Consider the following 56264-nt stretch of genomic DNA (forward strand, 5'->3'; position numbering starts at 1 on the left):
AATCGATTGCTTCAAGCCCCGGCAGGTGGCGGCTCGACCCCATCGAGGCAGAAATGAACTTGCCCGCTTCTCTCCAGCTCATAGTCTACTGCTGCTACTGCTGCTACTGCCTTCACCTCCTCTTCCTTAAGTTGGTTGCGCGTCGCCTGAGTATACGCGGGGCTTGCGTTGCTTGCGTGTTATACTGTGTAATTATTACACATTGGTGGTTACACTGGTACCTTTGGGATGCCATAATGCCGGGCAATCGGAAGAGGAGCACAGTGTGGTCGTTGTACGCTGAAGATGAGAAAACGAAGACTGCAAGGTGTAATAAATGTGGCAAGCACTTCTCGAAGCCAGCACTTGAAGCACGAAAGTTGCTGCCATTAGTTGAGAGAAAATGTAGCGCAGGAATGCGCACTCGCGAATTGTGAAAAAGGCCTTATAGACCCTTTCTGTAATCCGCAACTTTACGCGTCGGTTTACCGAACGTCTAGCATCCTGTGCTATTGAAGAAGCGACCTTGTAGCAATCAGTAACACTCTATCGTCGCAAATTTAGGGAGAAATACAGCTTTCAGCTAGAGGCCCCCGTCTTCTGCAGTGACAACAAAGGACAGTCGCGAAATTTGTGTTGTAATGTCTGATACACTAGATAGCGCTCACAGTTAAGGCTGTACGCACGATTGAACAGGTGCGAGTGGCGCCGTGTTAAGGCAACGATCAGATGAAACCTGCGGAGTATACTGGCGCAGCTGCTGTTTATTCTAGCCGGGAGGCAGAAACTCATGTCACTCTATTTCCCGCAGTTGCCTGTACCGATGATCTCTTTGAGGCCAGTATGTTTCTGCGTAATCTCTGCATGGGTGACCTCAAGGAAAATATCGCGTCAGTCCGCACTTATAGTATTATGTACGTTTACTTTCGACAGGTAGTAACCGCGGAGCCGAATCATGAGAGTGAAATAACTAGAAGAATAAGGATGGAATGGGGCTCATTCAGCAAGCATTATCAAATCATGAATGGTAGTCTACCACTATCCCTCAAGAGGAAGGTATATAACAGCTGCATCTTACCGGTACTTACCTATACGGAGAAGAAACCTGGAGACTTGCAAAGAGGGTTCAACTTAAATTGAGGACGACGCAGCGAGCGATGGAAAGGAAAATGATAGGTGTAACCTTAAGAGACAGGAAGAGAGCAGAGTGGGTCAGGGAACAAACGGGGGTTAAGGATATCATAGTTGAAATCAAGAAGAAGAAATGGATATGGGCCGGGCACGTAGCACGTCGGCAGGATAACCGGTGGTCATTAAGGGTAACTGACTGGATTCCAAGAGATGGCAAACGCGTGAGGGGGAGGCAGAAAATTAGGTGGGTAGATGAGATCAAGAAGTTTGTAGGTATAACGTGGCAGCAGAAAGCACAGGACCGGGTTGATTGGCGGAACATGGGAGAGGCCTTTGCCCTGCAGTGGGCGTAGACAGGCTGATGATGATGATGATGATCGTGGGGCTTCCACAATATCTAACCAACAAGCCGAGAAAAGATGCCGTGCTTACGAGAGCGAGCGTCTTATTTAATTCCTCTTCCTCCTTGTCTCTCTTTTACCCTTCTCGGGATTTCCTCACCCTCCACCACACTGCATGTTTCAGCTGCGACTTTCCAACCAGTGTAGTCCCCGAACGCGTCTCCGGTTTCGATGAGTTCGAGTAGGCAGGCTTCGAGAACTACGACCTGCTGCCGAATAGTCCAGGGATGATGGCCACAGATGCTTGAATCCGCAACATCAATCAAAGACGACGGGCCCCTTGTGTCCAGTGTGCGAAAGTGGGAATTTTCGCACACTTGACACAAGGGGCGCGTCGTCGACACTTTCGAAAGTGGGAATTTTCGATCGTCAGCACGTCTGATAAAAAGATTTGGGCCCATATCAAACACGAACGATGCCTCTCAAACGAAGAGATATCGGTTTTAAAGCACCCATAAAAAATGTCGATTAATCGATTAATCGATTAAAACATTCCCTCAAAAGCAATCAATCGATTAAAGGGCAAATCGATTAAAAATTAACGATTATTCGATTAAAAATTTTAATCGACCATCCCTATGCCGACTGCGGTTTCGCCGGGCCCACATTAGATATATAATCTGATAAAATTGAACTAAGTCCGAGAATCCACGCTGAAAACTGTAAACAGGCAAGCACCTACAATGTGAACTTATACACGATTTGCATGTGCCTATACCGACTCATGCAAATAACCCGGATCTCTTCGAGCCCTGGCTCTTATATGTGCGTGAGAGAGGAACGTACGAGTGAACGCTGTAGTCACGACGCACCAGAATTATTGTTTCTAACTGGACTATCGTTGCGAACCCCTATAAGACTAGCTATCACTGCACAAAAATTAGCATCATCGATTACGGGATTACAGCGTCCGAAAGCAACACGGCAGTTATGACAGTTTCAGGAGTGGAAAGCTTCGAATTAATATTCTTACGCCCCAGCGTAGCCGTAGATATCGCAGCTATGTGCGTGAACGAGTGTAAACATGTATGTGATGAGACGATCAATCCAGCATAAAAACATGAACTACATGTTGAGGTCTCAGTGACTGTTACCGTACGATTCACCAGCGAGCGTCGGATTCCATCTAAACAATGTTCTGGACCTATAGCCTTGCACAATACAATAACTGCGAGTGTTGGAAGTCGACGCTGGATGGCTGTTACTCAGTTTTTTAGAGCGAATTAATCTGTATACGGCTGGGTTATGGTGGATCGCGTCCACGGACAAAACACGCGTAGAACAATTCTCAGCGAACCGATTAACTTGACTAATCCAGCGATAAAATGGACATGGCGTAAAAGTAAACATAAACGTGTGTGATTTCGCAGACATGACAGCGTAACGTGAACAATTATGCCTCAGATACAAGACCACTTCTATAAGAAACAAACATCACGCCATTTTTCTACTTTCGAAGCAACGGTGTTTCTTATGTACTACACGATATCATTTTGAGACCGTCGTTGACCGCTGTTGATGCTACCAGATGTGTTATGCGCGAGAGAAACACCGGGATCCTTGAGCGTGTGTCTCTTTATTCGCTCAATATAGTGAATAATGATCATATATGCATTCACTATAGCAATATTCACTACTGTACCAGACCCACCATAGTCACAGCTTCGCTGGTTTACACCTTCACACTAGTGGAAATACTATGATTTTTTAAAATTAATTTTGCAGCGTGAAAAAAAACATTCAGCTTGAAGATATGTGTGTGTGCGTGTGTGTGCCCTTTTTGCCTTTAAAATAGTTTGAACACAAACGAACTTCGGACAAGCGGCGTTAATGGGGCTGTTGTGTTACACATAGGCGCACCTACTGCTTCCCTTCTCTCTTACATATATCTACGACCTTATGTACGCGTCCACGCCTCGGCGCCGCAGGCTTTCTGCCTCACTGCGTTAACAGGAGTCGTTCCTCTCTCGCCCTCCTCCATATCGGAGTCGCAAGCACACGTAAGGTTTACATAACCTAGCACACATTCTTGTTCGCTGTTTCTCTCTATTATTCGCTGCGCTGTGCACATCCGGTGGCGGTTTTGCACTCTCAAGGCTTCAAACGAGAGGCCAGGCTGTTCACGCGGTTGACGGCTATTTTTGCGCTAAAGGCGAGACCTGTCGCGTCGCACCCATTGGAAAGAAGGCAGACCGCTCCGGTATCAAGAGGATGTGACATTCCGTGTAGCTTTCGAGCTCTTTCAGCCACGCATATAAATACAATATATGTTATTGCGATAGCAACTACATGGACACTCGACGGGTTTTCGCCGTAGCCATCGCCGTCCCCGTCGTGTTCTGTATACAGTTCAAATCGATAACATCGCCCGCTCGTCGTATGAATTCATTCCTCCCGAGATAAAAGCACGCGAGCGCTAGCGACGAACGCGGCTGAAGCAGAGATGAAACGAGCCGGCCCATCTCCGTCGCACGGAGGGCGCATGCGGTAACATCACCACGCGTGCGAGGCCTGCCATTGATCGATCGCTCCTCAACTCAAGCAGAGAGGAAACGTCCCACCCGCCTTGAAGGAGCATGAAGAGACGCCGGGGGAGGGGACTGTGTCGCTCGAGCATCAACTGTGAACTTTGACCGTAAGGGCGCGGTCGCGATCGTTGGCGCGCGCGTTATCTCGGCAGGCATCAGCAAACGGCTTGCAGTGCTCACGCTTTCACTCGCGCATAGAACACATGTCGCGAGGGGCGATGTCATCGCACTCGGACTTAAAGGGTCCCTGCGTCACTTCTTGAACACGGTCGGAAAATTCTGCCCATAGGTAGTCGAGGCTCCTCCGAGCATGTGAGCCAAGCATTATAGCGCAGCCCGCAGCAGGGAATTTAAAATTAAATTTCAAAGTCAGCTAGAAATGGCTTGCTCTTCTCTCGACAAATGATGCCATATACCCAAATCAACAGAGTCACATACCCGAAAGACACGGCCATTGGCTGAATTGATCCTCGTGAGCTGTATAGCTCTACCAACGGTCTCAAACGCTTATATTAGGAGTAATGTTTTCGATGGTTCTTCGTCGTTGATCATGGAGATCTTAGACGGTGATCGGCAGCGATGATGAACTCACACGCAGGCAGCAGCGGAAGTCAGATGATTGAAGTCGTTTATGATAATGTGAAATGGTACATACAACTGAGCTTAGAAAGATACAAAGATTAAAGCAGAACAAATATACAGTCTCACTCTTCTACTTGTTAAAGTCAGAGCCCAGACTGTCATAACTTGCCATTGCCACTAGCCTCACTGATCTATCAGCGCTCTGATTACAGCCGAGGCTAGCTTTAGGTACATTGTACGGAGCCTCACCGATCAGCAACGCTGATTACAGCCCAGAATGACGTGCCACTCACGTGCAGGTCATTGTCAAAGAAATATAAAAAATATCAAAATATCAATATCAATATGCAACAAACAAAGAAAAAGGGCGGTGGCATCCCTTTAACCCTCCCTTGACCACGGCGGCCAACCAGAGCGTAAGTACTCGTAGGCCACAGCCCACCGGGCAGGGCCTAAACGGAAAACCAAGATATTGCCACGCCCACTTCTTGTCTTGTTTAGATGTATTCGGGTTTGACCGCCAGGGACGGTTATCAACGCTCGACGCTGTCCGCGAAGTAGTGTTCTAGAAGCGTCGCGATTGTAGTAGATCGGTTTGTTAAGATTGCGCCCCGCACGCGAATGTTCCAGCTTTGTCTAGAGATTACGTCGCCACCAGCGATATTGCTGGAAAATTCGCGTGCGGGGCGCAATCTTAACAAACCGATCTACTACAATCGCGACGCTTCTAGAACACTACTTCGCGGACAGCGTCGAGCGTTGATAACCGTCCCTGGCGGTCAAACCCGAATACATCTAAACAAGACAAGAAGTGGGCGTGGCAATATTACAAAAAACAACGGCTTTCCTTCTTTCCCGTTGACACGTGGTCACGCACAGTGTCAGGAGCCGACGCCACGTGCGGAATTTCTTGCTCACACATTCCGCGCTTCAGCGGCATCGTCGGCCAGCAAAAGCGCCGTCGCCCAACTTGGCGCAAACCAGGCTACTGGGGTTTCGCCTCTGCAGCGTGTTCCCGTCGCTGGCCGGTGTCATCAAACAGCGCCGCCTGCGCCATCAGACCCCCGCTGTGTGCTCTGTCTCCTGGCCGGAAGCGGTGCCTTCCTTCCCGGAGTTCAAAAACAAGACCGCGGCGGCCGTGGTCCAGATCTCACACCAGAGGGGAGGCGGCGCGCGACTGCCCGCGTGGCGCCATCGCAGCCGACACACTCACACAGCGGGAGGTGCACGGAACAGGTCCCCGCTTCGAAATCCGACCCCTCTCGGCATTCTGCGACCTCGCGGTTCGCCCCTTGGTGCGAGACCGCTCTCGCCCTGACCACTCAACACAAAAAGAAACGCTCAGCGGCCGCCGTCGGCGAGAGAAAGAGACACTGCCCTCTCCCCTGAAAACGTAAACACGTCGGCATCCTTAGGGCACACAGCCTTACTGCGGCCTTACACCAAGGGTCGCAACGGCCCGCGGACCTTTTGCTAGCGGCCCGGCTGGTAGACGGCTGTCTTCGTGCCATAGTTCATTCTTTATTTTCTTAATAAGTGTGTGCATGAGCCTTCAACCCGCAATGGACAGCTGTCCGCGCCAGAAAGGAACTTGGAGTGCAAGGCCGACGTACGGGCTTCTCTTCGTATGTTTTCGGTTCTAGACTTGACAGCTCATCTGTCGAGGATGACTGATGAACACGTGTCATCGACCATGACGACCGTCCCCGCACAAGAAGTAAAAACGGACATCACTTCTCTCATTGAAACGTAACCGTGGAACAAATACTCTATATTTCATCAACGGAATCCAGATTTTAGTCATTCTTGAGATAATCTCGATATATTTCTCGAATCCTGAAGCCAAATATCCCTCAGAAATGACCCTTATATGAGACCTTCTTTCAAATGGCAACGTAAGCTAAGCTGACATTTTGTTGAAGCTGTACCCCTGCTCCTGCCTTCTTCACTGTGCCGGTCCTTGAGGGAATAATTTCGTGGCTGCTGCCCGCTAGCTGAGATGACTTTCAGACCCCTGGTTTATACGTTCGCCGCGCGCGCTTTCAAAGAAAACATAAAAGTAAAGTGCTCAAAGCCATAACGCGCGCTGACTTCCCGACGTAGCTTCTTGCCCTCTTACCCCCCTCCCCCACGTGTAGCTTTCAGTGCGCTAGCTAAAACGAAAGGACAGAGAAAGCGCTTAGAGTGAGCGACAGATCACTGTAACTCCACTCGTACTTGACGGATTCTAAAAGTTTGCTTCGGCAGTCGATTTGTGAGGCAATCAACTCCGATAGTGAGGTCATTACGTGATTACTTGAAAAAGTGTTGCAGGGTCCCTTTAATATGGAATCTCGCAGCGACAGTTATGAAGACGCCGACGGAAAAAAGTATTCCTGGAGTGTCTATGTAATTGTTGTCTCAATAACGATAGGAATTACATGGACAGTCGCGAACGTTTGTCTCTGAACATTGTATTGAGGAGAGTCACGCAAAACATGTTTAAGTTTAGTCTCCTGCAGACCACACTTTTTGCAGACAGAATGCAAAAGAATGCGCAGAAATTTACTCCTAACCATACTCTCACAGAAAAGATCGAGTAAAAAGGGCCCCCGTCTTTTTGACCCATAACAATAATTGTCATTTATTTTGCCTTCCTTTCCTTGCATTATCGCCGCGCGCCCGGCACTTTCTTGTCACGAACGGCATGTGCTCTATCAGCGTGACATATATAGCATTCTTGGTAGCAAAGTGGCCAGCGCCGAATTTTCGAGAAAGAAAACGCAAGCAAGCCAGATGACGATTGTTGTGGGACAAAAAGACGCTCTTTTTACTCGATCTTTTCTGTGAGTGTAACCGACAAATCAGGGTATCACCGTGGCGCTGGAAAACTCTATGCCTGGTAGGATACAAATGGGGAGAAAAGTGTCCACGAAGGTGCGGTCGACTTCGTTGAAAGCTTCGTGTCTACTCCACAGAGAGCATGATAAGTCTTGTCAACACACGAAACATCTCAGCTGCATCTGAGTGTGATAGCGGTAGAAGCTCTTGTGTGCTGTCTTCAAGGGCCAACCGAGCTAGGTTATTGGCCTGATAATTGCCCATAATGCCGCACTCGCTTAAAAACCATGGAAGCGTGTTGCGGCTCCCTTCTTTTTGAAGGACTAAATGAGTTTTCTTATCTCGAACGCCACTTGTTCATGTAGTCCGTGCCGCAGTGCCGGTAGTGCAGTCGGCAATGCCGCTTTGTAATCGGCGTATCTGGACCATTCCTTAAGTTTTTGTCGGCTGACAAGGAGTGTAGCTTGAAGGGCTGCAAGTTACGCGGCCGTAGATGATATCTGGTGGTACGTCTGGACAACAAACGCGACGACCTCCATTGAGAAAACCACGGCTTCTCTGAACAATTTCGAGTGGCCTAAGCATCAACTCATCGGTGTATATGTGGATGTGGTCGACGTGCTTCTTATACGTAGGAGCAAAGATAGCTGTTTGAAAGCAGCAGATGGCAGTTCTGTTTTTGTTCTCGCACCAAGTACGGTGACGTGCGCTCTGGTTCTAAACAAACACCAAAAAGGACACGACGGCTTTGATTCCGCACTCAATCTTTAAGAAGACCCCTGCTACGAACGCCGATCGTGAGCCAAAATGATGTATGCGGCCTTTTTGGAGGTAACAGGACAGGATGGTGAAATATGACTCCGGCAAGGTGACTAATGTGCATGCACAGGTTAATCTATGCGCTCAAACAGCATAGACAAGGAGGGAGTCAAGAAAGTTTGCTATGGTCTAGATTAACAGCACGTTTGACTGGGCAAGTTGGTGATTCACCATTGTAATTTTGGCAGGAGACCAAAGGGAAGACACTCAACAAGAATTCTCCCCCACTGCACGCTTCTTTCCTTGTACAGTGTGATGCTCTTAGGCTGCTACGTATAAGTACCATCGTACGAATGACACAGTGTTGAATTTCGTAGAACTCGTACTATTCAGTCAACCGCAAGCTGCGCGAGGTAGACGAGGTAGACAAGTAAAATATAACCGGATGGAAGACTCCCACAGAAGACCTATAGTGCGTTGGTCGAGTTCTGTTACGCCACTCCCTTTGTTCAAGAGCTGCACGTAGCAGACATGTTGCGTAGGCACCGCCGCGTGCGCTCCGAGCCACCCATTGTTATTGAAACGAGCGTCGCTGGCGCGGAATGTTCTCAGGTGGAATCATTAGGACTGAGCGCGGCGACCGGAGCAGGCACGCGTACAGGAGACGGATCGCACGCCTAATGAAAAAAGTGAGAAACGAATAGGTAAAAAAGAATAATAGGACGCTAGTCTTTGCTCTGCTTCTAAAGACAACTGTCGGCGTGCCTGCGAGTGCTTGAAAGCCTTGGGAAATTCCTTCAAGGTTGAGTGCACGCCGTTCGCGCCAGTCACTGCAGGCTCTGCGTTACTTCAGAGCCCAGATGTCTTTCAAACGAGGTGGACTCTTGCATATATGTGGCTGTTGAATTTTGCTCACGAAACGCTCTAACTGACGTTGTACGTCGACGTTATCTTTGAATTACAGGGTAAGCTGTTATGAGCTCACAACAGCCGATTTTGGTGGCGATGTTGTCCGCCGCGGTCGCTGCACTGCCGCGACCGGTGCTCCTCGCATCTATCGTACACAATGAGAAAAAATACCAGGGTCCGAGCAGGAATCGAACACAGGCATTCTGCGTGACAGTCAAGTACTCTACCGCAAAGCCACACTAGTGCTTGAGAGAGAGAGAGAGAGAGAGAGAGAGAGAGATTTATTATGACAGAAAAGCTGAGTGGTTGGCCTGAATCAGTTTTCTGATTTGCCACTCAGCGTTAGGAATGGGGAGGGGATGGAAAAGAGAGGAGAGAAACTTCTTCGCAAAAGTACCCTATACAGGCGTCATGTATATCTTTGGGATCAGGTTAACAGATGTAATTTTTCATTTCATTTCGCTTATTATACCCCTGAGGGCCGGAGGTTTAACAGACGAGGAGTGCTAAAAGCACAAAAAAAGGGAAAAGAAGAAAAAATACAGTCAAAACAGTAAGTTAGATATTGCGTGGCGGTAGAGTAAAATCACACGAGGTGTCGCACCATGATTGAAAGCTTCCTAACCATTACAAAGGGCTCAGATATAACTCTTCTTTATCATCGTCACCAGCCACAACAACTAAGCGGGCAGCTGCAACTAAGTGGGCTTATCGCTACTTTACAAAACGATGATTTATGGAGTAGTAGACACCCAGCAACTGCAGCTGCAGTAGGTGGCCTAGCAAAGTTTACAACGGGCTCTAGGAGGTCGCTACTCCAGCTTACGCAGTTACTGTCCTGGTTCAGCGCCCGCTGAGACGTCGGCTGGGTGTACCGCACAGGCCTGGCGTTTTCTGGCTCTCCGAATACAAATACTCGGGTTTGATCTCGCTCTCATCTCCAACATGTCACTACAAGACATCTTTGGTTTTGTCATAATCCTGCACTTAAGGTGATCGCTCACCCTGAAAGCACATAACAATGTCGACGGAGCGCTGCGCTACTACCTGCATTCTTTCTTTTTCTCTGAAAATGAAGCACAGTAAACTCTGATTTCTTCCCCTCTCTTTCCTTTCGCGGACACCTGAAGTGAATAGGAATATTTTATTACATAAACACTGCTGTGGAGGGCATCATATTAGTGATGGTTCATTTATTTATTTCGCCAACCCGCTAAGCTCTACAAGAAGAAATAAATATTCCAGATCTTTCCAGCGGCAGTGATTATTTGTTTGTTAGTTGAAGTTCGTTCCAGTGACATTCATAATTTGTGAATCACTGTTCCATAGGCTACGTTAGGCGTTCCTATATTCGTTCCACCCTGCATTCCTATAGTCGTAACAACGAGGTCAGTCTTCTTGCCCCGCCACGGTGGTCTAGTGGTTATGGCGCTCGAGTGCTGACCCGAAGGTCGCGGGATCGAATCCCGGCAGCGGCGGCTGCATTTTCGGTGGAGGCGAAAATGTTTGAGGCCCGTGTACTTTGATATGGTGCATGTTAAAGAACCCCAGGTGGTCGAAATTTCCGGAGCCCTCTACTACGGCGCCCCTCATAATCACATCGTGGTTTTCGGACGTAAAAGCCCAACAATTATTGTGTGCTTTTCTGTGCCTTTTATCAAAATTCAGTCTCACCTCTTTGCCGTGTGCCACGCAGCTTCGCTGGTCATCCACCTTCGAAAAGTGGAATCACTTGTAATTTTTTTGTTTCATAAAGCTGGTTTATCTACATGGCAGCAGTGCAGTGGTCGACCCGACGCGCTCATGATTTGGCAGATGAGGAGCAACTAGTGATGCCGAACTATCGGTAAATTGACTATCGACAGTATCGATAGTTTTTCTGAAACTATCGATAGTGTAAACGAACTATCGATAGTGCTACTATCGACAAACTGTCGATAGTGCCATCGGTAATACCATCGTTATTATTACTATAGCGATATTACTGCCATGCGTGTTTATTGCTTTTATTTAACGTATTCGGGTTTCACCCACAAAGACTGTTAGCAAGGTTTGACGCAGACAGCGCCGTAATGTTTGAGAAGCTTCAGAGTTGTTTGAGATCATTCTGCGATTACACGCCGGATGCGAATAGTCAAGTTTATTCGAGAGCTTACGCGAGCACCAGCGATAAACGGAAGGTTTGATGACTGATATATAAAGGACGACGCGTTCCCCCGATAATCAGATTACTCAACGGCTGACGACTGTTCCCACCTCTATCAGTGCGCATGTATCGCTTGTATTTTGAGTTTTGATTTTCTGGGCACAAGTTCGCCCAAATAAAGAGCTCCGTATTTCCCAGTCTTGCTGCAGCATTCTTCACCGTCGCAACCACTTGACAATACTATCGATAGTGGTGTGAATAATGATGCGGTTGCTGGCCGGCCATAATGCGAAAATATTTGCGATAGCCAACTACCAGCTTCGCTTAATTTATGAGCAATTTTTGGCAGTGAAATTAATTATTTCCGCAGCGAAAATGGCGGAATATATCCATCAATAAATTCGTATCCAAAAGCAACCAGCTACACCTTACAGTTAACTTGATATTTTTTTTTATTTTGAAATCATAAAATGCAATATCAATTTGAAGCCGCACAGTCCCACCACATGTAAAGGCTTCCTTTCCGCTACAGCTGAACAGCTTGACTTTATGATCATGTGTCAGCAAAGCACTCTGGTGAAGAACACAATCATGTCAACTTTCTTGCCCTTCAGCCTGCTTCTCCGGCTCCACTATGTACCACGCGCGCGGGGAACCAAGTTTATTCTGCAGTGAGTCCGCGCTGTTGATTTTATACTATCGATAGTACCATCGAATTTTTTACTATCGATAGCGGAATCGATAGTATTTTTCACCATCGATAGTTCGATAGTGACTCAGCTATCGATAGTATCGATAGTACCATCGATAGTTCTGCATCACCAGGAGCAACACGTACTAGCCTGTGTGCTGTTTCATTTTTATCGTTTTTTTTTTTGTCCTACCTTTGCGGAGGGTTGAGCAAGAGATATAGACATTGGCGCTAATTAATAATTCCCTGATGCTTTCTAATCCGCTACGACCCGCTACTTCTGCAGTGGCATATAGATATCCCGATATAACTGCTACAGTGCAATGACGCCTGCTGCTGGTTCGAGCTTTATTCTTGTCCGTGCTCGGGTTGAGTAATACCAGTTTTTTCCGATATGACGGGAGCGTTTCGCCATTTCCAATAAGCGGATCAATAATTCATGTTTCCCGCCCGCGTACGGTCTCTTAGGTGCATTAATTCGCACATTACGGACACACGCACGTTTCAGGACCGCATGCTGTTTTGGGATACCACCTTTACGCCCTCGCAGTCCAGCAGATCGTTTTACACTTGTCACCGGTCGAGCGAACCGTTCCGCAATGATTAATTTGAGTCGTAGCCCCGCGGAATAGTGATGAAAGCGACAAGGCCACCTGGTCGCTTTGAAGCAGTGCCCTTAAACGACGATGCTGTTACTCTCTCTACGTAGTTTGAGCTTCTTGAGGTAATGTGCTGGTGTTCTCTGTTTTCGTGAAGGTGACACGGCTTCATAAAGTTGTTGTTGCCGCATGCTTGGTCTGTTTCGGTGCACTTTAAGGCGATTTATTTGTGCGCAGAAATACCTGTAAGTTCGGAGGCTTTACCTCTCAAAACAACGCCATGATTATCAGGCAAGCCGAAGTTCGGTGGTGGTGATGGTGGGGAAAAGTGAAATATTTGCAGTACTATTGCTGCGGAGAAGCTTCCGGTAGTCGGAGGTTCTTAACTTGCGGTAGGAGGGGGGGGGGGGGGGCTCAGTTTAGGGCGCTGCCTGCAGCTGCTGCTCTGCGGGCCCGGTCAATAAGACTCCGCTGATCCAGGCTCTCGCTCGCAAGCAGCTGTCCCATCACTCCGCTGTAGGATGTTGTATTGGGGGTAAGGCTTTAATGGCCTGACATGCCCACGTGATGTGATATAGGGTAGCTTTAGCTGAGCACCATGGGCAGCGTGGAAGGTATGCCGAAGGATGCGTCTTAGTGAGGGTGTGCGAATTTTGAAATGTGCCGATTAGAATTTGTCTCCAGCTGACCGCTGCTCTTTAATTTAGAGTTGGATGGGGTAGGGAAAAAGTTCGCCGAAGTCCTATAATGTCTTAAGATGGCGGAGTAGTCACACGGGATTGGAATGGGTTCCTCAAAGGCGGAGTTGGAGGAGCAACGCAGAGCCGGCGACTACAAGAAAAGTATCAACTTCGACAAAATAAGCGTTATAAAAAGTCAGTACTTTACATGTGCACACTTGAGTGTTGGCTAAGCAAGCAAGAATGAGAAAAGGCTTCAGTTCCTTGGTGATCCTACGCGACATTCGTCGCACGACGCAGTTAAGGAGTTCTGGGCACGTGAGAGCATCGTGGATAATATTGAACAGAAATTTTCGCTTGAAAGAACTGTGGTAACGGTTGCAAGATGATGCTTAGGAACGTTTTTACAGACGCTTCATTATTGCTGTTATCATTAAACATGAGCCGTAGGTGCAGTATGAATATGCGGCGCATTGGTCACCACGTCTAATTATAAGCTTCGTACTCATCCTTGAGGCTTCACAGTCGGCATACAGCGCTGCTAAGCACGAGGTTGCAGGTTCGGTGCCTGACATGGCGTCCTTATTGAGATTATTGCGAACTGCGAAACGGTCGTCGTTCACTTGCAAAGGTTTAGATGCAAACCGCTGATGTCCCGGATGTTAAAACTAATCCAGCGACTCACTACGGTGATCATATCGTTTTGTTTCCCAGATAAAACGTGAATATTCTGTTAAAATATTATTTGAACGTCGTGTATATACATATACGTGATTCTCATCGGTCAATAAGGAAAAAAGAAACGGCTAAAATGTGATACTCTGAGCCGCCACCCATGTGTACGCAACGTCGTATAAAGTACAGGGTGCCCTTCATCGCGTATACATACATGTTTTTGTCGATGCCGCGCGCTCTTTTCAGAGGCAATAAATAGTGCACCTGCGCGGAATACCAAAATGTCTCGCACTTGTGGTGGATCGGTGTCCGCACTATACGCCACTACGGGTTATAAGCATATTGCTGTTTTCTTTTTATAGGATTATGAAACCCAAGCCTTTTATGTTCTATCGGCAAGTGAGTTCGCAAGTCATCGCTATAATTGCGTTAATCTTGTAAATGAAGAGCAATAAATATCTGTTGTTGTTCCTTCCGATTCCTAGGCATAAAATGCATTTAGAAATAAACAAAGCTTTCAAGACATTTAGAAACCATTCGGGCATTGCATTCGACAACCCAGTTTGGCTTACCCAGCTTACACGCCCCATAACCTGCACCAGTCTAATGAAATGCATGCGGTGTTCGTGGATTACGGTATGCGTTCTATACGTGACGTAACCTGGCAATGCTTTGAAATTTCTCCATGGAGAACTTTTCTTCAGGGTGATTCCACGTAAGATCGAACAAACGATGGCTGGTCGACCTCTCAAATTTATTTCAAAATTTTATATATTATTGCCTGATGAGTGGAAAGAAGAGATCCGCAATTTGTTTTGCCGCCAAAAATTTTTTCGAACCACAGGAAATCAATAATGACGAAGAGGTGGAGTGGAGCGCTCATCCGCTCTGCTGTTTTGGCCAATTTTCGTTATGAATTGCACAAAATATATTAAAGTTAGGTAGCTGAAATTTATTTACCTAAATATATGCATGTTTTTGCTTCTGCTCAGGTATTTTTAGTTTTTATGTGTAGTGTAGATGTTTTTATAAAAAACCTCAAAAATGGCCCAATCGGCAAAATTTCCTTTACTTTGAAGATCTTTATCTCAAAAAAGCCTTGTAGCAGAGCGACAAAAATTCTGCATTACGTTCTTCGCATGCTTATCTACCAAACTGCCAAATCTTGTATTTATATAACTTTTCAGTAAAGAGATATGATCGGGCTAAGTTCAAGAAAACACCGAACAATGAAAACTTCCGACGACAATTAAAAAAAAACCCCATTTTTTAAATTTCTTAAACTTTGTCCACTTATTCTCCTTCACATAAGCTTTCCCAATCATTAAAAACATGTTGCATAATGTCGTTGCACTAATAGTTACGGCCCCTCTAATGAGACCCTTAGGCAAGGATGGGCAATTCCGACTTCTTGCCCAGCAAGTGTATAAAATGCAGGCAGGATTGAATTTCTGTTTATTAAAAGGCCAGCAGGTACCTAAAAAGGTGTCGCCGGCACTGAAGACGTTAATTTTGAAAATATTTGGTCACTGCAGCGGCCACGAGCGCGGGGCTACCGATCAGGCGCGCGCGCACCCGAGATGCTCGTTGTAAGAGACGGCGCAGTGAGAGCTCGTTTTTTGCGTCCTCAGACCGATTGAGTTCGAAACAGCAACACCTCTCGGGTGACTTGAACGCACGTGCAGCGGTAGTCGCAGTGGTCTGGTTAATTGAGTCGATTTCTTTTTCAGGGGGCATAAGAATGTCATCGTTAAACTGTGCGTTCCGTGAAGATCTTTCATTGCAGTGGTAGCAAAAGCACGCGTAGCACAAGTAATCCGTCTCACTGACAGTCACTGATCTTTCGGGCGTTAAACGTTCCTTCAAAGCATTTATGTCTAGGTCGGTAACTCTGCGAAATTTTGGCTTCTTTGCAATAATTAAAGGAGTACTGACACGATTTTGAGACATCGCAAAAGGGACATTTTTTGCTTCGTTGGTATGCAGTGTCCACGCTGTCCACACACTGGAGTCGGAGAACACGTATAAAATATTTTAATTTGACTTTGAAGTTTTCGTCGCTGAGCATTTGCAAGCCAGCCACACTGCAAGGACATTAGCCCGACAAGTCAAGGCAGTTCCCCGCGAGTATGCGAGTTCTGCATCCTGCATGCAGCCTAAATCGTAGAAATCACTGTCAGGGTCACTGGACGACAATTCACTCATCGTTGTCTATTGCACCACGAGCAGATGACGGATTTGCCGCTAGTACGTCGCAGATTCCTGTATCTCCGTGACGTCACACTGCTATAAAACGACACTGAGAAGCCACCCCCTCGATATCGAAACCGAAAGTGTCTTTTTAAGGTGGCGCTAATTAAAATATATAGGATGCATTCCCAGGCACCACAATAGTCGTTTTAGGTTTCTCGACACCAATATTTTTATTTAGAGCAACAATCCGAAATTTTTTAAAAATTCGTGTCAGTACTCCTTTAAGCTTCTTGTGCTTCGAAAGGTGGTCTCCACAATAGACTCATTCAGAGCTATACTTTCTCGTCATGAGACGCACAGGAGGAGTAGAGTAAGAGCAAAGCACAAGAACTATCCGCGCCGAATGAAGTGTGAACAGCGCACCGAACGCGCGGCCAGTTCACGCCGTCTGCTGCCGACATCTAATATAGACAAGCGCATCCGGTTACCGATAGTTTTGCTTTTCTTTCCTTTGACAATCCATATTTTGCTTTGCCACTGGAGCGCCACGTTAATGCTTTCCACTGATCGCAACTGGCGCAGCGCAGTTTCTGTGGCAGCAGCGTGCGTGAAGCGAGCGCTCATAGCTCCCTTATTTATATATAGAGTTTTCACCTTGCTTCCATCTCCGCCGTGTTATCAGCGCCTAGCTGAGATGCGAACAGAGGGCGGATAGAATAGCGAAGCTCCAGTGCACGTGCGTTCAAGTCACCCGAGAGGTGTTGCTGTTTCGAACTCAATCGGTCTGAGGACGCGAGAACGAGCTCTCACTGCGCCGTCTCTTACAACGAGCATCTCGGGTGCGCGCGCGCCTACTCGGTAGCTCCGCGCTCGTGGCCGCTGCAGTGACCAAATAATTTCAAAATTAACGTCTTCAGTGCTGTCGACACTTTTTTTGGTACTGCTGGTCTTTTAATAAAAAGAAATTCAATCCTACCTGCATTTTATACACTTGCTGGGCAAGAAGTCTGAATTGCCACTCCTTGCCTAAGGGTCATTTGGAGGGGCCGTAACTTTTAGTGCAACGACATTATGCAACATGTTTTTAATGATTGTGAAAGCTGATGTGGAGGAGAATAGGTGGACAAAGTTTAAGAAATTTAAAAAATGGGTTTTTTTTTTATTGTCGTCAGAAGTTTTCATTGTTCGATGTTTTCTTGAACTTAGCCCAATCATATCTCTTTACTGAAAAGTTATATCAATACAAGATTTGGCAGTTTGGTAGATAAGCATGCGAAGAACGTAATGCAGAATTTTTGGTCGCTCTGCTACAAGGCTTTTTTGAGATAAAGACCTTCAAAATAAAGGAAATTTTGCCGATTGGGCCATTTTTGAGGTTTTTTATAAAAACATCTACACTACACATAAAAACTAAAGATACCTGAGCAGAAGCAAAAACATGCATATATTTAGGTAAAGAAATTTCAGCTACCTAACTTTAATATATTTTGTGCAATTCATAACGAAAGTTGGCCAAAACAGTAGAGCGGATGAGCGCTCCACTCCACCTCTTCGTCATTATTGATTTCCTGTGGTTCGAAAAAATTTTTGGCGGCAAAACAAATTGCGGATCTCTTCTTTCCACTCATCAGGCAATAATATATAAAATTTTGAAATAAATTGGAGAGGTCGACCAGCCATCGTTTGTTCGATCTTACGTGGAATCACCCTCCAACAGTTAAACGTCGATATAGCGAAATTGGGGGGGGGGGGGGGGGGGGGGGGAGGGATCTTTTGTTTGATCCAAAACTGTGCGAAAAAGGACGTACATAAAACGGTCATGCACATAACATAGTATTTATTCAGACGGAAAAAGGAAACGTGATTTACATTTTCTTAAACGCACCAGTCTTATACCAGCGGAATCAGAAGGGTCTGTCTCCTTGTCTATCTAAATTCGTTAAATCGGACATGCGTTGAGTTCACTTCTTTGATTCGATGTTTTCAACGCATCAGGCCCTATGAATGAGTGCCCTGGAATTGAATGCATCTCATAATATCCAAAGCATTATAAAATGGAGGCTTGAAGTTTCAGTAGAGAGAACAATGCATTTGAGTTTTCATTTAGAAAAGTATGGCAGAGGCTGGTACCATGTCGTTCCCAAGGTTCACTAAACGTTAGATTCCTATTGATTATTCTTGAGGACATTCAAAGTCCTACGTTATTGCTATATCGCCGCAAATATTTTACTTGTTTCAACCATTCTAGCTCAAATACGTAAGAGCACAATTATAGGCACCGTGACCAGGTCCTCAATGATAGCAAAATTCAAAGGCATTTTCTCTAACTCACTTTTGCGCATTATTAAAAAAAATAAAGAACTGGGCTACTGAATTTCAGCTACATGGTTGTTGGTTGCTTTGTGAGGTCTAACGCCCCGAATTAAACTCAGGCAATAAGAGACACTATAGTGGAGGGCTCCGGTTCATTTCGACCACCAGGACCGGGGATACCCAAATGGGTACCGCAGTTTTAAAGGCTACGGATCATCGCGATTCAAAATTCGTGCTTTCAAATTCATCTTACCACAATGAGCATACTTCGCTCTCCCTAAGACCCGACAGGTGGCGCCATGTGTCTAGTCATCTTCGAAGAACGAGTGAACAAAAATGGCGGCGAACGGCACGAGTGCTCGGCTGCGCCTTTGTGGTAAGTAATGTTCTTGCCTTAGTCGTAGCCTGTATACCGTCATCTGTAGTACGTTTTATTAACTAAGTCAGCCCGAAAGATTACCTGGTGGTCATTTCGGTCTTATAATTTTGTTGCACGCAATCATAGTAACTTCAGAAGTTCAGGATACCCATTTGGGTACTCCGGGTCTTAATTGTGTTTTTAACGCTTTTCAGCTAGGTACCACTCTGACGACAAAATTCGAGCTCTGTTGGAGCAAAGTGACGCGGAATTGTCCAAATCTGAAGATACAGATCCCGTCAGCGAAGATGTACTAAACGAAGGGCAAAAACTGGCAACAGCATATGAAAGTGATGACGACATTGCCGTTGATGAGGAACCGCCTGGCCAAAGCAAGGTATTTTGGAAGACAAAAACGTACGCCCTTTTTGCTCTTATTTACTGTTTTATTTTAACGCGAAAGTGTTTTATGCCGGGGTCCACCACGGCTCCACTGACGTATTTCCGTCACGGATATGACGTTGTAAAATATAAAGACTAACAGATGGCAAAGAAAAAACTAGAAGAAAAAGTTCCGTCGCTGGGAGTCGAACTTACGAACCCTCTCTCCGCAGCGCGAAACGATTCGGCCACAGACGGCACGCTCTTCGCCATGCTAACGGCGAGCTATTTATATAGACAATTTGCCGGTGGCGGTACTCTGAGATTGGTGGTACATCAGCGTGTTTTCGTTATCAATAGCGAGATGGCGCGAAGGGCTCAAAGGGCTGCGCTTTAAAGGTTGTCGCCCCACACACTGCGATGAGCGCGCGCCTCTACAGGGCGTGGTCGCGCGTGTGCGCCCGCTTATCTCATGATGGCGGTGGTTTGTACGTCTTGTGCTCTCACCGCAAGTTCGCGCTGAGAGCACGAAGGTCACTTCGCTCACTGCAGAGGCCACTGTCTCGAAAGGAGCGCGCTGCTCACACAGAAATAAGTTACTACTGTGAGAGTTCGCTCATCCTGTGTATGTTCGTTCCGTGCGTCCTTTCTGCTTGGGCGGCGTGTTGCAAGTTTCGAACTGCTTGGCGTTCTTCGCGTGATATTACAATTTGTTGCTATAGCATTCATTCCTTCGCCCTTGGGGCGAAATAATGCACACCAAACGCTCAACTACGTCTGTGAAGACACGTCTCACTTTCATGTTATACCGATTCCTATGACAGAGGGATCAGCCATGTTTTTTTTTTTTTTGGTAGTAATGGGTACAAAGAATATAAAATTGTCAACACGCTACCTCGAAATACTCCTCCTTCTTTCTTTTTTGCGGGAACAGATTTCTCAGCCGCGAAGTTGATGATAAGCAGCTGGCTACGGTTGTCAACGAACCGAGGACTCGATATCAGTACTTTTCACAGTACTGCAAAGAGGAATTTTGCGTAGAATGCGGATTCCAATCAAATTTGTACTCCGTACAAGAGAGGCCTGGTCGCTCCGTGAAAACTGACGCTCATGAAATGAAAGTGTTTGCTGCCATCCACATCTTGATGGCATTTGTAAAGCTACCTCGGGTGCGGATTTAGCTGTCCCGCATATTTAACGTGTACATCATTTCAAAGGCAATGCCACGTAAGATTTTTTGACTTGCGGAACCAGCGACACTTTGCTGACAAAAGCAGCTTCACTAAAGCAGTGGCGTAGCCAGGGGCTGGCACACCTGGCCCGTGCCCCCTTGCCCCCCCCCCCCCCACTCCCCCCACCCGAAATGTTTTTTTTTTGCATGGCATACAGAGCCCAAAATGACACTCGACCACATCTGCATGTCCGGCCTCCATTTCAGATCAAGGATGTGATCCGCCCCCCTCAAAAAAAAAAAAAAATTCTGCCTACGCCCCTGCACCGAAGAGAAGAAGGGTTGATGTCACGCTGCCACACATGGTCAGCAAGTGCAATGAAAACATGGGTGGAGTGAATCTAATTTATCGCTACCTCTCGTGCTATCGAATATCTCTCCGAACGCGCAAGTGAACAGTACGAGTTTTGTGCACATTTTTTGGATCTCGCATGCTGCAACAGTTGGATTGAATACCATAGAGACAGCAAAGTAGCTCTGACTCCCAAGAAAGAAATACTTGATCTTCTGGATTTCAAATCCAACATATATAGTGACTGTGCTCTTCAAAGCTGACACTGAAAGACACCTAAGGTCAAGCCGGAGTTCAGATATTGATGAGCAGCCATCACAGAGCGCTGTGATTCGGAGCAGTATGATGACACTTACACATGATTTGGGGCGGTACGACCTGGTTGGACAATTACCTCAGCATGAAAAGAGCACATCTCAGATGAAGTGCCGCTGTCCAGGATGCGGTGGCAAATTCAGAGCCAGATGCTTGAAGTGCGATGTTTTTCCGAGTTTGCAGAACCGCAACTGGTTCCTCGCGTTTCACACTCGTTTAGACCCAGAGTACCCAGATGGTACCATCAAAATTTATGACAACCGTTCAATTTTTCGAGTTCGTAATTTTTCTGCATTTGTTTCTATGGGCAGGAAGCCAAATAAAATAGTTCCGTAAAAGTTATTTTCATTTGTACATTCTTGGGACTGAAAAGGTAAACGTGCACGGAAGTGGCACAGTACACATGGGCCTCTAACATTTCGCCTCCATCGAAATGCGACTGCCGCGGCCGGGATCGCACCCGCGTCTTTCGGGTCAGCAACCGAGCAACGCAACCACTGCGCCACCGCAGCGGCCGCCAGCTACATGTTTACTCGCATCTGTTTTTTCCCGCACAAACAGGAAAACAGCGCGAGGCGACATTCTCGAGTGTCTAATTGCAGCGGACTAAGTTCGTGAGTGGAGAGCACTTTATGCTGTCGCTGTATGCAGCGGACACGCGAGGCTTGTTCACTGAGGCCGCTTATCAGTGAAGGTAGAGTTCAGCGTAACAGGTGCTGGCTGCACCAAACTAATGAGTTGGCAAACACGGGGGCAGTACTTATACGCCGGCGAAAAACAGCTGGTAACCACAAAGACGACGAGACTCCGGCGGCCTATACCCGCCAGCGGCCGACATGAAGGCCCGTTGGCAACTATTGCTGTGGCTTGCAGGGTTGTTGAGGGCGACGCAACCGGCTCAGAACTGTGAGTTGAATAATCGGCATTCTCAAGTGTTACCTTAAATCTGTCCTCTTGTACATGTAATGCCACAATCATGAAAACTATTTCCGTGATGACCATTCAGCGTTTATGATGATCATAGCGATATTATGCTAACTGAGAGCTTTGGTTGGTATATAAGCACGAAATAATACACGGGCTTCGTCACGATTTCATTATATGGGTCTTGTAAGGCCGCCTAGAAAAGTTTACATTTTGGGAAATTTCAAGCGCGCACACAACAGACAAAGACGTGAGGAGCCCTTGTATGTCTTCTTTCCTCTCGTCCTTCTCAGTTGTGTGCGCGCTGGAAGTTTTCCCAAAATGTATTCATACCAATTCGCCCAGCTTTCTATACTTTTACAATATCAAGGTTTCACGAAAAAAAAAAAGAAAGAATAAAGTCACAGCACAATAGCTCCTGGTTTCTCTCTAAAATATTTTGTAGAAAACGAAGTACATCGTACGGATTAGAATGTTCGTTGCTGGCGCTTTCAGCGCACCGTATCTCCCGTAGCTTATTTCCAGCAAAGCGCGGACACACGTAAGACATTGCGAGGCAATATATGGTTACATGAGGTACTGCCTCGATCTCCACAGCAGCGTGCATCGGAGTATATATGGCATTCACTGGCGCACGTGTGCCCTCGGAAGGCATTTGAGATTACGCGCCGTTTTTATCATATGCCTCGGTGTCGTGTCACCGCGGCCTACTGATTTGGGCATTCGCAGCTTCATACAGCGAAACGCGAGACCACGGTTGATAAAAGGAGTCGGGAAGTTAAAGGCGGAACGTTTCCTGAGTATTTCGCAACCAAGTTGACCACTCAGGGCTCCCCTCAGTGTGTCATTTCCATGTACACCACGTGTACCATTTCTAAAACGGTTATCTTGCTCGAAAGCTTGTGCAGGTTTCCAGCTAACAGGAACTTCTAAAGAGTAGCAGCTGTCAGCGCCGCGTTCTCTTTAATACACGTAATACATTTGTACGTATTCTTGGGAGGAAAGTTTGCGCCGATTGATGCCCCTCAATATACAACCACATACTGCCCCCCCCCCTTTTTTTTTGCGTACATGTACACGTCCACGTGCGTAACAATAACATCAATTTATCTGGCGTACGCAAACGCTTGCGAGTTCATAGCCTTATCAAACTAGTCTCTCATAATCATATCGTGGTTTTGGACGTTAAACCTCAGATATTATTATTATTAATTCATAGCCTTGTTAAACTAGCCTGGTGATTAGCAGATTAGTTCGACATCACGTCTGCGGCACTCTAGTCAGATAATCTCGCAGGTATTGGACAATCAGCGCTAGAATACTGGTACACACGCTTGTGGTACTGCGCCTGTAATAGGTATGGACAAAGGCGTTTGCTCTGCTACCCAAACTCATTCGCGATGGGGTGGGAGGGGGGGGGGCGCAGGCATAATTCACGGTTGCACTTTGTTCTGGACATGTAGCATGATGCTGGAATGAACCTTCCATAAATGGACTTGAAATTTTGGTAGTAACAATCTCAGATTTACTTTGGGTGCCTCATACTCAATGGACATTTAGTCCCTCTACCCACCTGACTCTGAGTCTGTGCTTTAATGATGTACAGACTCGGAGGCGTATATAGGAGAGCCCGCTTTAACACAGCGGATAAAACCTACTGAGTGAAGCCGTTATGAAATAATCATTTGAAATGTTATTTCAAACGGTTGTGCAGATGCGTTTCACCAGATTTGCAGAAGCAGTTAACTAGATTTCTAGCTTGTGACTTCTCCAGCGCACGCTTGCGATAACTCGCAGGGATTACGCCCACCTGGCCAGTAATACCCGAAGCACCATGTCCCGATATGAACTTGTGTTATCAGCTGGATTATACGCATGTGAATCTTATACAACGGGCGTAGGTCATAAACCGCTCGCGCTGACGCACTGTCTCTGCCGCCGGTTCCCTGGTGATGTAACAGTCGATGCCGCAGTAGTTGATTTGTGGTCGCTGACACTTATGAAGTACGTTATCGCAGTCCCGTTGCTGGCCAGCTACTGCGCAGAGGTAAACCATCGTTCGCAGAAGCAGCCTTGGCTACAGCTTCCACAATATACCTAGAGAATCTGAAGCCAGCGATGATCTACAGTCTCGTTATTAGTCGCCACACCTTGCTAACCACCGTGCACTGCGCTATTGCAACGTGACGGGCGCCTGCCAATAATGTCACTACACAACATGCAGAGTATTAAGGGGAGGTATGGGGATCGATACTCTGCACCTCCAATAAGTTATTACTTGTTTCACTTGTTGTGTAACACACACAAGAGATACTATATTTACACGAAGTATTTACATGGAAAGTACAGGCAGTCATCAGGATATAGACCAACTAGCACTCAGCCCACTTTGACTTATTTACCGATCTCTTGTTCTTCTTGTCTTTTAAGTATATGCTGTATTGGAACAATATTAGTAATACGTTGACCGAGTCACTCAGTACCCGCCACGGTGGTATAGTGGTTACGGTGCTCGACTGCTGACACGAAGGTCGCTGGATCGAATCCCGGCCGCGGCGATTGCATTTTCAGGGAGGCAAAAGGCTAGAGGCCCATGTACTGAGATTTAGGCCCATGTTAAAGAACACCAGATGGTCGAAATTTCCGGAGCCCCCTACTACAGCGTTACTAATAATCATATCGTGGTTTTGGGACGTAAAACCACAATTGTTAGTAGCTCACTCAGTTTCAAAGCGTTTAAATGTAGTTACCGATCCTAATGTTGAAAAGGACTCTACGAATCTGACTGTGGGCGCGGCACGACTAGTGTTGTGCATTCTCGTATGTAACCTACCCTGGTAGCTCACCGACTGACGTGTGTTTCTGCGGAGTGCGAGTACGCGGGTTCGATTCCCAGCCACGGCGGCTTTTGCATCCTGATGGAAGCGAAATGCAAGAGAAAGCCGTGCACTTCCATATTTGTACACGCTGAAGAACTTCGAGTGATCTTAAAATTCATGTGGAGTTCTTTGCTATGCGGCGCACCTCCTTTAATCATATCGCAGTTTTGGCCTCTAAAAGCCTAGACCTTATTCTTTAAATTCTAAAATTTGCGCTAGCATCATCGATTTCAATTAAATGTGCAGTGTTACTTGCACGTAGCGGAAGCACTTGGCCACTGAGATGCAGATTCGACCATCGAAGACCACGCCCTCCGTTACCATTGTTCTTAGGGTGGTGCTTGTCCTTCTGAGCACAAATTCACCAAGTGGGCAGTACAGTTCCTAACACACTTTTTTGCAGTGTTTCAATGTTCATGATAATTAATTAATAACTGCTGGGAACTTATGTGCCAAACCCACGCTATGATTATGATGCACGCCGTAGTCCGGAACAACACATTAATTTCGACCCCTCGAGGTTTCTTAACGTGCATAATGATTGTGTGTGTTTTACGTCCCAAAACCACTATAGTATTATGAGGAACGCCGTTGTGGAGGCTTCCTGGAAATTTAGACCACCTGGTCTTCTTTGACGTGCGCCTAAAGTTAAGCACAGGGGCCTGTAGCATTTCGCCTCCATCGAAATATGGCCGCTGTGGCCGGGATTCGATCCCGCACCCTCGAGCTTACTACCACGACGGTTCACTGTCACTGCATTGCAATAACATCTTCCTTATAAACTGAAGCAGCCGCCGTGGAGTGCACAGAACTGAGAACTGTTCGTTTAACTTATCGCTAAGTCGTGATGTAAGGAAAAGAGAAATTCAGATAGGGGGAAAAATTTTTCAGGTTTGGAAGTAGAATGCAACCGTACTTCCTCGATTACGCCGGCAAGACAGACGGAGAGCAAGGCGGGAACAACGCCATCGGCGGAGGGGACGTATAACATGACAGCCACACCACCGGCTACAAGTACCGCATCGGAACCCGAAGACGCCTTCCAAAGACGCCTGAAAATGCTACTTAAGGAGCAGAAGCTGGTACTTGCACCGGCGCACGAAGGGAAACAGCCGGCGTCGGCGCGCAGCCATGCAGAAAGCGGCTGAAGTCTGGGCGCTGTTTGGTGGAAGGCGTGAGTATTCGAGCGTACGTCGTGCACACAGCAGTGTCACTGTATATATTCATAAGACGACGTCCTTCGGGCGAATTTGCCGCGTTTGAAGAAGCGATAGATGGAAAAAACAGGGATTACACGGTGCTCAGCATAGCTGGCGACCGCGTGCTATAGCGAAAGGTGGCAAACGGCATAGAAGGTGACAGAAGGCAAAACACACTGACAGAATGCACCACATATGAACAAGGAAAATTAGCGAATGCATGAACATCAAATGTAGAGAAAGACAATGTATTAAAGCTGCCAACTGGAAAACCATATAATATTGGGTGTGTCCATGCTTAATTAGTGCAATTACCCTAAGTCCAACCTATACAAGAAGCTATGCCGCAGGTTTAACCCTTTATTTGTTAAAGGGACACTAAAGAGAAAAACGATTTTCTCTCATATTAGTAAGTTACTCTTTCACATTTCCAAAATCACCACGCTTGCCGAGAGGACGCTTAGTAAGCGAGAAAACGTGCAAAAAGAAATTGCGGGTGGCGACGCCATTCGAAATTCGCGCACCAAACGCCGGGACGTCATAGATTTTTGACGTTGTTTACTAGGTCCTACGTAGTTCCTAATCAGTAAAAATGAAGTACATTGTCCTCTGAGGGGTCCATAGACTTAATATACCAAGTTCCAGTAAATATCGCTGAGAAAAATGCACCTTGAAATCCGTGACATCAGCGGAGACTTCGGCACAAAATTTAAAAATCAAACTTTGAGATTGATTTTCTTCTCTATTAATATGTCTATGATGGTGAAATTAACGTCATTAGAGTTCTCAGTACAATTTATCAATCTGGACCGGTTCATTGTTTCATTTTAGTGCCCTTTTAAATGCGGAGACACTCTTTCGGGAAATTCGGATTAGTGTAGTCTGAGTAAGCATCCGGCCTATTACGGCATCCTGCTACTAACTGTTATCTTCCCCATTATCGGCTGCAGACGCCGTTGATACAGAGCTACAGAAAAGACGCGATCTGCCGGAAATGGACGAGTGTGAAGAGACCGTGTACCGGGGAATCACGTGGCCAGCGACGCCGCCGGACAAATGCGCCGAGATGGACTGCCCCAACTGGAACGTCGGTAAGCGCTCTGAGCGGACGGCATCGACACCTGCGCATACAGGTGTATCAAGATTCTAAAGTGAGGGTTGTTGAAAGTACTCCAAAGGTAAAAAAAAACCTATTCCATGCGTGAGCATATCATAGCGCGCTCCCCTCCACTTGCCCGCGATTTGTGAACGGCGATCAGTGAACGATAAGTGCTGGTTTCCTGGCCTGCCGTATTTGCTCGTACACTGCCACCATTTCTTCATACTTATTGTAACTGCGCAAAAAAACGGACGGAAACACGAAGGGCGAGAAAAGGACAAACAAGCGCAGACTATCAACTGAAGTTTTATTGCAAGAACGAGGTAATATAAAGGGCAGGAATAAGCGAGAGAGGGCAAAAAAAGGAGGAGAAAAAAGGCACGAGGGACCAAATCAACAAAAACTTTGGCAACATCAGGCAAGGCACGCCCGTCATACAAAACCAAGATAACTCTTTATCATGTATGGCGACAGAGGGAACACTGACGCAGGACTCAGAATTCTTTTGAATATGCGCAGCCTCAATTAGTTCTCGCGCTCTTTGGTTCTTATGCCGGAACAACACAGAGGTATCACCAAAGAGCGGAGTGCAGCCGCATTTCTTACAGTGGGCTGCTAGATGAAGACCGGAGTCATGATACAGATACATGATACATGATGTCATACATGATAAAGAGTTAAGTTATCTTGGTTTTGTATGACGGGCGTGCCTTGCCTGATGTTGCCAAAGTTTTTGTTGATTTGGTCCTTCGTGCCTTTTTTCTCCTCCTTTTTTTGCCCTCTCTCGCTTTTTCCTGCCCTTTATATTGCCTCGTTCTTGCAATAAAACTTCAGTTGATAGTCTGCGCTTGTTTGTCCTTTTCTCGCCCTTCGTGTTTCCGTCCGTTTTTTGCGCAGTTACATTAAGTATGGATCATTACCAACTAGCCCAACTTACCACTCTTCTGAACACCATTTCTTATCACCGGCTAACGTTGACAGAAGGACGGGTTATGTGAGCTCGTGTTCGATATTACTGACTAAATAATGAGAAATGTTTGCTACGGCTCGCTATAGTGTTAGTTAAATATTATTGTGTATATCAATGTTAATTTTACTATTCATACATGGTCATATATATTGAATGGCGTTTCGTAAGTGGTCGTCCATGTTGGCTTGTGTTGGATTACGCGGACTGATATCGTTTAACGTAGACTATCCACAGTTATAACAGCAACATTATATTTATTCAATGTCACTCTAACCAAGCTCGTTCATATACGTAGAGTTCAATCTGAGTTGTTTTTTCCTAACATTTCATTTATCAAATAAATGTTTTCAATGCGAACTTGCTGCTCGCTTGCCTGCTATTCATCTTCTCTCTGACGTCATGGCTTTGCGCGTAACGTTCTAAACACACAACTATTGATGAAAGAGGGTACATAAGTACACTCAACAACTTTAAATTTAAGAAATGTAATGAATGAATCAATCGTTCATTCATTCATCTATTTCCAGGAACAACGTTAAGGTCTTTGCGCTAGCACACGCAAAATAATAATAATAATAATAATAATAATAATAATAATAATAATAATAATAATAATAATAATAATAATAATAATAATATAATAATAATAATAATAATAATAATAATAAAAAAAAGATAATAATAATAGCCTGCGTCACAGAAACAGGCATATTTATTATTTTCTTCGGCTACTAAAGAATATACAGAAAAAATTCGGCAGATCCCATGTACCATGGGAATCGATGTAATGCGAAGCATGCGGTGGGAAGGTGACTGTGGCGTAATTTTTACATTGAGCGAGACGTTACAAAATTACGCTAAAGATAGGCGCAAGTGTTGCACACACACAGATATATTGAAGAGTCGCAGATGTGTTATATAACCAGTTGTTTACGGTTGCGTAACGGTGCCAACAGCAACATAGGTATTACCAATACCAGACGCGATAAGGCGGTATATAGTGCTTATACTTGCCCGTTATGACGGTGAACGCACGCACGTTTCACGAACTCGTATGCATGTGTGGAAGATGTTCTTGACAGTTTTCACGTAGATGGCGGAGAGCGCAATGTCTTTGTTTGATGTTCGCAACGCAGACCTCGCCGATTCTACTGCTTGTGTAGAAGTATACGTTTCTGGGCTAGTCTGTTCATGTTCATGTACAAGCCACAAAAGCATGACTGTTTTTGCGCAAGGAAATAATGAAGGAAGGGTTCAAAGGGAGCGCAAAGGGACATGTCTCTGTGCCTTCGATGTCTGGTGGCCGGCGAAGTGGGATGCGGCCTACGTTGAAGTAGCGCATCGCCGTGTTCTTATATGTGCCTACGCCGCCGCACCTGCAATGAAGCCGCTTGTTGTGGACGGCACATTGAAATCACGTGATTGTAGGTTTCAGAAAGTGCTAACACGCCAACTTCTGAGAGCAGAGCGTCGTTTTCGAGGTCGTGCACGTGTGCGTGCACAGACTGTACGTTGAGAGAGCGTGAAATGATTGTTGTGGTTTGCTATCCGGGTCATGTCGTCGATAGAGTCAATAGAGCCGGCTACATGTCGGAACCTGAAGTCACCTTTTGCGTTGGTAACGTATTGACCATCGAGGCTGGCAGCCCTGGAAAGTGCTACGCAGACCAGCTTCAGTGGATGGCTCTTATCGTATCCGAAGGCTACTTGGGTGTATGTGGTCCTTTATGACTTATACAGGGTGTCCCAGCTATCACGCAGCACGATTTAACAAAAGAGGAACGGCATTACGCGAAGCAAACCTACTACATATTGTTCCTATCACACTGGAGTAGCCACTGCTTTTTTATTAATGAGGTTTGATTAATTAGTCACAATTATATTTGTAACTCGACAAGTACTCACCTAGTTGTCAAAATGTCAATTAGGCGTATATAGGCATGTTCAAATGGCATCTAACTGCGCTACTTTTAACAACGTGCTAATTGCGCGCTCATTTTTTTCCGGTTGATCAAGACAGCCCGCGAAATATGAAATGTGGCACGTGACTAGACCGTAGCGCGCGTCGGGAACCAGCGCCCTCAAACAGGCTCCAATGAGGTAGACAGTATCAAGGAAAAAATGCAGAAAAAAGAATGCATCGCCCTATCTGCCACTCCCCGGCCTATGAAACACACCGCTTGGTTTTACAGAGTCAGGCCGTAATCAGAACACCTGCCGCGTTATCAGTGAGAACAGTCGGCCGTGAGATATGGATAATGATAGTGGCGTACTATTCAACGGAATGAATCCCAGCGAAATTGCACACATATCGTTGGCGCCCGACCTGGGGTGCTATGCAGGATGGCCCGAGCTTCTCGGGCACACGCGTTTGCTCCGAGCTCGCATTACGGCGGTCAGGACAGGAAGACAGTGCGGAGCACGAGATAGCAGCGTTGATAGAAACGGCTACAAGAACGAGCATGGCGTCACATACGCATGTGCGGCATTTGCGGCGGTTTTCAAGGGGACGCCGTGTGCGAACGCGTCAGCGCCGCCACTCAGTCAACATTTTGACAGTGTAGTGACGTCAGCGTGATTGTCGCGCTATCTTTTTGCCAACTGATCATCGCGCCTCCCACGGGCGTGTTCGTGGGCGTTTGTCCTCTTTCGGAGAATTCTTTCGTTCCACCTGCAGCATGGAAATTTCCACTCTGGAAGGCAACAAGTGCGCACACGCAGCACTCTGGTGCAGCTCGTTTCGCTTCTCTGGAATATTACAGATAAATAAATGGACAGGTTGCTGCTATACTTACATTACACGTCTGAAGATTCTTCTGTAGTAACGAATCGGTAGAAACAATGTCTCCACAAACAAGTAAATAATAACATTTATCACCGCAAATCCCACCAGGGGCGCTTGCTTCGTGGCTGTGAGTGGTACATCGTGAGCGCGGTGAAGTTAAATGCGAGACATTGTAGCCACGTGATGATATAACCTTTAGTTCTTCGTGCGTGTGTGCATAGTCTGTGCGATTAAGCTGATAGATTAATCGTACCGCTCGCTGGCGTTGCGCCGTGAGCACTGCTCCTCCGCAAGAGCAAACGCGGTGGGCGGACCCGATTTTCGCCGCGGGCGTCTGTCAATCAAATTGATTGACGTGCGAACTCGGACACAAACTCGTTGATTCTGAAAAGGCCCCAGTTCAACTCGGGACTGTCATTGTGCCGGTGTGCCTGTCAAGTGTTTCATGAAGTCGACGCTACTCAGCAGATTCTTTGCATATAAAATATTTTGGTCAGCTTGCACTACTTGTGCAAGGCTGGGGTCATCGGAGGAGCTTGCGGTCACCTAGCTTCTTCGAGCCTATTACGTGGCTCGTCTACTAAGTATGCTTGGCCTGCTTCAGAGTACTGACCGTGTCAGTTCGGTCACAATATTCGTGCTGTTGATTAGCTAGGCTCTAATTAACATGGCAGTGAATAGTTATGTCTTAATTCGTAACGTTACAATTAACACAGTATTAATTATTCAGATTTCATTATCAAGGTCCTCATTAGCACGAATGTACTTAACATAGTGCTAATTAGAGTGATCATAATTACCGCGTACTTGGCGAGGAAGTTCCTAATTAGCATGGCATAAATTAGCCTGCTCCTAATTAGCGTCGTGTTAATTAGCACGCGCATAATTAGCTCGGTCTTAACTAACGTGATACTGAATAGTCCTGTCTCGATTGCTAATGTTTAATTACCACGACATTATAACTCAGGTTTAATTCGCAAGGTCCTAATAGTGTAGAGGTAATTAGCATAATCCTAATTAGCACTATAATAAATAACACCATCTCTATGAGGAAAGTCATGACTATCTTGGTTTTTACACGCTCATAATTAGCGTCGTGTTAATTAGCATGATCTAATTAGCTTGTTCTTAGCTTTACACGGTTCATTAGCGTGGTCTTAGTAAGACGTGGCTTAAATAGCTCGGCCTTAGCATTATTTGGCTTAATCAGCTTCGTCGTAGCATGTCCTGAATTAGCTAGGTATACCGCCCAGCCAATTAGCTAATTAGCCGGCCGCACCTGCTCGGGGAGCGAGCAGACGATTAATGAGAGGACGAAGAGGGCGCGCGCCGGCCGAGCAACGCGCTAGAATGTAGAGGCCGACCATGGTGATTATACACGTGGCATCGGAGATTAGCTCTAGCCGCGGTGTTGTAAGGCGTTCGGTGGGAACTAATCTCGGAGGCCACGGTGCTGATTATTCTAAAGGATACTTAGTGCAGACATTAAACGCTTGAAAATGGGTTCAAACGGCCCGCGAACACATAAAAAATATAGTTAGTAGAGCTTTCTGCCACTTTTCTTCCACGGGTGCACTTCTGCACTCAGTGGAACGACAAACAAATGAAAGAAGGTGCCTCTAGTTTGAAGACACCACCCAACCTTCTCGACCGCTCTTAGGTGACGCCGCGTTCCATCGTAACCAATGGAACGGAGCGCGCGCTGAGGGATGGGTTTCACCTTCGCGTACTGTTAGCTCGTTCAAAAGGAAGTGTCGGCAGAGCTCGGAAAGATCCCGAGTTTCGCCAAACTCGGGCCATCCTGCATAGCACCCCTGTACCCTTGCCAAAATGCGGAACGCTGTCTCTCGCAACGGACAACAGGCAAAGCGGCTGTTTGCAGTAAGCTTACTTGAGGGCGCTGGTTTCCTTTGCGGGCGGGAGCGTAGTCACGTGTTATTTTTCATATTTCACGGGCTTTCTTTATCAGGCGGAAAAAATGAGCACGTAATTAGTACGTTGTTAAAAATTGCGCAGTTAGATGTCCTTTGAACATGCCTACATACGCCTCATTGACATTTAGACAATTAGGTGAGTACTTATCGAGTTACAAATAAAGTTGTGACTAATTAATTAAATCTTATTAACGAAAAAATAGCAGTGGCTACTCCAGTGTACTAGAAACAATATGCATAAGGTTCACTTCGCGTAACGCCGTTCCTTTTCTTTTAAATCGTGCTGTGTGATAGCTGGGACAAGCTGTATGCAGGGTGCTTTTTTTAGACAATACAGATTTTTGATAAAAATCTTATAACAGTAAGGCTCTTGCCGTTTTCGCACATGAACTCTATGTCGAGGGGGAAAAACTTTGCCGCAGTTAAAATGACACTTACCACTAATTAACAAACACTCGTAAATAACTTTTTTAATTATTGAATTAACGTTATAGTTATTGACTTGAGGGCAGGTGCTTATATTAGCAAGTTGTAGTGCGTGCAATTCAGGGCACACTCATTTTTATTGCGATAGCAATTATATGGACAGTCTCGGCTGGTTTTTGTCCGTCACCGTCATTCACCGTATATGTATAAGTATGTGTATACATATGAAAGCACCAAAGAAAAATAATTTAGAAAAATGCTTCCGAAGCGCGGAATCGAACCAAGGACCTCTCGCTCCGCACCCGTGGCGCTAGCCACTACGCCACGAAACACCGATCCTCTAGGGAGCTAACGGCGAACGTTATATACACACCCTGTACCGCTAGCCGGACTCACAGACGGCAGGCTCTTATAAGCGTTTTTTCATTGCCAGCGAGATGGCGCGAGGAGCGCAACGAAGGTCTTTCGCTCGCTGCAGTGGCCGCGTTTGCAAAAGGAGTGCGCTGTTCAAACAGAAATAAGTAAGAACTGCGACATTTAGTTCGCGCTCGTCGTGTGTGTACCTGTTCGTTCGTTTCGTGCGTCCTGCTTTATGGTTTAGCAGTGCGCTTCAAGTATCCAGCTGTGACGCATGATATTTCGCGCTCGTCCTGTGTGCGTTCTTTTCGTGCGTCCTTTGGGCTCGAGCGACGCGCTGGCAATTTCGAGCTGCTTTCCGTTCTTCGCGTTAGATTCCAATTTGTTGCTATCGCATTCATTGCTTCGCCGTTGCGGCGAAACTGTGACTTTTTTTGGAAATCGCGAAAGTTGCACGTAGTTACAGATATTGATGATCAAATTCCAAGGGCGAAATCAAAACTGATGGCGCCCGGCGCGCACAAAGTGCGGTGGGACACCGGGACGACACGTGACAGGGAAGTGACGAATTCGAATGAAGGCGCGCAGAAGCAGAATCTGGCCAGAAAAATCGGCAAGCATTCTGAAGTACACAAGTAGGCAGCTTAATGTTTGCGTGCGATGGGTGGTGCTTATGTGTTTCTTTCTTAAACTATAAAGAGGCGAGAATAACTATTTCGCGTGTCTGCAAGAAGAAGCGCCGAAGTGGCAGCGCCTGAGTTTTATGCTTCCCAGACAAAGAAAAGGTTGACATCGCGCTTTTCTTGGGCACAGTTCGAAAGAAACGGATAAGCACCAAACACTGCGTGCGAAAATAAGGTGATGCGCGAGCACAAGGGAGATGACTTGCAGGTTTTCCCGAATACATATGGCCGCGGCGCGCCTTCATTCAAATTTCGTCGCTCCCTTGTGACGGGTAGTTCCGGTCTGACGTAGCATAAAGGCCAAACCCCATATACGCGAAAATGCACGCGACAGCGACGAGCGACGCGACGTAGATCGTCTTCGCGCAAGCGGTCGCTTGGATGGGCAAACCCCATTCACGCGACTGCTTCAGCGAGCGATCTCCACTGTTGCTGGCATGAGGGCGTTTACTCGTGCCAAAAGTGGCCCGTAGTCAGCGGTATGCAATGTAAAATACGATGTTTTGTTGCTTAATGGTACATAAAATGTTTATCATTGTCTTGCGGCATTTTTTTCGATCCCATCACTGCTGCTACGTGCCGCCAAGCCGCGTCACAGACGGCGCGGGACTTGTAGTTCCCGTCCCTGAGGGCACGTTCGCGTTCAACAACGTCAACGTTGCGCTCGTCGCCGTTGGCCATGTTGATGAATTGTTTGTACGTTGTCGTTGATGCGCGTCGATAAGAAAGCGGCGACAATCAGCAGTACGTCACTGATGCATCTTGTTCCGGTGTTTTGCTATTGGCTGCTTGAGCAACACTTCCGGGCGACGAGCGACGGATTCCAAATCTGAAAAACCGAGCGATCGCGCGAAATCGACCACGCGACACGTCGCGCGAACGGCTTGTTTCGCCGCTCATAGCATCGCTCGTCGCTGTCGCGTGCATTTTCGCGCATATGGGGTTTGGGCTTAACGGTCGCGCTTTGCGCGATCAGTTTCAATTTCCCCCTTGACATTCGATGAAGAATATCTCGAACTACGTGCAACATGTGTGAATGGTAAAAAAATAGGTATGCGTTAAATTGATATACGCACTACAACTTTTTAATATAAACACCTGCCCTTAAGTCAATAAGTAAGAAGTTAATTAACAGGCTTTTGTTAAATTAGTGGCAACAGTGTCACTTTAAGCATGCGGCAAAGTTTTTCCTCCTCGACGTGGAGTGCGTGCGCGAAATCGACAAGAGGCTTACTTTGACAGGATTTTTATAAAAGATTTTTATAAAGTTTTTGTCTAAAAAAAACAACCTCTATAGTTATGGCGTTTACTTGCGCAAGGGGAAACTGTGCCCTCTTACACAAGATATTTTCTGGCGTATGTCGTGGCTGTGGTGGTTCGCAGTCCCATGGGCACTCATTTCAATTTTATTGAGGCTGTGCGGTAGTGATGTGCTTCGTCCTGGCTGAGGCGACAGTGCCTATACCGTGGATGTTAAATATTCAAGCCACAGTTGCAAGAGGTTGCCGTGTTCATCACGCTCGATGTACGACAAGGTTCCCATGTTTCTATTAACGAGGCCGTCGCTTACGTCGATGTTGGCCATGAGCATGTACAGCTTGCCGATGCTCAGGTAAATTGAGGCCGGCAGGCTACCCATGTCGCTTGCGTTCAAGTTGACCAACTTGTTCGGGGCATCTCTGCGTACCCGCTCGCTCTTATAGCTAGTTAGGTTATCGCATGTGGGATGAAATAACACGTTGTCCGCAACGTCGAAGCAACGTGCGTTATAGCGGTCGACGTCCGCATTGCTGTAGTATAGCCGTATGCCGTCAGGGCATTTAGCGGCGGCTTCTTCGCGTGTCACAAAGCGGCTCTCAATCAATCTGACGTCATCCTCGCGCACCATGAGGCCATCGCCCAGCCTCATATGAAATAAAAAGAGAACACTGCGTCATTCTGGCAGACCACGTGGACGAGTGGATGGCAGTCGAGCGTCTTCCAGGGGTGTTCAGTCTTCAGCTCCCTTACTTGCCTTGCATTTCAATGTGTATGTTCGCCGTTAATGTGTTGATTGAGACTGTGAATCATATGTGGCAGGTATCCGCACAACATGAACTGTGGTATGTGGGTATGTGTCCCACGTGACTGATAGAAAGGGTTTTGATGACGTACGCGATAGGCGTTTTGCGGTATTCTTGTCATGACCCGTGAATCGTGTTCGTCATACATTGATCCCCTGCTGTGCCACTTTTTGGTATAGTACAAGTTCTGGAGACGACCAGGAGAGCTCCCAGACAAAGGCGGCTAGATAGATACGTAGAAGTGCGTGAGATTCGCTAAGAAATGCTTCGCATTTAAAAATTTAACACACCCGATCGGAAGTGGCCCCAATACTTCCACCATTCACGCTTTCAACATAGCTTGCAATTCAGAAACTGAGACGTCTCATATTATCTGTCATCTCCCAGGCATTGAAACACTGTTTTTCATAGGGTAGTAGCTCTGACGAAGGCCACAATTAAGGCTCACGAGTGCCGGTTCAGTGCACACCAGGTCTCCGATAAGAACAACGGAAAACATCGCTATACGAGATAGCGTCAGCGTTAGAGGGACGAATCTCATCCTTACCCGCTTTATATTTAGCTGTAGGGGCTGCAGTAGCCTACGACAGATCGTTTGATATCGTGCGCCTATATGCAGGCGCTTCGCCATAATTATAACTCTAAATGAGAAAACCGAATGAGCGTTTTATGGAGCGAGTTCTTTCTTTTTGGTAAAGAACGATCTTTTGAACGGCAGCTTCGCACCGTAAATGTAACAGGAGTCCACGACCTTCCGTGAATTCGCCAGTAAAGGTTATTGCACGAATGTGCGCGCACTTGCTGTCATTATGCTGTGCCGCTTTCCTCCTCCGCCAGTACGGGTTAAGCTCACCGATCTGAATCATGGTTAGGCCTGTCCTTGCTACCGCTTCCCTCTCTTTCTATTTCTGTCTCGCGTATTCTTTCCTTTCAAAGTGGCTATATTTACTTTACGACAACCACGCCGACAAGACACCCGTTCACTTTAGTGAAGAGCGGTAGAAATCTACGCTGTGCATCTCACAGGACCTATAACACGAATAATATCAACGTCTCGTTTGATGACCGTATAGTCCCGGACACCTCCGCAAGAGGCGCGACGTGTCTACGAGAGCGCTTAGGTGATGGCGAACAAGAAACGTTGCAGTGCATTTCCTAAGAAAAACAGTGGTAGTGTGTGAATTCGTTCGTTGCACTGAGGCAGAGGCGTAGTATAGTACACGAGTGTTTTTTTTATTTCTATGCTGCAAGAGCGGATGGCTTTGACCAGCCAAAAGATAGCTTACATTAGCCGCGGTTCGTAATATTTGAGTGAATGTAGGCTTCACACAAGCTGTACATTTGTTTCCGGATGTCTTAATGTTATGTGCATATCTTGATTATAGTTCGACATAATAATACGTATGTCTCATTTACCACGACTATGTATCCCCTCCAATTTGTTTATGCTTTATGCTGACTTAGAAGCTGCTTCTAATAGCCCGGCTTACTCACCACATAACGCTGCCCCGCCACGGTGGTCTAGTGGTTATGCCGCTCGACTGCTGACCCGAAGGTCGCGGGGTCAAATCCCGGCCGCGGCGGCTGCATTTTCGATGGAGGCGAAAATGTTTGAGGCCCGTGTACTTCGATTTAGGTGCACGTTAAAGAACCCCAGGTGGTCGAAATTTCCGGAGCCCTCCACTACGGCGTCTCTCATGATCATATCGTGGTTTTGGGACGTTAAACCCCAGATATTATATTATTATTATTATTATCACCACATAACGCTGTGCATTAAAGGTTAAAAAAAAACCGAAAGTCACGCCGCATTCTGTCCGACATTCAAGATCTCATACAGAGGTTGCACTAAGCGCCAACGTGAATACTTCACACAATGTCCTCGGGTATGAAACATCCTTGTGACAATTCTGTTTATTTAATCATTCTGCAATATGCCCTGTTGCTCACTACAACGTTGCCAATGGTATATACGCACTGGCGTCTTTACCATCACCTTCTGCCCACCTCTACAGGCATCATGACGTGGTGCTGCAACTCTAGGGGATACTGGAAGACTCAGAGCCCCAACACGGCGCAGTGCGTGCAGCCTTCTGTCCTGTTGCTGAAGAGCCAGGTATGGCACTTAGTCAAGCGTGCTCGGCACCCAAGAGCAGTGCGCCGAATATGCCCCGTTCTTTTTCTTTTTACAGATTACAGCGAGCTCCAAGGCAAGTTGTTCGGGATTTTCCTGTGGTTCATTACCAACAATTTTGAATCGACGGTAAACATCGAGTTAAAAATATTTTATAATTTCATCAGCTTTTAGTGCCAGTCTCGTCGCTTCTTTTTTATTTTTTGTCTCCAGTGGAATGAATTATGCACCTACGTTAAATTACATGCAAGCGTCTAATTACGAATTCAAGTGCTTCTGTGCTTGTACATCGAAAGGTGAAAAGCACGTACCGGAGATTCGCAAGGAGATTATCACCGAGTCACATATTTGAAACAGTAACTGCTTCTCTTTTTGTCGTGAAAGTGTCTAGCCTATGGTATATTATTAGCCGGTGGATCAAATGTTCGTATTCTTTTTCTTTTCCCACCTGGTTTTTTATGCGCTGCTTTTTTATTCATACCAGTGGGATGCACCTATCTCTTGAATTTTCTTCTTCGCTCTTTTCGTTCTCTCATTGCGGTATTTATTTCAGCTTATGGAATTTATAATAATAATAATAATAATAATAATAATAATAATGAATGTAACCTTCTTGTGTTGTCATTCTCTTTATTCTTTCTGCCTGTTATGCTATTCCTTTGCGCAGAGCTACTAAGCGGACTGTTCATACCCTCGTTCTGGGATGTAAAACCTCAACAATTATTATTATATTATTACCAAGCAGACTGTTAACCTTATTAACCTCGGAGACTTCCACCTCTCTCTTTCTCTGCCTCTCTCGCTCTGAGCCGCTCGTTAACGGCCACCTGCTGCGACGCCCGTATCACTTGTGTTTATTCCGAGGCTGCGATTGCGGCGCCCCCGCCACATCCTTCAATTGATAAACTCTGTCAAAGCCAGCTTGCAAATAAACAAATTCCAGTGCTTCGAGCGGCGGCCCCGTCCGCAAGAAGAAACAAACATAAAACAAGCTTGTACGCAGTGCCTTACGCAGTGCCGCCTCTGCACAGCAGAAATACTTAGCCGACATCATCGAGACGGTGAGCGATTTCGTGGGCAACAACTCGCTCGAGGTCGGCGGCGATCTGGTGGCCATCGTCGATCTTCTGGACATGGGCGTGGCGAGGAGCGACACTGGCGACAACTACCCCGGCCGCATCGCCAGCGCGGCGCAGGCGCTGCGCGTGGGCGGTCTCACGGCCTCCACGGTCGACGCGCTGCTCAGCCGCGACAAGCCCTGGAACGAAGTGCCTGTGGTACGTCCGAGAATGTCGTTCAAGAGTGGGCTGAAATTTTATATGCGAGTGCATACCTTATAGCATCCCATATAAAATTGCTATATATGGCCTTTATATGTTTCATATAAGGCCATATATGACCATATAAAGGTTCATATAAGCTCATGTACTGACGTATATTAAGGTATATGCTGCCACATATGGGTCATTATAAACCCTTACACTGCCATATACGGGTCTACATAAACCCATATATGGACACCTATTAGTCCATATACTGCCATATATGAATGCAAGTTAATATTGTTTGGATTTTACGTCACAATACCACGATATGATGAATGCAAGTTAGGCCTTATGTGCATGCCTACAAGTGTGGCATATATCAATTGCCTTACCAGGACACAGATACAGGACATGTGGCATTTGTGAACGGCGTCCTGGCCTATAGCGAGCTAATTCGCATATACTACGAGCTATTATTAGCACTGCATAATATTTTGACGAGTGTTGCATAAATTATGGCTTATGTAGGCTAGTGTAGGCTAATACTTGCTAAATCACGACCGGGGATGCCCAAGTACGCCCAAATTATTGCTAATACTGGCTAATGCCGGCTTACAATAGGTAGATGTCAGCTTATTTGATAACTGAAAACACATATTTGCTGGCAAGGTTTGGTGAAGGCACCATACGCGTGCACGTTGAACCTCGTCACACATCTACGTAAAGGGGGAAACATTCGGAAATGATTCTATAGATAATAGTGTTCGCTTCCTTGTCCATGTCTTTATTTTTTTTTTGGCGAAGTTATTGACCAATAAGCATTTACTCGTAAAGGCTACTGTCGTCAACCAACTCACCTTCTGTCATCAGTGCAACTATGAATTAACGGCATGGAAGGGTGAAAACGAAACAGTAGCACCTCAGTACTTGCAAGTAGTAACAACAACACTCGATTATGGAAGTACAAGTGACGGCGCAGTTGGTCGACTAACGAATGATATACTGCCATGTTATGAAGTTGGTTTGTTCTTACATTTAACTTGTTTACATTTACTTTTAAACTTTACGAGTGCATAGGATGTGCCGAGGAGTATTCGAGCTTTATTTTACAGTGTTTTGCGGCGTGTGTTACGGATAATCTCTTCGAGCTGCACGTTACGTTCGGTAAGTCTGGATATTTAACACAGCAGAGATGTATAAACCTCAATAGAGCCTCCGTTAGAAGGCCATCTTTATCTTTTACAACCAATCAGTTACCTGCAGTGGTGCAGAAGATTTCCAGCTTTTAATTAAAGCTAGTGTATTGTCGAACGCGAGGGCTTCAAATATGGATCAAAGAATTTTCGCGTAAATTTCTGGGCATTGAAGATCAGCTACATTTTAGTGTATTATTGCCGTTGGTTGATACTGCATGCGCTGTCTCAACGCCTCAGCCTTAAAAAATAATGTTTGTTACCTCTGCTTTTCTCCACCATGAAAGCGCACGGGAAGGTTGTACGTGTGCGCAGTTTATATGGCGGTCGCTTGGTGAGGCAAGTGTCCGTACGAATTGAACAAGACAGTAGAGAACACAAGTTCACTCGTAGAATAAGAAACAAGTTATTTACTGCATTGCGCATCGCACGTGAGAGCTCAGAGGAAAGAGACCGTGATTCATAAGGCGACAGTATTACGATATTGTAACCTTCCGTTCGTTTATTTTCGCAGCAAACGCGCCACAGCTGCGCCACGACTTTACTGCTGATCATGGACGTCGCCGGAATAATCCTGAGTGCTGCCAGCAGTGAACAAAAGATTCTGGCTTTCATAAACTTCCGTAAGTGCAAGGTTATCGCCGTACTTGCTAATTAACACTCGTGGCGCAGAAGGACTTCAGAGAGAATCAGCGAGGCATAGCGAGCACCTACTGCGTGAAAAAAATAACCTCTATTCCGCTTTGGCTGTAGAATACATGTCGCACAGGTCAGCATACTCTGTCACTGCCGTTATCTTAATAGCCCTTGCTGCCTGATTAGAACAATGACTTTTGAAAACACATAGAATTAACTAAAGTTGATTCGAATATAACATGTAGCATGCCGTTACAGTGCGTGACGGAAGGAAAAAAAAAGAGAATGAACACCATAGCAATAAATCATGTTACCAACAATGAAGAGATAAAACTTGTGCGAACATTCCGTCAACAAATACAGTGGCAGGGAGGCAAGCGGAAGCTAATAAAAATTCCTATGGTGTCATAGAACTCTCCACATTCCGAACTCAAGCATTATACACTGTGGTAATACGAAATATGCGTTTGCCTCAAAGCACACGAAATATTAAAACGCACAATTTTATAGGCCAAAAAGACAAAGAAAAGACAGCAAGTAGAATAACTAGCGCCGTATTACATGTTTAGGGCAGAATGAACGAGTGGCATGGGCTTACGTAGTTTCGCATTCAAAATAAATAAATAAATACCTTAAAATATACAGACGAAACGAAGCCGAGTGAAAAGTCTCCGAGCGACGCTCGCTAAGAGCGTTAAAGATGCGTATATGAAGGCAGGAAAGGAGCAGGGGTCGTTGTACTGGAATCGACGCATGACGGCGGTAACCTTATTCGTCTCTAGGCAGGTTAACCTGATATAACTTGCTCTCACTCGCTGTCTGCGCCGTGCAAGCGTTATGTAACCCTTTTAGGCCAGCTATAAACACACATGCTCAGCCGTACGCCGCCTTATAGCGTCACGAGGACTAAGTGAGTCCACATGTGATTTTCCCGCACTGCATATAGAGAGCACTTGCAGGAATCTGCAGTAATGTGCCACAGACTTTATTCTTCGTTGGTACTTACATTACACCAGCAGTGCCTGCATAGCATTAGACCACTTCAAAGAGGCTGCTTGCATATTAACTTAAATCAAGGGAAGGACCTCTCTGACGCTTCGTTATACTTTCAAATGCACGTTAGTGCGAAGCAGGCTGGGGACTTTCGCTTCCAAATTTTTCCACAGCTCCAAGATACGAGGCTGTCTAATCTGTTAATTTAGTCGAAAGGCGGCGCACGACACTACAGTTCGTGCATGCAATGTTTTTGGAGAAATAACTTCATTTATCACGACATTAATTGACATTGTTGCGGTTATTTCGTTGCCTTACTTAACGAACACCGCGAAAAAAAAAAGAAAAATAAGAGACGAAAGGAGCAACAAAACGGCAAGAGCGCTGACTGCTAAGTGAAGCATTTATTGCACAAAACCGCGCTTAAATAACGTGGGTAACACACCGCGTATCACGAGAATCAGGTTAGAAAGTGAAAACTAACAAGGTGATAACTATCTTCGCAAGTTGAGATAACGAAACTTTTCGTCAATCTTTGTTATCTCAGCTTGCGAAAATAGTTATTGCCTTGTAATTTTTAACTTTTTTTTTAACGGAACCCTCCTCCTGTACGCGTAGTGTGTGACCGATGTCATTAAGCATGGTTTCGTGCAATAAATGCGTCACATCGTAGTCAGTGCCGGTACCGTACCCTTCCTCCTTTCTTCTTTTGTTTCTTTCTTTTTTGCTGTTCATTAAAAGGACACTAAAGTGAAACAATGAATCGGTTTCGATTGATAAATTGTACTCTGAAATCTGTAATGTCATTGTTTCACCATCATAGGTTTATTAACAGTGGAGAAAATCGAAGTAAACGTTTCATTTTTAAATTTCGCGCCGAAATATCCGCGCGTGGCGTCACTGATTTCAAAGCGCATTTCTCGTATCCTGGAGACATTTTCTCAGCGAAATTTCCTGAAACTTGTTATGTTAAGTCTATGGCCCCCTCAGAAGACAATGCGCTTCATGTTTTACTTATTAGGAACTACGTAGGACCTAGCAGACGCCGTCGAAACCTATGACGTCACGGCGTTTGGTGGGGGAACTTCAAGGTGGCGTCGCCACCCTCATTTGCTTTTTGTTGGTTTTTTCGCTTTATCCGCTTTATCCTTTCGCTTTATCTTAGCGTGGCGATTTTGGAATTGTGAAAGAGTGAGAAAAATCGTGCTTCTCTTTAGTGTTCCTCTATGTATGCAACCGTACCAACTAGCCCCGTTTTCCACCTTCCTGAAATTTCTTTCCTTTACTCGCAGAGATGAACATAATCTCGAGCACGACGACGCACATCGCCAATCAGACTATGCTTCTTCCCGCGCCAAGCAACACGTCCGACCGAACGTACAGCACCGCGCAGCTTCGCATCGCCCGCAACTCGAGCGGTGCCGACGAAGATTCGCCGGTTGGCTGCGATGGCGACGGCGGCGCCGGAGACGTCGTGATCGTGTTTACCGAGTTCCCGAGGCTCGATAAGCTCCTCCTCGACGACGGGTGAGAGCAAGGCCGCTAGAGCGCGCGCGCGCGCGCTCTGTGTTTTCCCAGAAAACAGCGGGACGGTTGCCCCAGCTTTGTGTGTTCCGCTGGCGCCACAGCCTGGTGTATGTACACGCGTGTGGGTGGCCGCGGTGTACGAGACTCTCAGGGACATCAGCAGGGCGGCGCCGAGGTTGGCATTAAGATGAAAGACGCACCACGCCGGCCGGGTATACACCACTTGTTAGAAGCGCGCCTGTCCATGCGTCGCTTTCGAACTTCGATGGGTTCTGATAAATGTCCCGAATTCATTGTGACGGCCGGCTTAGCTTCAAAAGTAACGTTTCTGAGGTCCGGTCATCGTTAACTCGACATTGACCCATATTTACGCCTTCGTTGTCTTTTCCTTCGACCTTTGCAACTGTATAGCTACTATTGGACGTCTCGGCAAGGACATATCATCTCTCTACACTTGTCGAACTCTCCGGGAAGTGAATAAATATGGCTACCGTTAGGTAAGCCGTGTCGCTGCAGAGGTATAGAGTCAGTCAACAAAAGCTGAAGCGCTGCGTTTGTGGTGATACTTGAGCGAGATTCGACCTTCGGCTAAGCAGCAATTCTATAGTGCTTGAAGATGTAAGACAAGACAATATGCAGAAAAGTTGCTACAGACTGGCCGGCGAACGAATGTTATACGCCGTACTGTTGTCAGGGTCAAGAAAAAAGTGAACTAGGCTAGTCCCGCTGCAGTCCCAAAAAGTAGCCGCATAATTTCAAGAAGCAGTAACGAAGCAGCCCCGCGCTACAAATACCATGTAAGTGGAAGAAGGGATTACTGAGTCCACATTTAAACTGTCGCTACGGAGTATATCTCGCCACGCGATGTATCTAGGCGCAAGACGTCTTCGAGCTGCTACCTTGGAGATCAAAATTTGTTTGCTTAGAAAGCATCATAAGCGAGAAATACTTAAGGTCGCGAAAATATTCGTGTTCCATAGTTTAAATGTCCGCTCACACAAAATTATAGCTACTAAAATACGTGAAACACAATAGCAACGTCGCAAGCGGCACAAGAGGGGCCATTAATGAAGTTCCAGAATACCTGCGGCTGTGACAAGTGAAGACGCAGCCTAGCTCATTAGAGGCTGACAACGTGAGAAAGAATGTCGAAAGAAAAACGAGAAAACAAAAAGAAGTAAAATTAAAAGAGGGAGGGATAGTGCGAAATGTATACGCTTTTGAATTGTATCTTTAAAGCAAGATCAGTATTCACAGTGAACAGATGCATATGCAGGTTGACGAAACCTGTGAGGGATTTCGTAATGTCATCTATGCATTCCACATGCGAATTTCTGCACAAACATTTGACCGTCGCACGAGTCGCGCCAAGTTATTAACAAACAAGGTGACATTATCAAGAATTAAGACTTCGGATATTACCATATTGATTTGCCTGATGTCGCAAGACGCGTGCTGAAAGACAACGAAAGCTAGCGTCGTTTTATGAAAAAGAGTTCGCATAGTTTTCATTACATTCAACAAATTTCCGTCCACAGATGTCACTTTGACAAATTTTCATCGCACAATTATTCAAGTGTAGCAGAATGCCCTAAGTACAAGCGGTATAAACAGTGACGCCAGTTCGATGGTGTTTCTTACGGATAACGCGTAAGTCGTTATTAGCGGGTTTACGTACACATGCACAGCACCCCCTCAGACTTCTTCTTGAATCCCAAAATTAAGGCAATTTTGAAAGTCACTTTCCGTCTTCAACACAAGACTCAAAGCAAACAACCTAGCAAACATTGAACGTTTCGCTCCCTATTTTGTATAAAAATTTACTTTACAAATTGTTTTTCTGATAATGGGTACACGCTGATTATTTTTCTGTCTATTCAACCTTACTTCGCAAGCTATCTAAATAGCTGCGCGTTTACTGTCAAAAGAATACTTTTCCGCGTTGTAGATCTATAATCTTCGATTATTGGAGAATCGCGCAAGAACGCTGCCCTCGTTCATGAAAAGACGCGCACTGACTATTTCATCGGTGACGGACTGCGACCATAGAATTCATCAGAACGACACCGCCACCTATTTTGAACTCCAGACATCTGAAGGAGAGTCATCCATCACCTCTGACAAGCGAGGCAGTATACGTTTCGTGCTGACAAGGACAGGACGAAAGAAATGTAATTAATATGCCTGGTATACCCCGCGAATTCGAGGTCACACATATTTGTTTCCGGCTGAAGTAGCGCTTATACGCTACCGTCGGCAACGTTTGTTTATGGGTGCGGTCCCATTGCACGTGATGGCATGATGTTTGCAAAAACGCCGTTCAAGCGAATGAATACCGTATTTATTCGAATCTAAGCGGATGTTTTTTTATCGAAAAAACCATGTGCGAAAGTAGGGGGGTCGGCTTAGATTCGAGAACAATGATTAAGTTTTTTTTGTTTTTCTGGCCTTGCGAATTAAGGGGGTCGGCTTAGAATCGGGGCCGGCCTAGATTCGAGTACATACGGTAACACCTCGACGCCTACCGTGGGTCCCCACGGATAGGTGCGTGACTGACGCTTAACCTGACGCTTAACTAGAGAACATTTTTACGGTCTGAAAAAGTCCACACAATGAATTAATCGCATGATTTGTATTCTCCTATAATGTTGGCGCCGCTGAAATGATAAGGCTGCTTCTTAATTGCAGCTTGAACATCACTATAAGGCATGCTTTCCACTATACATGAATGCTTCTGGGGCGTATAGGCATAAAATTCCCCATAAATATTTCGTTTCTAGGCCCGGTCGGCGAAAGCTCTGCAGGACTATCAATAAAGTTGTTACCAACCAAATTTCGTTTCTCATTGCCACCTAAATTTTAAGGTGCATATTAAACGCTAAACTACGCTCTCGCATATGTAAACTTCGATAATGCCGCCTCAGATCGCCACGAAGTCAGTGATGGCACCTTTGTAATGACGTGCCCGCAGGGTGGACGTAGAGGATCCTAAGCAGGAACTGAACTCTCCGGCCATCAGCATCCGAGTGGGCAGCGAGGCTCCGGGCTTGGTGTTGGGCGCGCACGTCGAACTGGCTCTACCCATGCTACACCACGACGCAGAGAACCCTACATGCGTATTCTGGGACACCCTCATCAAGTAAGTGTACAACCTCTTTCATCGCGGCTCTAAGCAAGTCAGTCGTACACGAGTAAAAGCCAGGTCATCTTGCACATAATGGCTACCTTACTGTGTCCTCACTTTTGAATGCGGTCCTTAGTGTCTCGAAATACGCTGCTCACGCGCCTTCTATACACATAACACCTGTGTGTAAACATGTGTATTAGCTATCGATGGAGTCCTTTATGAACATTCACATGATTATTCATCAAGGAAATATAGGAAGCGTGATTGCTTGAAGCCATATTGCGGTGCTACTTAACGACCGTAAGAAATTGCGCTTTCGCTACTTCGTTGAACTGACTTACTTTTCTTCCTTAATTCTGCATTCGTAGCATAGTTCCGCCTTCGTAGTGAATGTCATTACGCAGCGACATTGAAGAAGCTCATGCAAAAGATTATTTTGCCATTCCTGGGACTAAAATCTTGAAACATGTGCCAAGGCAGCTGAAGACACATTTATACGAGACCAGCCTTCGAGCTGTCAATACCTTTGGTGGTACGAGTACAGGTGCTTATCATCTTCCTCACCGGTTCTGGCCTTTTTAAAATTGAAGCGAACAACCATTTAACACACGGCTTTCGTCAGCGAGTGGCTAACTTGCTCACGGCAAACTGAACGCCCAATTTCAGTTGAGAACGCCCACAAAAAAAAAACAAGAGCTAGCGGCAGTCTCAGTGCTTTCGCAACAGATATCCCTCCAGCCTACTGTGTAGTTAGTACTCAGCCTGTGGTGCTCAAGTATAGTCAAGTGCCCATTTCCTCTCTGGTGAGCTTTATCGGACGGCGGCCTTGCTACCCCGTACGCTTCCTGAGCTATTGCGCAAATTAGTTCAAGCACGGCACTCGATCCTAATAGCACTCTTATCTCTGTTGTTGCGGTCAAGCGTTCCGCATCTGGAGTTGCTGCACTTCTGTCCAAGTTTGGTCGCTCCTAAAAGCACACGCTTGTCGTAAGGAAATGGATAAAGCTCTGACGTAACTGTTGCTAATAGTGTTTTTTTTTCATTATTTACCTTCGATTACTGCAGCATAAGTGATATCAGCTCATAGTAATCGTTGATGGTGATAATTAGCAGTAGATAAGCAGCAATTTAGTACTGTGCTGGATGGAAGAAAATGTTCTCCCAACGGCTCCCACTGTGACACTCAGCTAATTAGCTGAATACTCTGTGATACTCAGCTAATTAGGCTACATAGGCGGCTGTTCCTAAGTCGATTTTACTTAGTGCATGTACTTATAAGCTGGATCTGATCGTAGTATCCGTTGCATTTGGTCACGGTATTACTTTGTTGCTAGTGCAATGGAAAGTATTAAGAAAAGTAACTCGATAGTGTGGTGGCTTGGGCGAGTTGGTAATTCAATGTCGAAATGGCTGCACAGCGCAAATTGAACGCGGACAGAGGAAAGGACACAGCACAAAGCCTGTGTTGTATCATCTCATCTGTCCTCTTTCAATTTGCGCTGTGTAACCGTGTCACATTCTGAAAAATCTTTGGCAGGCTTTTTTCTAGCAATACAGCCATAGCGTGACACTTTCGTGTGATACCTTCTCTACAGTGCTCCTCCATCTTTTAATTTGTAACACGTACAGTGAATGGAGCCCGGACGGATGCCAGGTTGGGAGACGTAACAGCACCCACGTGGTCTGCTTCTGCCAGCACCTCTCCAACTTCGCCGTGCTTATGGACCTGCGCGGAGCGCTGCCCAGAGACGAACGGTCCACGCTGCCCCTCAGAATCATCACCTGGACAGGTTGCAGCGCGTCCGTTCTCTGCCTCTGCCTCTGCGTCGCTGCGTTCGGTTGCTTCAGGTGAGCTACACATCGACGTATGACTACTCGTTTACCGGCTAATGCAAATGAGCCATTGGCGGAGTGTTTGGAAATTTTTGATCTGACGTAGATTGTACAGGGTGTCTGAAATGTAAGCGTAACAAAGGTCGTTGACTTGCCGTAACAAAGGTCGTTGACTCGCTGTCACTGTGTAAAGTTATTCAGCATGAACAGGTGAAGTGACGAACTACGGGTCTTACGCTATCATAGCGCGCTTGAAATTGCAATGTAACTCACAATCACAGACATATTTTTCTTATTTTCTCACTGAACAGTTACTTCTCGGAACATCAGCATCACAGAAATTATTACGCGATAACGTTATGAACAATTGCAAGTTACTTAAGAAAGAATGCTTTTAGAATGTTTTAAGTAGTGTTCGGAGAATATAATTAAAGAGGCACGGTAGCTGTCAGCTCGATGCAGACGCGTAAAATATTCTCTGAAAAAATAAAAGCAACCCACCAGCGTCCCAATTTGCCACATTCCAATGGTTCCCAGCTTGAGTGATCGACCGAGCACCTGCGTGATCGTCATGACCTATCGAATGGTGAACAGGCCGAACTATCACATCGTCACGTGCTCAACACCACTGGCTGTCAACATCCTAAAAAGAGTAATTACAGGACTTCGCAATTTTATATGTTTTTATTTTCATACAATCAATGATAGTCAGAAATCAAACTCAGAGGCCCCCATAGCTATGTAAAGTAAAATTTCAGTACATGTGTTGGTTCCTACAATGCGCGCACTATGTTGATGTCCTTTTACGTCACCGCTCAATAAATTTGTCAGCTGACGAGCAACATCCGAGAACAGTTGTACTTAATTCCAATGCACTTTCTCCTCCAGATAATCACTTCGAGAGGAGAAAGTGGACTAAAGGTGTCCCATCAAAGAATCTCGAGGATCTCCGCAACCATCCATTTTTTTTTTGCACCAACACCGATGTGTAGCATCACAAACAAATGTACGACGAGAACAAGTGGTCGGGTGGCTGCGATAATAGCCACTCTGTCCGGTCTCTCCTCTGCAACTTCTGACGGCATTTTTCGCGCTGTTTCAAAGATAAAGCTGGACTAGTCATTTGCAGAAATTCAGTGCTTCATCACTTCCCGCTATTGTGCGAAGTTCATGATGACAACGCTCTGTCTACAGTAAGGAGGTCAAACTGCGCTAGTCATTGCTTCAACGAAGCCTGTACTTTCCGCCTAGGGCGGGACGTATAGGTTTTAGTGTACAATTACGCTGTGTAGATTTCAGGCTGCGTTTACGAACGTTTGAATCAGCTTTTGTTTGGCTGTCTCAGTCTGTTTAGCAAGCCAAAAAATAACGGATGCGCGACGGGACAGAGCAGCATCCGGTATTACGAGGCAAAAAAGCCCCATCTGGCTCGTATACACAGAAGCACAGAAGCCCATAGCGCCGTGATTCCGCTTTTGCGGACTGTCGCAGTGTCTGCTCATTTGCGACCACAATTAACAATAACAAATCATGCTTCATATTTTACTGAAGCACGCACTCTTTCGTTTTATAGATTGCACAACTGTCTTGTCAGCGTTAGAGACACCGAAAGTTGATATAAGAAGACTGGTAGACGATTAGTTCGCGGTATTTTAAGCGAAGCTTTTGTAACTCGCAGATTTCATTGGCAGTGTCGTGCACGAAAAACCCGGTGCCGGCGCGCCCCCACGTTTTTAATAATTGATGCTCTCTCAATCGTCAGCTTGTCGGAGATCAGCCGTTCCTGATATGGCAATGTGATCATTTATCGAGGTGACTTGTTATTTCACGTTGCCACATTTCATTGTTGCGTGGGAGTGAACGCATGACCGTCTTTGTTGCCTGCAACAACCGAAGTGTTGCGCTGCTAAGACCATGGATGCAAGTCCAATTCCCGGCATGGAGGAGGGAAACCGTTAGGAGGCCTCATTGCGCAGTGAGATAGATAGATAGATAGATAGATAGATAGATAGATAGATAGATAGATAGATAGATAGATAGATAGATAGATAGATAGATAGATAGATAGATAGATAGATAGATAGATAGATAGATAGATAGATAGATAGATAGATAGATTAGATAGATAATAGATAGTAGATAGAGATAGATAGATAAGATAGATAGATAGATAGATAGATAGATAGATAGATAGATAGATAGATAGATAGAATGGGGGCAAGCTTCGCTTGCCCCCATTTTCCCAATAGGGCAAGGGTTCCTTAATATTTCGTCAACTGCCGAAATTTCGTGTCTTGAAACGAAAAGCCTTTCGTGTAAACACACGAATTTTTTTAATTTCGTGTGTTTGGCAAAAAATTGATTTCAACATTATTTTATAGTTTAGGGAAAGTGCATGTCACCTAAAATGCGTAATTATCGCCCTCCGTGCCACCTTTGATTTTTTTACTTCTCGTAGAAGCAAGCGCTGTAGACGTCCCAACAGCGATCCTTCTCCCTCGTTTGCACTGTTTCCAGGTCCTTACGGAACACTCGTACGTCGATTCACCTGAACCTGTGCATCTGCCTTCTCGTCGCGGAAGTTGTCCTCATGTTCGGTCTCGACCAAACCAAGCACAAGGTAGAGGTTGCCACCATCTGCAACGAATTGATCTACGCTTTTTCAACGCTTGTTGTGCTCATAGAAGCGGGCTACGTCAAGCCACCTCGAAAGCTCGCCGGTCTCTTATATACTCGAGGCAACGACAAGGAATCATAAGAAGCGGGAAACACCTGTAGCAAAGTGATTCATTGCACGAACGTCCGTATATGCGTGCTTTTGTGACCTGGTATACGTATGTCGTAACTCGAACGTCAGCCACGTCGTTTTTCGGAAGACTAGTTGCGATAACGCGTATTCGCCGTGTGCTTATATGTTCAGTGTAGTCAATAAATGTTTGTACGCTGAAGATTTAAAATGTTAAACACATTAAAACACACAGCAGCTTCGAGATTAAAAGTTTCAGTACCTTAACATTTTGTGCAAGAACCACTGTATGCCCCGCGTGTGATATATCACTGGTTTCTGGATCCTTAACTTTTAAAAATTAAACATATATGTGATTTTTAGTCGTACATTCGAGTTCACTACCTTCCGATGTTACGCAATTAATCTGCTGTGCAGTGACTCCGTTACTTGACGTTTCGTCGCGTAGAAACGCAAGCAGTAGTGGACGCATGACGCGAAGGAAGTTGCATTTTGTTATCGTACATTGCATGCATGTCGGGCGAAGATATGTAGCCCTTTATGTATTGTTCCTGCCGTTTGATGTTATTATAATAAAGTGTTGTACTTGAATAAAAGCCTTCTTGAACGCAACGCGCCTTCTGACTTTGGTCTTTTCTTTCTCTCTCTCCTTCTCTCCCTCGTCCCAACGAACAACTGCTGCCTTGCCACCGCTACTATGTGCGCAGACTCTGTGCGCAACCGTGGCCGGCCTGCTCCACTATTTCTTTCTAGCCGCCTTCTCGTGGATTCTCCTGGAGGGCTTCCACATCACCTTCGTCCTCATTACAGTGTTCGACACGTGGAGGAAACGCTACCTGCGCTACTATATTTTCGGATACGGCAAGTCGTGTACAATCATTGACGTCATTGACGTCAGTGTACAATCACTGACGTCAGTACAATCATTGACATCAATCCGTTTGCGGATTCGCTAAAGGGTCCCTGATACCGATTGTGTTTCCCGATCGCGATTGATTTACTTGCATGAGATACGGAAGGGAGCCGATCCCAGTCGATAAATTCAATCCAGGTCGGGGTTCGATCGCGATTGAAAGCGACGGTGTAACGCCAATATAACTTGAGCGAAGCGTTCTGTATGAAGGGGGCTATGTCGCGCTGCTAAGCTCTAGGGCGCGAGTTCGCTTCCCGGCCTCGGCTGCCAAATTTTGATAGGGGCACCGAAAGCGGAAGCGTGCTATGGGAAGAACTGGTGGCAACTGTGCGCTCCGATTCACAAGCACTACTGTTCATTGCATTCATGGTGTAAGGCAACGACGGGCTGAGTCTATAAATATTGAATAGTTTGAACAAAAAAAAAAAAAACACGAGCATACCATTCATAAATGGGCAACGTCAGCTTCAAAATTGCTGCAGAGTGCATCTGTATAAAACTGACTTTAACCACACGAATGTGCTAATTCTGTGGAGATGCATCAACGACCTTGGTGGAACTAATTGGCCGAGAAGCCCAGTAAGTTTAGAACGTCACAACTGATAAACGAACTACTTGGTTGGTGCAACTCCACCTAGGGATGAAGCCATGACGCTGCATGGACGACTTTCCTAATGTCTATTTCTAGCCGTGGAACACAGGGGCTGTTTCAAATGGTGTTCAAGTTAGTTGTTAATTCACTCCTTAATTGCACGTTGGTGAAGTATTGCTGTTCCTATGTTGTTTTTCTGTGAGTCAGGTCCAGTGAACAAAGATACAAATATACGATGTGAGTGAACTCCAGTGAACTCGTCGTGAACAAAGTCACTCTGCTAAGACAGCAATGTCGTGGTATACCTCACAGCGATTTCCAGCCAACGTCCATCACATAGCTACTTACTTTGTCAATTACGAGGTGACAGCATGCCACGCATTGCGGAATTCTATGGCTTCGATTCAATTTACTATTCATTCAACAAAGAGAAACTTATTATATATCGTATCCGCGCGAGGATCTCGACGACAAATACCGTTACGGAACCTTAGTTCGCTAACCGTACTATACTTAGAGAACGTTTCGACAAAAACAGACCACAGAAATGTGCGTTAACAATGGCACGATGAAACATACGCTAGACAATGTGACAATTGTTGTCCTTAAATAGTGAACTTTCAAGTTCGCCCGAGTTCTCCTGCTATACATATATCACAACACGGTTGTTTTGTTTATTTCATATGCATCCAAACGAAAGAGGCAGCTTTGGCGAAACGTGTGTTGAGAGAAGTTACCGATGACACACGGTAACAAGATGTGGCATCGCAGTAACGAAATGATTGGCAGAAATTGCGTCTTTATTAGTAAAGGTATGCTCATTGACCAACTGAAAGATCCAACATTTATAATCTAAAATTTGCCGTTATAGCTTAAGGAAGTTCAGATTTTCACGATAAAAAATACTAACAAACCTGCCTCCAATATAATCTAATGAGTGGGCGAAACAAGAAGCGTTCTCTGATAATGTAATGAGGAGTAGTGGTGTTTGCAAGAATAAATGCACCTTATTTCCGTACACTCGAGGCATATCGGTTTGTATAAATTCCCGCGTGTGCTATATCAACATTGCTAACTTTTCCTTGTGAGAGTGTTTGTCCAGGATCTTTTCTTTGTGGCGCTGTTTGTCCAAGTTGGCACTGCTCGGGAGAGAATAATGGGCGAAGTCAGTATGACAGCGTGGCAAGTAAGGAGCGCGAACTAATGGTACACAAGCAAAGTGAAAACTCCGTTGGTTGGCGTACGTCTCGAGAGCCCCGAGAGGTACGCCACACATGCCTTTTCGCAGTATCGGTCGTCGACGTCGAAGTGACCCACCAGAAACCTTTGTTGTCGAACGAACCGATTGCATACCGTGGGTGCAAAATGTTCGACTTCCGCTTTTAACCCAAACTGACTTCGGCTGAAAGCTCTTGCACTCGAAATGTGGACAGATTCAAGCACCTCTATACTCAGCAGTATTGGGCGTTGTTAGGCGCGCTCTTCTGACCACAAGGTATGTGACCCGAAGTGACCCATCAGGTCCCTTTGTTGTTGAACAAATAGACTGCCTTCCATGTGTACAGAGCGCCTCACTTCCCCGTTCACACAGCATGTGACCCGCAAAAGACAAATGAGACCGAAAGAGAAATGAAAGAGAAGCGACCGTAGAAGAAACTTCCGTGCCAATGCCCATCTTTTGAAACACAAGAATGTGTTCTGGAAGCTAAATTTCAACGCCTTGGTGCAAGACCACTTCCGGAGTAAAAGATTCTGGAAACTTGGCCTAGGCATTCTCACATGCACAAGGCCAAAAAAAGAAAAGAACAACACAAAAAAAGCTCTGTTGTGCTTCTTAACGTAGGCTAGAGTTAAGAGTTTACGGGTGCTTGTGAACTGTTGCGCGTGTTTGTGCCCATTGTGTTCACATTACCGACTCTTTCGTTGCTTTTTCTACTCTTATTTTTTTCTCCTCTATTCGATCTGTAATTCCCCATTTTCTCCAACCCAAGTGTAGGAATGTCACATGAGTACGTGATTGATTAACCTCCTGCCTTTTCTCGTTTATCTATCTCTTGGTTGCTACCGTACGCTATCGGGTAAGGAAGGGTACAGAGACAATGGAAAGAATAGCAAATACAGAAAGCGATCGAGGGTAAAAAATTGAGGAGGTGAAGAACAGGGTAAATATAGGTTATGTAGGAGTTCACTGCGACGTAAAACCTTCAACGTTGCCTTTACCAATTCTGGTGCAAGGACTATTGAGGTCGCCGTTCTAGAACTGTCTCCTCCGAACACGGCCTGTCTTCGAGACTAGCCAACCTGGTCGCAAGCGACTGTCTGTGGGTGCTGTAGCGAGGACAGCGGCAAAGAACCTGATCAACTGTTTCCTCGCTGACTCTATATCCCTAGGAGCGCTATTGCCCACTCTGGGTTGGAAGGCAAATAATTTCGTGAAAGTCCCACCAAGCCACATTCGGCAACGGAATGGTGTCTCTAGTCGACAGTCCTGATGGACAAGATTGACTGGTTGCCCGGAGGCTACAGAGCTGCGGCTTTGGGTGCATGTCACCAAGGAGGAAGTGTGCGTCAAGGGAGAACTCACATTGAGCCACAGTTCCATATGTGCGACTAAACCTGATCATATTGTATGTTACGCTAGATACAACCTTTCCAAAAAGATGTAAATGCAAAGTATAGCGTAATTTTAACAGCGCAGCTATTCATGCTCGGCTTGCCCACGTATAGCGTTCACGAAGACTATCATCATCATAAACGGCGCGCGCTATCTTCTTCCTCTCCTTCTTCTGCTTCGCTTCCCGAACATGTGCGCCCGGCGCGCGCTGTCCAGCTACACCGGTTTGTCCGACATGAGATGCAATGACTCGGATGTGCGAGAGAATGAGTACAGAGAGAGAGAGCAAGACAGAGATAGAAAGAAGAAAAAGAAATAAGTAGAGAGAAAGGAGGGTAAGAAAGAGAAAAATATAGAAAGACATAGAAACAAATAGACAGCGAAAGAAA

General features: G+C 45.9%; 1 protein-coding gene across 1 annotated transcript; it reads left to right on the top strand.

Annotated features, from left to right (window-relative positions):
• Positions 1–21769: 21769 nt before the first annotated feature.
• On the top strand, positions 21770–52365 carry LOC119386059 (adhesion G protein-coupled receptor L2). Its single transcript, XM_037653409.2, has 11 exons — positions 21770–21889; positions 25678–25960; positions 26936–27076; positions 38318–38418; positions 38495–38512; positions 39468–39713; positions 41409–41517; positions 43816–44050; positions 47022–47189; positions 48807–49025; positions 51528–52365. The coding sequence occupies exons 2-11, from the start codon at positions 25918–25920 to the stop codon at positions 51766–51768; spliced, it is 1521 nt and encodes a 506-aa protein (XP_037509337.1). The 5' UTR covers positions 21770–21889; positions 25678–25917; the 3' UTR covers positions 51769–52365.
• Positions 52366–56264: the final 3899 nt, after the last annotated feature.

The sequence above is a fragment of the Rhipicephalus sanguineus genome, chromosome 3, assembly GCF_013339695.2.
Source record: "Rhipicephalus sanguineus isolate Rsan-2018 chromosome 3, BIME_Rsan_1.4, whole genome shotgun sequence".
NCBI lineage: Eukaryota > Metazoa > Arthropoda > Arachnida > Ixodida > Ixodidae > Rhipicephalus > Rhipicephalus sanguineus.

What these genes read in the sequence shown, in the direction of transcription:
- LOC119386059 (XM_037653409.2), top strand. Translation starts at nt 25,918, where the DNA reads ATGCAGAAAGCGGCTGAAGTCTGGGCGCTGTTTGGTGGAAGGC. An exon ending in CCTGGAACGAAGTGCCTGTG is followed by an intron (nt 39,714 to 41,408) that starts GTACGTCCGAGA and finishes TTATTTTCGCAG; the next exon opens with CAAACGCGCCACAGCTGCGC. An exon ending in GCTGCGTTCGGTTGCTTCAG is followed by an intron (nt 49,026 to 51,527) that starts GTGAGCTACACA and finishes CACTGTTTCCAG; the next exon opens with GTCCTTACGGAACACTCGTA.